The sequence below is a fragment of the Megalops cyprinoides genome, chromosome 12 (genome assembly GCF_013368585.1).
Source record: "Megalops cyprinoides isolate fMegCyp1 chromosome 12, fMegCyp1.pri, whole genome shotgun sequence".
Taxonomy (NCBI): Eukaryota; Metazoa; Chordata; class Actinopteri; order Elopiformes; family Megalopidae; genus Megalops; species Megalops cyprinoides.
The window spans coordinates 5,129,473-5,201,561 of NC_050594.1; the positions used below are offsets into that span (position 1 = coordinate 5,129,473).

The following is a 72,089-nucleotide window of genomic DNA, read 5'->3' on the forward strand; positions in this document are numbered from 1 at the left end:
TGAAATACGACAAAATGTCTCCGTTTTCAGATTTCACATTTTTCCAGTGACATCGATCTGCTCCAGGGACATAACTAAAGCTAGGACTGTCACAGTGACAGACAGCCGGACAGACTCAGACACATGCGCACATACGCACAATCTCGCTCTCCCACAGTGATTTTGTGGACTAGTTTTGATGCTTGCCAGTTTCAGGACAGATCTTTGATAGGTTTCTTGTGTTTTTCTGATTAGTATTTTCGGTTATTGCAACCTGCCAAATGTTTTTTCAGACATGCATCCATCATGTCCACAGTAGTGAAATGCTAAAGTCATTATTTATCCGTCTGTTTAAAATAGTGACACAGACTTAGATACATACTTGGCAGCAAAATAGTCCAATTGTCCCATGTCAACTTCAAGTGAAATGCTTATGATTTATAGATGTATAAATATTAATCAAAGTGACCTGGGCCAACAACATAAATGGAGCAATCAATTGTGAGGAAATTCAATGTCTCTCAGGAAGGCATGTCAAAAAAAGAACATATTTTAGATGCCACAAATGTTGAAAACTTTGAGAGAAAAACCAAATGGCTCCCACCCCACTCCTTTTTTTTTTTTAGAATATTCTAGATGTTCATTCATTGAGCAACAAAGGAGTGAACAGCCCTGGTCATGAGGAGCCACAGTCTCTTGTGGTTCTAGTTTTTCCCAGCCATTTGAAAGGATCAGTACATTTTCATCAAAATAGCCAAACTGTTGAGTGATTGGTTACTCTCAATCATCTATAAAACCCGCAGGGCACAACCCATCCAGAGCACCTATTGCCATGCTTACCCCAGGATTATCACATCAATATTCCGCAAAGGACAGGGCTTGAGAAGGGATACAAAGCTACACCTTCATGTTGCTCAGCTGTCTCTGGAAGTAGAGCCCACCTACTTCCAGAACACTACTTTCCGCTGATCCCGGAACAGTACTTACCAAAAAAGTTGTTGGGATTAGAATTACAAGAAGCCTGATCCAGGATCAGTTGCAAAAGTCAGAAAGAGCATGGGGCTGATGCCAGACAGAATAAATTGTGCCCAACAGGCCTTTGCTTGCCATCTGACATTATGTGGGAAGACAGCGTACCATAGTGGAAAAGGAGTAGGGCTCGTAACTGAAGAGTGGCCAGTTCGATTTCCCACTGGGGCACTGCTGTTCTCTCGGGCGAGGTACTTAAGCCAGAATTGCCACAGTAAATATCCAACTGTGGATCTTTGTCCTGTCCAGCAAACATCTGCCTTCTGCTTGATTGGAGATATGGAGATCAGTAGTTGATCTGCACCAAAGAGCAGCATCAGACACATGACATTAGCAGCTCCCTGGCAGCATCAGCCCAGGCCTCAGTGGAGCGCCTCTCCCTGTGTCACACTCACACTCACTCTCTCTCCTTCTCTCTCACTCTCCTTCTCTTTCTCTCTCCCCCCGTCACACTCACACTCACTTACTCACTCTCCTTCTCTCTCTCCCTGATCAGCCTGGCTTCCGAACCGCAGTGGAACATTACGCCTCTCTGACTTTGACTCCCTCTGCCACTCTGCGCAAGTCATTACAGCTGTGACATGAAATATTAAAATGGAAATTATAACAAATAAAAGCTGGTTCTGGAAACCAGTTATATTTTGGATGGAACACATAGTGAGGCCACTTGTACCGTCTGTAAGAGTCATTCTTCTGAAGGAAGAACTTTCACAAATCAGCATGTCATAATTCATATAGTCATCATTAAAGAACAAGGAATTAATTCTCATTTTTTACAACCACACTACATATGTATTTAATGTCTGATTAACAAACTGACGTGGACCGGATTTTTATTTACCCTCACCAAGAACAATCAAAGCAGCAGCAAGCACATTTAATTTTTAAATTCAGCAGAATTTATTCCACTGAAGAATTTTGCAAATCAACAAGTCATCGGTCCCACATACATCACAAAAAACAAATTAGTTTTATTTTCCCCCCCTTTATGTCACCCTGTTTTGGAGTTCTCAGGCCTTCAATGTCTGAACTCACGCGCAAGCACTGAGGAGAGACAAATGCAATCCTCCGTCACACTTACACACAGCTAACGGCTACGTTTCGCCCCATGTGACACAGCACAGTTCAGACACAGTGGTGTGGGTGCTGATTGGAGGATAGGAATTGCGTCATCGATGTGATCTGTGCAACTCGCAGGTGCCTGACAAATCACAGGGAGCCTTAGAGTGGAGGGAAAAGGACGCTGCAGCCGACCTACACACCACCATCCCTGGCAGAACAAAGCCAACTCGTTCCAGCAAATGACATGGCTGTTTTCAGAAAGCTCATTTCTAGACAATGCATCACACATAGGCTTTGTATCCCTCTTAACAGCTGTGTGGGCCTTTGATTTATTTCAAATGTCAAAAAGATACTTGGAGAAAACGACACAAAACAAAAAGCCTGTGCTTTTTACACAAGTTATTCCCTACTGACTCATGTGCTATTAGCATGTATGACAAACCATGCTGCCATGCATCACTCAAGCCATGTCCTGATTCAGACTAGCTTAACTGGCCATTATGGTGAGAGACGCATACTTCAGCTGTCCGAGTTTGTATTTGTAGATTTGTTACAGAAAAAAAAAAAGAGGGCTCCCCCATCCATGAGAAAGCCAAGCTGTATCCGGGGCTTCCCCAAATCTTACAGAGCAGGGTCATGATTAGGACTCAGCGTGGGCTTGGTTCACTACCCGTCAGGCTCTTTGATTTAATACAGTCTCGGTTCCGTGTTCCTCTGAGTCGGGTCACTCGGCACAAGACCTCAGTGAATCAAACACTGAAGCACCGGTCCAAGAGCTTCCTCAGGGCCAGATCAGACTCAATTGCAATCAGAGTCCGCAGACATTTTATTACCACATTGACAAAAGACCCTTCTCCTGTAGTTACGGAAGGGAAATGGGGTTTGAAAGGGGGTGGCCCCTGCTTTCTCTGCCTCGCAGACCCCGTACACGTCCCTCAGGAATTGAGGAACACAGCACTCAGCAAGTGAGCGCCGGCATGTGTTGGGGTCACAACCTTGGCAGGGGAGGGGGGGGGGGGGGGGGGGGGCTTTCCCCGTCTGGCCCCGACCACCTTAGAATTCGGCCACCCCGCCCACATTCCCCAACGGGGACATCAGATTGCAGCCAGGAATGATGCAGCGTTTCCCGGACTGGACAGATAAGTCCCGGAAAAAGCCATCCCAACACGCCGGGGAGCGACCGGGTCACAAGGCAGCCCCAAACCAGTCATAGGCGACTTCGCTCACTGCTCTGAGCTTAGCCTGCAGGTGCTCAGACCCCATTTGGCCCCAGAGCCATGCCGTCCCATCGGCCTCATACAGGCCTGATTTGAAGGCCATCTGCTACAGTACATCATTCAGCCCTTCAGAGATCTCCAAACAAGCAGCAGGCCAGGGCAGCATATGTGAAAAAAAAAAATTTAAAAAAAAATGCATGAGGAGACCCGGGGGAACTCCGGGGTTCTCCACAGCTTCCTTGCCACAAAGCGGGGGTGTCCCACTGAGCTGCTGAATCACTGCGGGCTTTGGGAGTCACATTCGGCTGTTTGTCAAAAAAATTAAAAAAAAAAAAAAAAGGAACCATCTGACAAAGAAATGAGAGTCACCATGAATCTCCAGCAGCCAGGCTGGTGTGGGAGGCACAGATACTGATTAAGTCTTATTAAATGTAAAAATTTGTGTTTTATAATAGATTTTTTTTTTTTTTCGAATGTGTAGGTGTAGCGGAGGCAGATTGCTACATCTACGCCTCTCTCCTGACCTTCAGGAGGTCAAACTTGAGGGTCACTGGAAAAAACACGGAATAAATTACAGCGCATAAATTATCTCAAAGGTCAGATGTATTCCGCAAGAATAATCCAGTTGACGCGCCTTGTTTTGTTTTGAATAATGAGAGAGATTAAGCCTGTAGGATATGGTCGATTAGCAAAGCGGAATCAATACAATTAATAACCATCACTGGGAATTTTCTAGCCAGTCCATTTATTCCCAGTGGCTGGATTTTATGAAACATCATGCCTTCGCCTTATTTCATCAATAACGTTGGTGCCGTCTCAAGGACAGCCTTGGGCAATTATGGGGCGAGTATGGCAGGCTATTGCTCCGAGAAGGACCGTAATGAAGAGATCAATGTCAAATTGCCTTAAATGGTTGGGAGGACTAGACCGCTTTCACAATATAAATTCAGAAATCCTGCCGCTCCCCGGGGCTTCCGAGAGCCATAAAGCATTTTGTGTTTCAAAATCAACACCATTTATTTTGTATTATGTCAGGTCCTGTCCAATAAAAACATTCGGAGAGCGTTCAGGTTGTTCTGTTTTCTGGGTTTCAGACAATAACGAGATTCTGGTCGTGCCCTGTTTGGTTCCTCTCTGTCCCCATGGTGACGTCTTTCAATGTTTTGTTTTATTATGAAGACTTCAACATTAGATATGCATAAAAATCCAGCCGCAAGCGCTCTGATTTATGACTGGATTCCGACGTCGGGGTCAGGATGTTACCTGGGGCTTCCAGTACCAGCAGAGATCAGGTGTCCAGCCGGAAAGCAGCCACACATTTACTAGCAGAACCCTTTTTGGGCAAGATCCCTGCCGGCCGTCGTGTGTCCTCAGACGTCCGTAACGGCAAAAACCCCCGGGTTCCTCCTCACATTCTGCTGGCGTCTAAAATTAGCCGCACAAATGCAATCCATTTTCAGCTTTAGGGACCAGAGCAATTTAGCAGAGGATGGCAATGCAGTCTTTTCCACTCAAGTGCTCGGGATTCAGGTTACATACAAGAATGGAGGATCCATAAACTTAAGCATGAATACATAAGATGGGCGTAAAACACAGGGCCAGGAATATGACAGAAGCCGGAGAGCTGAGGTCTGCCCGGGGTCACCCCTGCCCAGGCCATAGATCACTGCAGAGGGGAAAGGAGAGCTTTCCATCATGCGAGCTAAGTCCTGCTCATTTCTGTGGCCTTTTAGGGCCCCTGCTGCAGAATCCTGGAGCAGCCTAATCCTCCAGTATATTAAGAATATACTTCAGCTTTCTTTCCTGATTCCAGGATACAGAAGACTACAGAATGTGAACATGAAAAGGGAAGGAGAAGCAGAGAGAGAGAGAGAGAGAGACAATGGGAGGGAAAGAGAGAGAGAGGAAGAGAGGGAAAGAGAGAGAGAGGAAGAGAGGAGAAAGAAAGATAAAGGGAAAGAGATTCGTAAGGGTAGTGGGGGAAAAAGACGGGAAAAGGAAAACACAAAGAAAGAGATGGGTAAAGAGAAGGTGGACAGCCACAGAGGAAAAGAAGGAGGAGATGATGAGATGAGCAAGGGGAGAGGGAGAGAAAGATAGGAAGAGAGAAATTTGGGTAAAGGGAGAGAAAGATAGAGATGGGTAAAGAAAGAGATAGAAAAAGAGAAACAGGCAGAGAGATGGGTAAGAGGACAGGGAGAAAAATATGGATAAGGGGAGACAGAAAGAAAGAGAGATGGGTGAAGGAGAGGAAGAGAGAGAAGGAAGAGAGGAAAACGAGAGGGAGAAGATAAGGTAGGGGGAGAAGTGATCAGCTTTGCACTGGCTCAGCGGTGTAGCTGGAGCTTGAAACTTTCCAGGCCCTCGCTGCCAAAGCATGTTGCCCTCTGTATCACTGACTAATCCATACGGCCTGGGCCTCTGCGGAGGACAGAACATCGATAAGGCAGCTCTCCTTCTGTGAGCTGACTACTGACTGCAGTTCATCCGAGGCTCCTGAGCGTGGAATAGTGGGGTGGAGGCAGGGCTCAGACCTTACCTTTGAACTGTTAATCTATTCTTGATTGATTGGTGTGGTTAAAAGGAGCGCCAGTGTAACTAGAGTCCACCCATTAGCAGGTCATTCTTTTACTTAAATACGGAAAAAATTACCTTTTCACCTTTGTGCACTTCCCTTGAAAATTTCTATAAAGGAAAAAAGTTCAATACAAAGCCAAGAACTAGAATGTAGTCTCTCATTATTCACTGTGCACATTTCTTCGTCGTAACTGACATTATTTAAAGTGAAGCGTGCAAAGGTAATACCTTCATTTTACATGCAATTATATAAAAGAGGAATTGGTTGCACAAGAAGGGCTTTGATTTGAATTGACAGACTTGTTAATCATGGGAGACAGTCGTAAGTAATTAGCCAGCACTTCTAAAAAGGTACATTTTAAGATTAAAGAGGAATTCAGCCTTCCAAATTCATATTTCTTTCAGTACTGGCAAATTAGCCATTTCCTTTTTTAAGCATGAACAACAAGGTAATACCAACTCTATCAGTGCTACCAGCAGAGGACTGGGACCTACAAAGAAATAAAAGTGGATTCTGGAAATAGGAATCTTGTTTACATAAATAAAATCACAAAGACCCCCCTTCCCTCCTCCTTTTTAATCATCAATGTTCTATAGTTCTTAATTTTTGTTTTTAATCATTATTATTATTCACTCTATAACTGTTATCACTCTAACCATTATATGCATTTTTAATTGCTTTGTGCATAGATCAAAGGATATCCTTGTGTCTGCTGTAAGTGTCATACAAATGATTCAATTCACAGACAATTTTCCAAAGTAAGGTTTCCTATCCATACACATATCTTATCCCTGCCAGATATAATCTATAAAATCTCTTACTCCATGTTGTTTCTTTGGAACAACATATAACAACCATGATATAATTTTATTCTGTTTCACATATGCACTGTGGAAATAGAACAAAGTAAAAATAAGTTTAAATTTTTTTTTTTTCTCCTACCTACGTAGCAGTCTCCTATGCGAAACTACCAACGTAATCATTCACTTCTTCATTTGCTCTGTTAACTCTTGCACACTCACGCTTATCCTCATGCTTATCCTCACCATTAACTCAGACGTCAACAGCATTACTCAGCCTTGCGTGCCACTGATCAGAACAATCAGACCTCTCGCCTGGCCCTGATCCGCTCTCTTTGTGGGCCCAAGATGCAGTGGGGTTCTGCCGCTGACCCAGTTCCATCTCCACGCTGGTCCTGTCACTTTGCCATGATTCAGCGCGAGGGGCGAGATCCAGAACGAGCTGGTCGAATGTGAATCTCTCCTGGACTGACACAGCTGTCCAAGTGCTACACACATGAGTGAAGAATGCATTCATCCACCAAGAGGGAAGCGCCAAATTATGATTGCATTTGAGGTATAGTCACACACACACACACACACACACACACACACACACACACACACACACACACAATCAGGCTATTTGGGTTTGCTTGTGAGGGAGCATATTTGACCAGCTGTAGCAGTGACGGTGCAGATATATTTCTGTGGATCTGTACCTAGTGAACACAAAGAGCACAATGTCAAACTATTTAACTTTTTAAAGGAGTAAACAATCAAATCCTGGGGGACAATGAAACCCTCATAACTGCGCATGATCAGGAATGTTGTGACACAATGCATTCAACCAGCGTATGTAAAGTGGAGAAAAATGAAGTCAGCGGGATTCAAACAGGACTGGCTGCATGTTGTGCAATAAAATGGAGTAGATAATTATTTGACCTGCAGCTGTAAGGAGCTGATTTGTGAACTCTGTCACACACAGCAGGAACTCTGCACAAGCTTGCACCAGGTCACCGCAGATTCACACAGAGACATAAGTCAGAAGGAGACAAGCCTACACACAAGCGGTGCAGCTTCACCCAAAGCCTTAAAGACAGACCTATCAGTATTAGCTGCAAAGAGGCCTCAGGAATCTCCTGAGGAGCTGTACTCCTGAGAGAGAGATATCGCTACCTGTCTGTGTCGGAGTCAGAATCAGCCTTTATGACTGGCCCTCAGGTGCCCCTCCCAGAGAGCAAGAGCGGGGTCAAGTTGGAGAACTGGAGGTCAAATCCCAGGCACTCCAGGACCAAGATGAACAGAACCAGACCTCCATCTCCTCCACATGGCAAAAAATAACCCATAAGCAGTCTGCAAACAAACCACTGCTAACATTGGCTTTCTACAGTGGGCAAGCGGATGGGGATCACAGTAATGACACAAACTTGGCCCTGAATCCCAGCTCAGTGGATCATTACATTACATTGTCATCATTTAGCAGTTGCTCTTATCCAGAGCAACTTACACAGCTTACAATTTTTACGTTATATCTAACATAAAAATACAGATACAATATAAAAGAAAATACAACATCTACAGAGGTAGTTCTAGGGTAAGTACCTTGCCCAACAGTACAGCAGCAGTGCCCAAGCAGGGAATTTACCACTATGCTACACTCCCGCCCCATCACAGACACAGATTTATCTGTGCTCTCCATCACAGGGTGCATCCACTGAAAGAACACTAGTTACGTGCGAATTCCATTCACAGCCTTTGGAACGCTCTGTAACGCGAATCCTGTCCTCAATTTAACAAGGTCAGCGGACTGCAAAAACGGTTTCACCTGTACGCTCGCCGTTGCCCGCGGGCTCTTATCAGCGTCGAGAGGGTCCGTAGACTCCGTACCCTGATTCTAGGCTTTCAGCCGCGTATCTGATGAACCATTTTCTTTTGTCGAACGCGGCCCATGGCAAATCTCCCGTCATCTGCTCTGAATCAGGAGTGACAACCCAAATAGCTCCCTTGCCTTTGTACGACTCTGTTCCACAGTGTACCATTTCAAAGACCTTTCACCGAACACAATATTTATTGCACCGAACAATCTCTCTCATGTTTTGGATTACTCTTAATACGACTTTATAAATACGCATTCCCAATAGCCAAAGATCTCCCTGATTGATTTGATGCAATCTGTGTTTTGTTTCTATTTGTGGCTTTTCTCATTTTAGTTAATTACCATTTTTTCTGCATGGTTTCTACCTATCACAGGAGTCGGTCAAGCCTGCCATCTAGTGGTGGAGTTGATTGAATTTAGGTTATCATATGTTACGTGTAATTAAAACCAATACTACTACCACCATCTTAATCCAGAATGCAAACATGTATATAAAAATGTGCGTTTAATTACTCACCGAAATGTGATCCATAACTGATCCATAAATGTTGTCATATCCAATCCAGTCCAATGAGTGCGCAAACGGGCCGTGGTCAAAACTTTGGGTCAATTGTAAAAAGGACCAGCCGTTTCCCTCGTTACAGAACGGATGTAAAATACTCAGACCTGAGCTGGAGTGTGTACAGATGAATTTAGTTTAAAACTGCGCAAAATTATGTTTGTTGCCTGCGTTACTAGAACACCGAAAACAATCTCATGGTTGAACTCCTCTATATCCCTCTATTCCCAACAAACCTGTAGAAGTGATTACACACAGGTTATCCTGACTACTCCATTCAGTTCACTTTCAATCATCCAGCTGGAAGACACTCAAAGGCAAATTAAGAAATTGTTCGTTGTTTTATGAAGACTTTGTAAGGGAAAGGGGATACTGCCACAAACTAAACACTGCAAACACAAAATAAGCCAAATAAAATATCGAAAACAAGGGCTGTTTATTCAACATTGTCAGATACACAGAATCCACGGCGTGCATGAGGTACGCCTTCACCGGCCAGTGCCGCCCGTGGCATTGGCCGGAAGGGAAAGACGACTGCAGAAAACTGTTGCTGGACAGCGGCCAGGTCGAACTAACATTACAGTTTTCCTAATGGCGTTTATGTAACGATTACAGACCGTGCGTGGTTAATTGTGTTTACTGCAATGCTCATGGCGTTCGCGCATGCACGCTGTGGTGTACACAGATGTCCGGTGTGTTTAGCGTGGGTAATGATGCATTGGGGAGCCGCGTTTGCTCGGTTTGAAAGAAACAGCCCGCCGGTCTTGTTAATGCTCCGATGCACCGGTACGTGCCGTCGCGACTGAGCGAGCAACGTGCTCATTTACCGCGGTGCCTTCGATTAGCGCGGAGGTCCGCGGAGTTTTCCAGGAGTGAGCGGGCTTTTCTGCTCTCTGATTGATAGCGTTTCGTGCGCAGTTGCAGTTGCTTATGTTAGGCCCGGTTTTGAAAGATGGTTTTAATAGAGGCGGCTAATCATATCTTCCAGTGTCAACAGTATGACGGTAACAGCGCTGACCTTAGCTCAGCGGAAAAATTCCTACCCTGGCGTCGTGCACCTCCGTAAATGAGCAGCGATTGAATTACTAAATGGAGTAATCAGAGGAAATGCTGTAATCTGAGTGAAAAATCAGTGGATTCAGGGAAACCTTTACCGTATTGAATGGCAGGATTTGAACAAAGGGCCAATGTATTGCTTTAGTGGCTATTCTGTATGTGTTCTCATTATGCATGTTGCTCCTACGTTGCCACAATACATGTGGTCCTGGACAAGAGCCTCAGATCTCATTATAACTGACATCAGCAGTGTTCATAATAGTATAATAGTAACAGTCCAAGGACACATTTACACAAATTTAGTAGGAGTTCACACTGTGCCATAAAGACAAGCCTACTGGGTACAGTTACACAGTAGTGTTCTCAGCTGAGGAATCTCCTAAGAAACTGTTCTGAGTCTGAATCAACACGAGCCACTGCCAGAGAGCAATGGTTGGGTCAAGGTGGAGGATGGGAGGGTGAATCCCTTCGAGAGGCTACCGCATGGAAGCAGTGACAACACTGTGTTGCATCTGCTGTTCTGCACCTTTTTGAGACCAGGATGTATCACAGTCTAGCCAGAACCCAGCAGAACCGGACCTCCACCTGCCCCAGAACTCTGACCTGGAGCATTTATTTAGGAACTCACGCAGAGGATAAACGGAGACAGGGCATTAGGCTTTAAGTCAAGGCAAGACTGGTTTCCGAGGACGGAATGTGTGTAGCTCATCCTCCGAGCCATAATTTGCATAAAGAAATTGCTGTCTCTTCGGTATTAACCCCCGTCCTTTTTCAGTGGGTTGTAACAGATGAAAATGATTGGAAATATAACAAAATAGTTTGAAACGCATTTCAAAGTAGAAGATTTCAGGCCTGGCCTTGTGGCAGATTCAAAGCAGACGCTGCTTTCGAAATAAATGGAAGCCACTGCGTGCCCTTGCTGGCCTGAGAGATGGTCGTGAGTAGAAACAGCTGGGGAGAAAGGCACTGCAGAAAGCTCTAATGACACCACTTCAATAGCACTTTGAAGATAATACATGGAGCACTAATATCAGAAACAACCATGATAAATAACCGTGGAGAGGGCTAATACAGCCACACCTCCCGTATTAAAGAAGAGCAACGCACACTACCAGTGTACCCAGGTACACTGGTAGTGGTTGAGGTGATGTCTGTACTGTTTCAGGACTACAACCTGTACAAGCTTCGAACAGTCTTATGGAGATCATTTAAAACACGGATATGCTGCCTGAAGTTAAAAGTTGAGTTTCTGTTAGTCGCTGTGCTTTAGGGAGATGGGAATCTCATCTCAGTTCAGTGTAATGTTGATGCCAGAGCATGCAAACACTCCGTAAGGAAATGGAAATTACCAGGCATTTCATTACATTGTTGGTATTTAGCAGATGTTCTTATCCAGAGCAACTTACATAGGTTACAATTTTTTACGTTATCCATTTATACAGTTGGATGCTGACTGAGGTAATTGTGGGTTAAGTACCTTGCCCTAGGGTACAGCAGCAGTGCCCGAACGGGGAATCGAGCCAACAACCTTTTGGTTACGAGTCCTGCTCCTTGCCACTGTGCTACACTGCTGCTCCCCGGTTCCTCACTTTTCGGTGGACAGGCCCGCCAAGCCGTGAAGCGCAACGACCCTTCAACCCTGAGCCTGGAGTCAGTGACACCATCGTTGAGAGGTGACCCCCTTGGGCAAGTGACTCAGAAAGGCAAAGCATTTTATGACTTCCTCCTCCTCACACCTCACACTGTCCCTGTGACCCCACTGTAATGGCACAGTCATTCAGCTCTAACTCCAAGATCCTATTTGGGGTCAGTATGGCTTTCATCCAAATACAGTACATCCAACAAAACATTTTTGACAAAACAAATGAGACCACTTCATCACAGAAATAATACATTCACAGCACACTTCAAATACACACATTTCAGAACTGCACTTTTAACTGAGGTATTAATATTCATTTATTTGGCAGATGTTTTTTATCCAGTGATGATCTTTTACAAGGCTAACCTGGTAGGATGCATTTGGTACAATTCACAAGAGCAATAAGAACAACTGTATAGGTATAAAAAAGCTGGTAAGGCATATGATTAAGCATCAAGGTGTATCAAATGGAGATGAAGTTAAATGTATCAGTATATTAACACACATGTACATGTGTACAAATGTGAAATGCTGAGAGAGAAGAGACATTGCGTGGATCCATACTAATAGTCCCATTAAGCCTTGGGTTTTGACCCAAAACTTTGGATCGAGTGGGAGATTACATAACCTGATACACAGGTGACAGAGACATTTCCATGACTTTAAATACCTCTCTGGAATGTTGGCCCATTCTCCAAAATATAGGTCGCACCCTTCAGTGCCTGATTACAGGGCATGTTTGGCAGGCATAAGGCGGGAATTCTCATTTCGGCATAACTGACGACAGGACCAAGAGGTAAGCTGGACCTTTGGAAAATTAAAGTTATTCGTCATCCTTGGGGCTTTGAAGTTGAAAATGAGTTCTCCTTCTCCTCCTCTGCACTGTCTGCAGTGCAGGTTAGCCACCGCCCCCCCCTACAAGACACGAGCAGCATACTTTGCTTAAGTGGTAAGATTTATGCAACTCTTAAGTGCCGCTTCTCTGAGCCGTATATCACACTGAGCTAAAACATACTGAGCCGTCAAGTGATCGCTTTGAAGAAAATAAAGCTGATTTTGTTATTTACTACCTGGAGGACCCGTGCCTGTCGTTCATTTCCAGAGACCATGCAGAGGCCAGAGACGCGTGGAGCTCGAAGGCAGTTTGGCTTTATGGTGCCGTTACCAACCATTTCATATTATTGCAGCTGGTTTGCCTGGAGAGGTGGCAGCAACCCTGACAGGAACACCCCCCCCCCCCCCCCCCCCCGGGGGCTCCTGGAAGTCACACCTCTCCTAGTGTCACAGTTTCCCACCTGAGTGAGATGTTAAAACACCAAGACCTAAAAAAAAACCCCTGCACAGATAAGCAGATACAGACATACCAGCTGTACATTAAGACATAGAATGACAAAACGTATTATCCGTAATCACAAGGATGAATGGACACTGAAGCCCTTCAGTGATTTCTCATCTTTGAGATCTGATGCCCCCTTTCTGTGCCTCTGTGTATTGCAATGTCTTTTTTTTCCCCTGTAAACCTTCATATGCATTTCACTTGTTTACAGCTTAGAATAAGTTTTCTAAAACAACGGTATTATCAAGTTTGCGCTTTTTAATAATCAAGGTGATTGAAAATATAAGCAAAGGTGCAATCCCACGGTAAGGTTAAAATAAGGTCCCTCTCCCACCAGCAGACCTTTGAAGTCACAGCTGAAACATTTTAATCTGCAGTTATGTTGAAACGGTCACATTCTCAACATCTGCCGATAAACATGCACTTTTCCAGCGAAATATTGCCTACTGGAAAAACAAATCTGTCAAAACAACAAAGAAAAGAAAAACACTTGCGAGTCAATACAAAAATAATTACAAATAAATTCTCCCAGTGCATAAATGAGATATGGCTTCAATCAAACGTAATATGCTACATAAAGAACCTCCTGCATTGATTGGGTTGAGACAGATTTAAACAGAGCATGGTGCTTTTCTAACTTCCTAATTAGTGGTGCTGACATGTATGATGAACCGTTTCTAAGAGGCCGTGATGCTCCCTATCAGAGGATGGTTGCTATGATGATGACCAGCGCGCATGCGAGAATGGGTGTGTCCCGGTGCCGCGAGCGGGTGACGGATGCAGCGCCAGACCTCGGCCTCTCGCCACACTTCCGGCAGTCGTCCCCGCAGAATGTGCAGAAGGAAGCCCGCTGCAGCACCTCGGAGCGATACGTCCTCTCCGCCCTCCGCCCTGGGAAGAGGCACAGAAACGCCGATGGCCATACAGATGCAGACATTATATTATTGTCATTTAGCAGACGGTCTTATCCAGAGCTACCTACATGTGTTACAATGTTTACATGTTATCCATTTATACAGTGGGATATTTATTTTACCTTGTCCAACAGTACAGCAGCAGTGCCCCAGAGGGTTCTCAAACCAGCAACCTTTTGGTTACGAGCCCTGTTCCTGTGCCACATAAGCCACCCGCTGCTAACATACAGATGTTGTTTTGGACCCACTTTAAGTGGCATAAATGGACCTGACACCTGTGTATTTACTCACAATTTTTCTTTTGAACCTTCATTATCACTACTGTGAACATACACATTGTGCTAGTGTTACCACATAAGCAACAAACAGATTTAACAACTGTATGTGATATTGTGTGGCTATATATTTGTAAACTGTATCGCTTTCCCTTAGTAGTAAATGCACAGGATCTAGGGCCATTTAGCAAAGAAGAGGCACCTTTTTCCTTATTTTTAAAGGGGAACACCAATGACAGAAGTGCAAAAACACGGACTTTACTTTTGAGAATTGCTCATCAGTACAATTATGCCATCTAGTGGTGAAGAGAGGGTACTATAGTTACACTTTGAGGGAGTGGCTCCCGGAGTCAGTGAGTGATTGAGTGAGTGAGGGAGACGGATAAGGGCTGCTAAGTGATAAGCAAAAAGAGTCAATGCCCCGTCTTTGGGTATCAAATCCAGTATTCTTGGACCTAAGCTCTCTCAGTCTCCCTATGTTACCAACTCATGCAGATTCGTGGAGCTTCAAATAATCTGGTGGGTATGGTTTATCTTATTCTGTGAGCATGCATCCATATCGCATCCAGGTAACACACTGAGCAGTGTGCTGTGCAGTGGAATTGAGAATGTCTTACGGGGCTCGTAGTAATCATAGACAGCAACCAGAGCTTCTTGAACGCCGGCCACTTTGAAGTGCCTCACTGTCGGGATTTCCATGCACGCTTGGGATGTGGTCACCTGTGGATGATTCCCGACAGGAATAAGCCAACTGTGAACATGTGGGGTTTTCCTCATTGAGGACAAACTGATGAATCACTTTCTCCTGGATTCCATCAATCACTCCTTCTGAGCTCTGACTTACAAATAAATACAAACATGGATTTTTTTCCAACACATTTTTTTCATTGATTTCCATGGCCACAGAACTTAATGAAAAAAAAAAAAACCAAATTGAATTCAAACTTGGGGTTATGCTTTGTGCTTGTCTATTTTACTACTGAAAACTCAAAGCGGGCGCAGTCATTTACTGTCAATAGTTTACTGATTGAGAACAATCGGAATGCTCTCATCCCTCCAGGGAAACATTTTGAGTGGTTGAGTAGCACACAATTATTCCAGAAAGGTGTAAAAATAACACGGTGTCATCCAAAACAAGAATCAGTTGGTCGGACATTGGAAACAGGCAGGAACAGATTGGATTGATTAGGAGAATATATGTATAAATTAGATGCAAATGACCTCACAAAGCACTCTCTCAGAGGGGGTCATGAAGGCAAGGTGGATCTGCATTCCTGCCTTTCTCCCACACATCTTACACCCACAAATGAGCAGATCCACACCATGCGCTATTCTGCGAATTGTCAACTCACCGAATCCAAGTAAAGGATGACTTTACCGGGGGGCGTTTCCACTTTCCTTATGAGGTCATCGGTTGAGACCCCGCCCTCAGCTAGCCCGAACCCACTGAACATGCCCACCTCCATCAGCACCATGCCCGTCTGAGTGATGCGCTGGTTCTCCAGCAACCTGGAGGCCGAGACACGTGGTCATTAAGACACCTGAATGTTCAATCTCTCCAGTGACTGTGGTACAGTGTGATTTGTTACTGAATGAAGCAACATACTGCATTTAATGCAGTAAATGAGTCTCATGGTTTGGGAAACATGGGTTTAGAATGTGTTTTCTTGTTCCTATTATTAGTCATGAGGGCTCCCCTAAAGCAGGGTTTGTATACATATATACATTACATTACATTCATTCAGCAGAGCAACTACCAGTACAAAAGAACATAAGTGTATCCACTCAAGTTGAATGAGCAACCAGTGTCAAATCAGGCTAACAATACCAGTGAGTGTAAGCATAACACAGCTATACAGTTGTAAAACACACTTAAATCATCCAGATACATAAACAGCAGTACACACATACAATAGATAAAAAGTATCTCTTTACATTCAGTATGAATGGAGTTTGACATTTACCCATAACGCCTAAAGACCTACACACAGAGTCAGACAGTTAAAGCATTTTCTCCCCCTTTGGGATTAAATAGGTCTCACTTTCACCTGGTACAGATGAATAGGGAGATGTGGTTCAGGTCCTGCTCGTCGTCTCTGACATCAACGGTCAAATCGAAGGCCTCGCGGTCGGCTGTGTCCCTCCGCCTCCTCGACAGGTTCCCACTCTCCAGGTTGTAGAACACATTCAGCTGTTTCCCAGGGAGGTCACAACGATGACGGTGAATTAAAACAACAGCCTGACGAGTGATGAAATGCCTGTATACAGCATATATTCTTCACCCATAGTCTAATGTTCTTCAGTCTATGAGCGCAATCCACTTTATCAGAGACCAGCCAGCAAAGCTGAAAATAGGAGGAGATGCAATTTCATCACATTACGTTATTGTCATTTAGCAGACACTCTTATCCAGAGCAACTCACATGCATGTAGGTGTATGTTCAGGGAATTGAACCGGCAACCTTTTGGTCATGAGCCCTGGTCCTTACCGCTACACGACACCGCTGCCCTATTTCATCCTTACTGCACTGATAATTCAATTTGTATTTTCCTTCATTTGCAGGCAATATCTCAATTTCCGCACTCCATCACATTACAACATTAGGCAAATCCAATGGGTGGTGTGTTCAAGACTCAAGTGGCATCATATGCATGGTGCTTGAAGTGGACTGTGCACCAGTTTGATTCCTGTCCCAATGCCTGAACTCATGAGTGACGAGATGAGCGACGTGAGCTTTTAACACGGGTAAATGCGGCGAGTCTGCACATATCCTGCACGTTGTTTTCAGTCCCAACAAGCACTTTCAACAAAGAGGAAGAGTCACACAGTCCAAACGAACGATTCGATGAACGAATTATCCAGGGCGGCTGAGGTAGAGCCGAGCTGGCTGGATCGATGTGTTCGTAATTCTGGGAAAACAAGGGAAGGGAAGCCTCCGCTAGCCTATTTTCACTTACTCCAAAGACACGGCACAGCAGGAAATAGCTCCCCGTGGACAAGGCACGGAAAAACATGATGTTTAGAGCGGCCTGCAACTGAGAACAACCTGGCCTCATTAAACACAACAGAGGTAGAACTTTCCCCAAAGCCCTCTCACAGATACCACAGGGAGACACATGGGGGGCAAGCAGTATGTTCCAGACATTAAAATCTAATTTAGCGGAGCGAGCCTTTTTTCAATTATATTATGCTGTTGCATCGACCCTTCTCTCCACAATGTTTGCTGGATGCTTTGGAAGGCCTGGTTACTGTATCCGTCCCAGTTGCTGAAATGTCAGTGTTAATATGCAGAACTGTTGTTGGTCAGAAGTGCTGGAGATGGGATACAGAGAGTGCAGAACAATCTCCATCTGTGCACTAGATCTCAGTTGTAATTACTGACCCTGGAATCCTCTGCTGGTTCTCTGTCATCATTCCAGAGCACGGGCTGCGCATATCTGCTGATCTTCATATCATCTGGATGGTCTGGCAGATGACTAAACTGTGATGTATTGACTAGTGGATCTGTGCACTTTCTGCTTTGAACTGAAGACAGTGCGCGGGACTCTACAACGGAAGCTGCTCCACTGTGCTATGTTTTGAAGTGATAGGGAATGCCTGCAAAACTCTTATTCATTATTTAATGCTAAACCTGTTGCTCGAATGGAGTGTTATTTAATGATGCAGATCTTCAGTACCTGAAAGAGAGAAAATCCTCTTCCCTCCAAAGAGACATTTAAGTGTATGTTTCCCCTTGGATGAATCTGTAAAACATAAAAGATTTTTATTGTCTTGCATATTTGCACTTACACCAGTGCAATGTAAATATCCCAAAGTTTGATAATATAACTCAACGACACCCTTCACATTACAAGTACAACAAACAAAATTTCTTCATCACACATTTCCGTGTCAGAAAATACAGCTGTAAGTTACTGGACTAAGACATGCGCTGTGGGCGTGTCTCACCTCCTGGCTCTGGCGGAGTAAGTAGTTGCTGGAGTTGATGGTGAAGTTGGCCACGGTCTGCGAGGGCGAGGTGGTGACTTTAATCCTGAGGTCGATGGCCTGTGACCCGCTGAAAGATGCGTAACGTGACAGAGCGTGCAGGGCGATTATGGTGTCCTGAAAAAAAGGGGAGAGGGAGAGCAAAGCGTTTGATCATTTGATCGCCAAACAGGAGACTGAATGATTCTGTACAACGCTGCAATTATGTCACATGCATTGTATTATGTCACGTGCAATGTATTCTACCACAATGGCATCCAATTCATTTCCTGACAGGACTGACCTGAGTGGACCCATAGCCTCCCAGGTGGTTTCGCTGCTGGCTGAGCCACTTCATGAGGGTGAAGCCCTCCACCACCTTCGCCTGCGTGTAGAGGGACAGGAGGGTGTAGGCGGCCATCTCGATGTCGGCCGAGCGTGGCTGCCAAGAGGCCGCCACCACATCCACAGAGCTCCAGAACACGACCCCGTCTGAGGAGGAAATGCCCGTTAGACCGAGCGGAGCCAGCAGACAGCAACTGTTTACACTGTGTGTGTAGCCACTCAAATAGAGCAGTATGTATGCTACTACTTCTGGGCAAGTATTACCATACTAGTTATCTGAGGTAAAACTACAGGCACATATCCCCATGGCAACACCCGAAACCTCTTCTGAATTATAGAAAGTGTACTGATGAAACAAAAGTCTAGATACATCAAATACAATAAGACCACCAATACCCCAAAACAAGTTGGTGAGATCAATACAAGCTAGACCACAGTTCTTTTTTTAATTGTTGAATAATCACCAAATAATGACTGTACGGTTTGAAAAATATTCATCTATTGACAAGTACCTTTATCTGCATATATTGTAGACATATTATTTTCTATAAAAATCACAGTCATAAAAATCATGAACTGCTGTTACTTCCTATCAAACACCCACAAATACAGTGCCCTGCATGTGTATTCATACCTCCGATTCAACAGGGGGAACAAAAGTGCCATATAACAGCACCATGTACATACTGGATCATTTTTTTCTTATTATTTTTTATATTAAACTTTAATCATAACAGCACTGGACAAAGTAAAAACACCATTCCCACATAATGACTTTTATTGCATAAAACACTTACTTCAATTTACATCCCTGTAGTTATTTTTTTCTATCTCCTCTGGCATGATTTGATGTTTTTCACCATTCCTCCAGGAAGAATATCTCTCTGGGTTTTTTTGAGTTCTATTTTTTCAAGCTATACCCCGTTTTGTTTGTATTTAATAAGGGTTATGAATAAATCTGGTAGGCACGGTAAAGAGGAAATTGGTGGCTTGGTTATTACCTTGTACATCTGCTCTGCTCAGTAGCTCTGTCAGGGCCATTTCTGCGCTGGAAGGCCTTTGGGCCAACGACAGGGCATAGGCCACCAGGCACAGGCTGTAGTTGCTGGAAATCCCCTGAATGACCTTAGACTCCAGAAAGGCCAGCGCCTTGGCCACTGTGCCAGAGTACAGGTCCTAAGAGCAAAGGATAGTGACAAAAACCAGCATCAACACAGGGAATCACAATAATTGGACAGTAAACCAAAAATGGGTGGAGCCATCTCATTACTGCCAACCATTCATGGGTTTTTGCAATGGAGGGCAAAATCTTTTGATTGGTTCACACAAGTCATTGACTGACAGCACGTGTCAGCTCCACCGACTGTGGTGTTCATGACACAATGCTATCACTGGGAAACAGCAGCAACCTGCTAAGCAGTGGCAATATACAGATGGGAGAAAATATATCATGGACTAATAATAAAAAAAATACAAGATGGGCTAAAAGGATTGTTCTTGTCATTGAAATGTATTAAAAAAATGTATGTTTTTATGCTCTACCTTGTAGGTCTGGTCTTCCAGCAGTGCCATCAGTGTGTATGCGGTCAGGGAGATGGGGCCGTCCAGCCCACCCTGGAGTTCGGTGTGAATGACCCTCCCTGGCTCCAGGAAGGCCCCGTCCGCCCCCTGCTGGCTGACGATCCACGCTGCCGTCTTGGACAGCACGCCCGTGTCGATCGAGATGAACGGGCGCGCCTGGAGGAAGCACCGCAGCACAAACGCAGACAGCCTACGGGCGAGGAGACAGCCATGTTACATTACATTGCATTACATTGCATTACATTACATTGCATTACATTACATTACCTTACATTATCTTACATTACATTATATTACATTACATTACATTACATTGCATTACATTGCATTACATTGCATGCATTTAGCAGATGCTCTTATCCAGTGTGACTTCCAGCTCAATAGAACATAAGTGTATCCGTTCAATTTAAATGAGCAACAGCGTCAGGCCAGGCTAACAACACTCTCAGACCAGCGAGCGTGAGCTTGTGCAACTTTACCCTGTGCTTTGCGATGTCTCAATACCGAAATTAAAAGTGAGCACACCCACACCCACGGCGAGTCACAGCTACGCACCACGTGCTGCCAGAGGCGTCGCTGTCCCCAAACGCGCTGAAAGAGCCGTCCCCTCTCTGGTAGGACAGCTCTCGCTGGTAACCTGCACAGGTACAGTTTCTACCATTTTAAAAAGCTTTCTTCTGAGGCCCAATAAAGCAATGAAAAGCACTTTCCTTTTCCGGACATTCCACAAAAGGAAATCTCTTTTCCAGGGGTGCAGTGTGATTAGATTAAAGACCGCTCACCTTCCATCATGAAGGTCACGGCCCTGCCGCGGACGTCCTCCTTGGTCTGGTTAGTGGTGGTGAGGTACTGCAGTACGTAGATGCTGGGAGCGAAGTGGATCATGTTCTGCTCCCCGCAGCCATACGGCATCTGAATGAGGGACTCCAGCCCTGTGATGGAGGGGCCCAGGATGTCACCTGTCACACAGAGAAAACGCCACGCAAGGTCACCAAACAGAGCAGCTAGGGCATGTGTCTGGACACAGGAGGGAGATTAGTTTTAAAATGACTTAGCCTACTTCACCAAACCACACTGGAACTGTGCATTTCAGTGCATTCTACAGGCAAATCACAGGAAAACACTGGACTCTGCAATAGACTCAATGTACTGTATGCAGACACAATAACATTTTTCAGCATTACTCAACCCCTCTGGTTACTGCTTTAACTCCAAGCTGGAAAAAGAAAGAGTGCAAAAACCACAGTCTGCAAGCACCGCATTTTGAATTTCTTCCATGTTATGTATAAAGCATCTAACAATGTAAAACTGTATGACCCCAAGAGCAAATTCATCTTTTTTTTCTGTTTGCATAAACTAAACCCTAATGTCTTTTTTCTCTTTGTCTTCTTTTGGCCTGTCTTACCACATTGAGAGAGAGAGAGAGAGACAGAAAGAGAGAAAGAGAAAGAGAACGATAGGGGGGAGAGAGAGAGATTCCCCAAACGGTCCATCTGCCTGGTCTGAGAGTGCTCAGTAGCGCCACCATTACAGCAATCAAAGGCGCTGCAGCAGACTGGGTCATAAACAGCCCTGCTAGCGTGACAGTAACAGCCCAGCACCCCACAGCAGGACTGTGAGCCGGATAAACACCCCCAAGCAGCTGCCTGCAGTCTGTGTACCATAAAACATCATCCCCGCACATTGCCAGAAGCTGTCATGTACGTTTCCCTTGAAATGTAACATATATCATCTCTGAAGGCCAGCTTATCATTTCTGTGTCAGGATTTCCCATGATCATACTCCAAACACAAAAACAAAAATGAGATCGGCTGCTACAAACGGTGATGTAAATACTGTGCGAATGGCCCTTTGCAAGATGGACTTCTCTGAGACCCAAGATGAACTGTAGACATACCAACTATTGCCACTTCCGCTCTCTGGCTGCCCGGTACCACATCTGGGGGGAAGTCGAAGAGGATTTCTTTGTGGAGGTGCTGCTCCACAGGGGGCAGCTCCAGGAACAGAGACTTTGTGTATGACTTCTCTATTCCCTCTGCCTGTGGGAATCAACAGCAGAGACATTCATGGACACCCCTCAGACATTGCATAAATCAGCATGAAATGCGTTTCTGGCTCAAGATGACCTAAACAACATCACAGAATAAACAGACTCACATTTTTTAAAGCACTACTATAGGGCTTTAAATTTACCTAGTTTATTTCTATATCTGTGTCGTTTTTTGTATGTTTTTTGCCCCATCTCACCCCTCCATTTGGGGTACCAACTATCAATATGTGACATGCAGACAAATTGTATGGGTGATACCTCTATGACCCATTTTCCATTCACACTTTCCCCCTGCCCCAATTAATGTAATTAAGGATATTAGGAAAGCAGGTTGCACAGTGCACAGTTTTTGCAGGTAAATAAATATATAAAGGGAAGACATTACATTAAAAAGCAGAAAACAGCAACAAACCACTTACAACTTTTGTACATAACATGAAATTATGAAGTGTATTTATTTAGGTCAGAGAGTGGGCTTTAGAGGGTACACATTAACATTTCCAATTCATCCAGTTGACTTTCCCCATCATACCTTTACCAGAACCGTGCCAACAACCATGTCGCTGCCGAGAGCGGAGACAGCGTGCGCCTTAATGGAGATCGGGCCAAGGACTTTGGGTCTTATGGGAAAAAGGACAGAGGCGCCGTCCTGGCTCCCAACGGAGACTTTCTGTGCCCTGGCCCTGGGGGAGGTGCCATTGTCCGAGAAGACGAACTCGAAGGAGGCGTTCTCCTCCACGAGCACCGCGACCTGCAGAGTGAAAAGGGAGAGTTACACGGGAAATTCGCGGGTATCCCTTACACTCTGGTGGAGACACAATGGCAGCGTCCACAGAAAAGCGCCGTCACAGAGCAATTGTAACAGAGGCTATAGTACCTTGAGACAAAGGTTTCCTGGCCTCTTGTGACAATGACACACGTCAAGGCCCTTTTTAAAGGCCTGTTTGCTGTTAAATAAGGCTGGAATAGGATAGCGGTGAAATGTAATAGTGCCTTTTTGTCCAACAAGTTTGGGTGTTCATTATATGAAAGCAGGGGCGTCCTTTGTCAGCCAGATTATAAAAACGTGCGAAAAAGCTGTCTTGTTTTTGCACAGTCAGGATTATTGGAAAGCGAAACAGCACCATCTAAGTTTAAGTTCTTTGGAATGAGCTGGCTTTCTGCGGGGGAACACATGGTCAGATAAAAATACAGATGACGCAGTATTATTTACGAGCTGCAATACTTGGCCGCAACCAGCTGAGCTGAAGAAGCGTGCTATGGGGAGCTGTGCAAGACAAGAGGCTCTAAAGAAAAAAAGGACCACGTGAGACCGGAGGAAATCTATCAGACACCGGTGACCGTGTGTTCACCTCCAGCCTCTGCTGCAGGTAGTTGAAGACCTCGACCTCCAGGACCAGCTGCTCTCCTCGGATGATGTAGGGTGGGAGAGTCATGGACAGGAAGAAGTCCCGGAGAACGGTCAGCTGTGGAAACACTTAACAGTTACCCCCCCAGGGGCCAGACCTCCCCCCCACACCGCCACAAGACGCACCACCTGCAAAAACCTGCACGGGCCCCCCACTGGAAACATTGAGCAATATTACAGCCTTTTAGCGGGACACAACTGCATGTGGATTCCTGGAAGGAAATGATCTACGTTCGTTCGGACTGAAATAATGTCTACGGGTCACGCGATGTACAGTAATCCCTTGTTACTCGCAGCTTTGCAATTTTCTGGTTTGTGTGTGTGTGCGCGCCACTCAATTTGCTGGTTTGTGTGTGTGTGCGCTCCACTCAATTTGCTGGTTTTTGTGTGTGTGCGCTCCCCATGAATAACAAGGGATTACTGTATTTCACTGCTGACATACCTGTTTAAAGTGAGGGGTTATAGCAGGATTTCGGGTTCAGTTTAGGTTTAAGGTTTTTGCTAGGCGTAAAGTTAAAGGTGGGTTTTGGGTGTAATTTTGATATTAATTCAGATGATCTAACAGTATAATTACACAGAAGAACTGACCATAGAAAGTGCCTTCATACAGTCCTTCATCCATGCTCTGCATCTGACCATTAACGATAAAGTTATAATAAATTGTGCCAGGTTAAGGGTGTCTGAGAAAATCTCAAGGTACCTTTGCTGGTGTAGAAGTGAACCCCAAACCCATGCTGTCTGACATGACAAAAGCGCTGGCGAACCAGGTGGTGATGCTGTCTGGCACTGTGAAATGGAGACTCCTCTTTGGCTCGCTGCAAAGCAGAAAATAAAACACAATCAGCCATCGTCATGTGTCATCTCTTTCGGATCTGAAACTAGTCTTGTTGTTCACCCCTCTACTTTTTGTAGAGCTTATGTATGCGTGTAGACTCACTAGCCTCAACTGTTAATCACAAGAACATATTAGATACATCACGTTGTTAAAAAGTCAGTAACACAGTTGAGTCTGTGGGAAAGTTACCCTTCTGTATTCCCAAATGGACCATTTCACAGATGTGCACATATTCCATATGCCTCATATAGATGCCTTAGTCTCTATCTCTCAAGCATTAGTCTCCCCAGGTACTTTCTCACTGGTGTTAACTTCTCCAGGTGTGCTTCTCTCCAGGTAAAAACTCCCCAGGTGTGTTTCCCTTATGTGTTTCTTCTCCAGTTATTTTTCTCCAGTATGATCATCCTCATGAATTTGCTTCCCCAGCTGTTTTTTTCTCAGGTGTTTGTCCCCCCAGGTGTTTTTCCACAGGTGTTTTCCCCTCAGGTATGTTTTTTCCCCAGGTGTTTTTTCCCTCAGGTGTGTTTTTTCCCCCTCAGGTGTGTTGCCTGCACCTCACCTCATGTTGGTCTCCAGCCACAGCCAGGTCTCCAGGGAGTCCCTGCACACCCGAGGCTCCAGCTCCACACCCTGTGGTCGAGTCGGAGTTTCCTCCTCTGCGGAGGGGCACACAGGATTAGCACTGCAAACATCCACTCTGTGCTGTGGTCACACACACCTCCACCAGAGCTCTCACTCTGAGACCAAGATAAGCTGAGCATGAGATGGGTACCAGCACAATGTCTTAACACAGCATCTATATATGACTGTGGTTATTTATGTGGTATTCCTGCATGGTTTTGACTCAGAAGCAGTGATCTTAATACACTGTCATTGTTCTGGATGAATTACAGTAATTTTACCTCTGAAAATAGGCCTGCATTTGAGAAGTCATTCTCATATACTGTCAGACCCCAAACTGAGAGGAACTAGGGCTAATGGCCAGCCTCCTTTTTCCATATTCTGTTTCAGAACATAGTGAGGCCACACGCAAGTTTAACTTAGGGCATTTAGTCTCTCAGCCAAGAGAGCACAGCGGAGCTAACAGTACCTGATACAAGGCCTTCTGGTTTGTGTAACACAACTGCAAAGCTCAGCTGGCAGCGCTGTTCTTATTGTTGCTTTATTTTAGCCCCTGACTACAGTTACCACCAAAAGACAGACGGACAGATAGATAGATAGATGGATAGATAGATAGATAACTAAATAAATAAATAAATGCACAGCTAATTCCAGCTCCTTTATTCTCTCTGGACAACATACTTTTATTTACAGCTGCCTCTCAGGGCGAGAAAGCTTGGGAGGGGCCTAGCGTGACATCAGGACATGGGCTTCCCACTTCAGAGAGACAGTGGGAAAAGACTGGTACCCTGCCCCGTGTTTATGCTGTTGACTAATTGTCCAGAGCTGTTGGTCCCATGGTGTCAAACGGACAGCTAGCTATTTACACCCATAGCAGCAAAGACCAGGCGTATTCAAGATGATAGAGTGAAATCAGGCAAGCTCAAAAGGCATGTATTTGGAGTGAAATTTGTGCATTTCATGTACGTTTATAGTATCTAGCTCTTCAAAGTTGTCCAGTTAGACTTTGAAACTTACGAAAAATCTCTGCCATTGGAGACAATTTGGCATCAGTTAGCACCATGATGTTGCAAGCCTGGAAGTTTGAAAAAAGACTTAAGTGTTAACATGTGACAATGATACAATCTAGACACAAAACAAACTCAAAATAATCCTTAAGCATGCAGAAGAATACACACAATACGATATGTGCACGTTTCCTGGAAGCCCACTGCTGATGTGTCACTGTTATTTACGCCTGGTCAGCAGCGTGATGTAACAGAAGGCGGGAGAGCTTTTGGCTCTCTCAGTGCTTATGGCTATTTTAGGTACACAGCTATAGCTCTGTAAAGTCAATTCAAAGCGTAAGAATGCGATTGTCTATAGTACCGTGAAAACGGAGAAGGGGTCTCCGTTCATCTGATCAGGGGAAAGGTTGTCCATATTGTGCTCATCCAGTTTCCCAAGCACCTGAGAGGACAACAACCAACCCCCCCAAAAAAACAAACCACTGTTACCATTAGAGGAACAACAACCCCAGACAGGACAAAAGAGCCGGCTACATTTCAACTGGTCAGTCAGGTTTCAGCTGCTTTCATAGCACCTCTGAAGTCACTTCACTTCTCTTTGGGGATTTCATATTTCCCATCAGTAGGAAGTATTACGCTGTAAAACGCATACTCCGTTCCCGTATTTTTAATACAATGGCTCACGTGGATGTACACAAATATCATCAGCACTGCCTGAAGCTTGTTGTAGTCTTGAGTGACCAAAGTGTTTTCAAAGGGAACTTGGACAACTAATTTGTATAAGGGTGAATATCCTTATTGGCCTTGGTGTTGGATACTGACAATAAAACCCCATTCATTTCATTCACAAGACAGGGTTTTCCCCTCACTTTTCTCATTGGATCATTTCTAAATGACTTATCGGTCTCTTATCCAATGGGAAACTCACCTCCTTGTCTGTGATGTCGTTGCTGGGGCCAATGCACTGGTTCGCTCTGTCAGCCACCCGAATTCCCACCAGCGCCCCGGGCTCTGTCACGGTCACTCCGAGCACCACTTCCTGTTCGGGCTGCACCTTTTCCTGACCCCAGCTAAGGGTCACCTGAGGACACAATGCATCATCTCCCTAACTCATGCATTATTGGTAACTTCCCAAAACCTCACATGGCTTGCACATGTAGAAAAGACTAACAAAGCAATTAATGAATCCATCAAAAAAATCACCAAAGCCACAATGTCCAATAACTCGTTAACGAGAAAAGGATTCAGGGAATAATGTGAATCTTTCTTAGCTGTAATTATCCAAAACTAATAAACCTGCCTATAGGGGTTTGCACAATTTCTGCCCAATAGTTGCCCAACAGATTTGCACTTACGTTGTTCCTCAGGACTTGGCCGATGGGAACGCGTATGGCGTCATTGACGATCTCGCCGTCCCGGCGGACGCCATACACTGCGATTCGGGCCACAGGGGCCCAGGACTCCGTGGGAGTCAGGGAGAAGGCCGTGAAGGTCACCGTCCTGGCGGCCACCACCCGCCCTCGGGAGGTCACCTAAGGAGAAACGGGAGGTCATTCCCGAGAGCGGTGGGAGAGAGTCCCATTTCCACTCTCGTTCCCGCCATCAGGACACAGGTAACCTGAGGCTCGGAGGATAGGGAAGCAAGGTGTTCCAGAAACGAAAGCATGTAAAACCCCTCCCCCCCAAAAAAAACATTCTGTTGTCCCACTTCGATCTTCACAGAAATTTTCAGTCAGAAGCAAGAAACAAATGACAAGCACATACATGGAATGAAACACCATCTTTTTGTCCCCACACATTTTTGTCATGTTTTTCACTGGTCAAATAAATCATAAAATCTGAGTGTCTGGATAACACGGTTTATGGATCTCTGGGTAAATTATGTGATTTACACTAGTTAAAATATCCCCATTCTTTCAATACTGATGGTCATACATGGAGGGGCTATTGAATGTCTGGCCACTAGATCACTAAACCTGAGGGACATAAGTTAAAATCCTGACAGTGCTAGCAGTCCACCCATATATTCATAGAGAGACCTTATTTGTTAATTTGGTGGCCAATGCAATGCATAAACAAAATAGAAATAAGCAGAGAACAGGAGGTGCATTTTTGTGTTTTAAATAAAGTTAAATAAAGGACATTTGACCTGAGTTTTACCTCGATAACTAGTGCAATCTGCAGCATTGTAATGTACTACACTCCTGATAAAGTCACCCGTTTACTGTAACACAAATGCCAGGCAGTACCTACCACATAGTGAAACTCTGTGAAGGGATAATTGCTTTCTGCAACCAACCTAAAAGGAGTCCCGACCTAAAAGAAACATAAATTATTATGCGTAACTTCATTGCAAAAATGGTCTACAAAAGCATTGCATTCCATTACAGTCAGTGGTGGGTTTCACACTGTCCCTGCAGCTGCCATGCACCCTTCTCCCTGCCATGCCATTGGCCAGCTTTATTTCATTTCTGTCATCGCTTGGTGATCGCTATCCTGTTAGGGGCAGAAGTGCTATTGCTTTAACAGCTTCCGCGCTGTTAAAGCAGAAGTCCACCGTTAGTGGACGGACCACAGCTCACATGATTCACAATGTGACACTGCTATGTTAAATACATTGCGGTAGGTGGGCCTTGGTTTGGGAGCCATGTAAGAGGGGAACACGTGGCCTACAATAAATACAATACAGCTTTTTGTACAGCTTTGATCCTATTTGTACACTGCAAGTCTACAATTACATGCCTGGGTTCTCCCTGGGGCTTGGAGCTCTTTGTTGTGTGATTGCATAACCGCATAAATCAAACGTAGGTTTGACGTCCATCTTATCCCTACGGAGATAAAACTATTCCTTCATTGGACAAAATGACCTGTAAAACGATTTGACTCACCTGTGCTGAAAAGTGGGACCTGCGGATCTGGAGGTAGGATCTGCTGGGAGATGAATAGACCCTTTGGAGATCCAGGGTAGTGAAAACATCCAGGAACTGGGCCTAAAAATAAAATTAGTCCAAAGTGACTTCAGATGGAAGCAGACACTGAGCCCAATAGTGGAATTGGGATAGCTGACATCATCCAGGACACACACTAGCACTGGTAACATCTGCGCAATTCCCTGAATAAGGTCACTAAGACTGGGGAAGTCTGCTTCTCTTATGGGGCTTATTCCATTGTTACTGTGAGACAACCTGTAACAAAGAAAATGATGACGGTGACACAGAATTTCATCAACACACACTCAAAAGCACATGTTGAGGATTTGAAAGCAATTTACAGTAAGAATGACTGAGGGGGTATGGATCCACTCAGCAACAACAAGTGTGTAGCACCCACCTGGGTGATGCATGGCAGCCATGTTGGGCCTGAACCCTCACCACTCATAAGCTGAGGTGGGGAGGAAGGGCTTTATTTTAACCAATTGAACTGAGTGTTATTAGACAGCCACTGTGAGTCACTGGAAGGGAAACCTGAGGACCAAATGCTATGTTCAATAGCTGTCATGTCCCTTGACTGATGATTGTGAGCAAGGACCAAACAGAAGGCATCTCCTATAGCACAGTATCCCCATCGCTGCACTGGGGCACAGGTTTCTCTGCTTGGTACAGCAGCAAGAAGATAGCATCTGGCACACCAGTCCTCTTTCCAGCTGTCACCAAGCATTATCATAACAGAAAAGGTGAGATTCCTGTACATTCTCATTTGTGAAACATGCACAAATCCAGAACAGAACAGAACAACAGAAACATGCACATGTCCAGAATTCCTCTGTTGTGTGGTAGAAGTGGAAAACACCAATAAAGGAAAACTACCCACATTCTTACAAATAGCTCCCAAAAGAAGTATGTTTATTATCAAAGTGTAAAATAATAAACTGCATTATTAAAATCACTTATTTTGGGAGCTGTATATCAGTGTGAGGGTATGTTCTCCTTCGGTCTCTTGTTTGGACCCGTGCCGCTCACCTGAATGTGGAGCACAGCGACTCGGTCTACGAGCTGAAACTGGAAGGGTACCAGGCCGTCCGCGGGCACCGCCAGGTTCATGGTGAGCTGGGTGTCCCCCGACTCTGTCGCGTTGTCCTTGGGAGCGGACGAGTTTTGACCCCGGGGCAGCGGTGGCTCGTCTCGCCACTGGTCCAGGCCGTAGCGACTCTGTGTCACTGTCACGGTCACGTTCTTCATCTGATCCGTCACGGTCAGCGGGGACTCGTCGTACGTGGATATCTTCAGCTGCGAGCAAACAAAAGCAACAGTCCTACGCTGTCAGTGCCAGAGGGATCTGACCTCTCTGGTCTTTCTCAATTAAATTCACAGGGCAAAAGCCTTTCCAATCATATCATTCTAATTATATCTTCATTATCAAATGAAAAAAAGTGTTAATGCAATAAGTAGGGGGATTGCTAATAAGGTAATAATATTTGACCTGAAAACACTTAAGATTAATACTGGACACGATGGCCAAACTCATATTTGATGATGTACAAAGGCTGGATATGAAGGTTACATTTACATTTACATTTATTCATTTGGCAGATGCTTTTATCCAAAGTGACTTCCAAGTGAGGCAGAGTACAACACGGTTGGCCAGACAAGGTACAAGCTAGCTGGTAGAGATAAAAGTGCATGAAACCACAGAGTAATTTTTATGAGGTTACAAAACATTAAAAACAATACATCTGAATTTGATATATCAGTTCAATCATATATTAATAATTGATACATACCATAGAATAATTAACAAATTATCTACTCAATTAATGAGTTTCAGTGTTTCCTCAGTTGTAATTCACTAGTCACTGTAATCTTAGCACCATGTAAATTGATTCATAATCTAACAATTATTTTTCAATAATATTTTTCCTTAACAAGTATTAAACAAGCGTTTCCTTACCTGTGCTGAGAACATTAGAGTCGGTTTCAGCACAGTGGGGTAGTTGATGAAGGCAAGGCGATATTTCCTGTCCACTAAAGTGACCATCACTGTTCTGTTGTACTTCAATCCTTTGACAAGAAAAAAAATGAGTTAGGCTGGACATCCATCTTATGTCTGAAATTCATTTGACACGGGATTACTGTGGAAATATTGTTCAACAGGACAGAGTAGATGATGTGCATAAAATTTAATGTGATAAAAAAATAAGGTGAAATCTATTATCACATCAGGCACAAGATGATAAAAAATGGTCCTCCTTTATGATAAGATCCCATTAAATAATAGTTAGTAAAAAATAGTTAGTATTTAATAAAGCCCCATTAACATGTATTTTATTGCATGTCCTAAAGCAAATATCTCTCACAGCTTATAAAATGACATCAAGACATGCTTTATAAAACAAATCAATTAATACTTAAAATAAATTAAATGCTTTCAATTCCTAAGTCATTCATAAGGGGTCAGTGCTATCTACTTTAAAACTGCAGAACAAAGAATTATTATTAATAATATGTACTTCAAAACTATGAATAAACAATACTAGTAAATGCTAAAATATTAATTTATTTATTCATTTATTTACAGTATTTAATTAATCAGTTAATTGATGGACCTTATTGAGGCCAAATGGGGACCCATAGATCTATTGTGGCAGCAAAAAGGCTTCAGAAACACTGAAATTATTTTTGTTTGTCAGAGGTTAAAGTTTCAAACTCAGGTGCGATGCTGTGGTTAGAGTACCTGTGCGGACCTCCGTGACACAGGCCATGATATTAACTTTGAAAGTATTTGCATATTCCATGGATTCCACAGATCTTTTAGAGATGCCAACGCCTTCAAAAAGGTCACCACTGCCGAAGAAAAAATCGGCCGAACCGTTGATCTGGAAATGTAATCGGGAATCATAACCAAAAACAAGGTTTGAAAAGAATAAATAAACTATATAACATGCATTGCAGTGACTCTCAGAATTCAATCACTGTTACTAACAGCTCAATAATCCAAAATGACTCACAGTCAGATCCAATGAAAAAGACAGTCTGCATTTATGTTGTAATGTTGTAACATGAGTAGACACAACTGTACAGAAGAAATGGCTTTCTGACAAACCTGTCCGTAGCCTGCACTGTGCAGAGGAGCAAAAACCTACCTCTTTGGTCTTGTTGAGTTTAACATGCCTCCCAAAGTAGTCATATTCAACCACCACACTAAGTACTCCACTCACTGCCCTTCCATATGTATATCTGCAATAAAAAAAAAGGTTTCATGTCTGATTAGCGCTGAAGCAAAGGAGACCCAATTCTGGTTTCTGTAACAATTGTGCACATTTAAAAACGAGTATAAAATCAACATGCTAATTTAAAACAGAGGCCTTCTGCTTAGACCCTGTCAAATAAAAGGCTGCTGTAGGGGCAATGGCTAAAATCTTTGGTAAAGAATGAGGGAAGGAAGATGTATTGCGTTATTTATTATTATTATTATTGAATTATTTGTGTTGTCATTAGAAAAGTGTTCACCATGCATCATTACGTACAACGTTTCTTTTTTACAGAATGCGTAAATATGCCTCACCGAGCATGGACCTTCCCCGTCAGGTTATTTTCATAGTAGACGACGGCAGGTGTCGTCACTGACACTTCAAACTTGGGGCGCACTGCCACAAAACACAATGCAGTCACATCACAGTGTAATAAAACAACGCCAGTGACAATTTCAGTGGATAGAGGAGTCTGTCTGCTGCTTCTGCTCATTGTCATTTATCATCCATGTCCATCCAAAATGGAGGCTGTCAATTGCATAAGTTTAAAAAAAAAAGAATATCCTTGCATTCAGCCAGCAGTAACCAGAGTATCAATTGGTCCAGCCCTGAAACAAAACCAAAACTTAAACAAGCACTTTGACAGACAGGCTACTCCCTTTTTTGTTGGAAGACAATGGAGGGAGTTCTGATCACACAAAAAAGGCCCTCTCACTCCAGCTTTCAGTTAGCTTTCATTAGCAGGGCCTCACCATAGTAATCCACTGTGAAGTTCCTCACGCTATACACATCCTGCAAGAAAAGAATGACGTTTCAGACCATCTGTGAAGACCGCAAAGACACAGTACAAAGAAGCAAAGAGCAGGAGGACGGACAGAAAATACTATACTGCCAACCAAATTAATTTACATCAAGCTAACCGAACACATCAGGACAAAAGCAGACTTAAAACGAAGACGGACAGAAACAGGCGTGCGTTAGGACCAGCCACAGAACCGATCCTCGTTGGTTCGACAGACCAAAATAGATCCTGCGTCACGCACTGCTATTATTAATGTCTCCTCTCAAATGACACCTCAGGATGTTCTCTCGGAAAACTAAATCCACGGAAGGTGTACCAGCCATTGACAAACACGCTAGCATGGGACCCACTGACGCACCTGTGTGTGTTTGACTTCTGTGCTCTTGGTCTGACCAAACATGCTTTCTTTCCATGTGGCCAGCTTTTCAACATCTATTCACTTTTTTTTTTTTCCCCAGGAGGCTTTGAAAGCAACATCAAGCTCAAATTTATCACACGCATTAAATGTTTTTAAGCTTTTGCAAACCAGAGGCTCACAGCAACCTCTGATATAGTCACACATCAGCTAACAGCTATTTTACGCACTGCAGGTCCTACAGTGCATGTGATGTGGAGGGAGCAGGAAGTGGAACATGGGCGCTAATCCACTGGCATCACCCCAGCAACTGGCTTGATGCATCATGGGATGCCGGAGAGGGGTGAGATGAAGTTTGTTCCGCTGATGTGGTTGTTGTTGGCAAGTGAAACGGCAGGCTTCAAACCCAGGTCAAAGGGCTCAGCCTGAACTCCAGATGAGCGCTTAGCTGACTGAGCCACTCAGGAGCCATAAATGACTATTGTATGCAAAACACTGGCAATCCTTCTATAACAATCCCTGGGTAGTGTTTGTTTTTCTTAGTAACAGATTCCAAATATGTGGGTTATATGTTTTGCATAACATGAGTGTGATATTTGGTTACAAATCTTTTTTATTGATTGTATATCTGATATAGAAAGCAGGTAATCCTGCCATCTTTTTACCTGAATTACTGTATTGTCACCACTAAATAATGCCACTCCCACACCTCAAGGCACAACAGAGACACGGAGAGACAATTGTCTATACTCTGACCTTTTAAAAACTACAGAAGAACATATACTGCCCACATTGTTTTTTTTTAAATAACTACAAAATGAATACCGCAGAAGATAATGCATCCATATTGATTACAGCTGCCCGCCTCTGAAAACCAGAGCTTAACTTACATTAGCCCAAGCCTCGATTGTCCATATGCCAAGGGGAGGGTTTGTCACCAGGCTGAACTCTGTGGTCACCACGCCCATAAACCCATCCAGTGACAGCCACTGCTGGATCACGTTCCGCTTGGGATCCTGGACCAACAAAACAACACATCAAAGAGACATCAGTCAAGCTTAATTGTAACACACATGCTTGGTTTAATATTTCCACTCGCCACCCCATGCTCTGGCACCAATTAATTTTTCATCTCCGGCGTGTGTATAATTCACTCCAGGATCACACCCCCACCTTAACAGTGATGTCCACCGGGCCTTTGTGTGGCTTGCCGTCCGGGTTAACGGACACAGCACGGATTTTCACCATCTGGCCCGGCCAGTAGCTGGTCTTGTCCGTCTGGATGAAGACGGAGAAGCTTGGGACACTCAGAGACAGAGAGGTCTTGTTGGTGAACAAACGGCTGTTTCCCGCATAACCGGTAACCATCAGGGTGTAACGGCGCTGCGGGCTTGTAGCGTCATCTGGAATCTGCAGGGGAGAGAGTACTGAGGTGAAAAGGTCACCACGATGAGACAAGAAGACCTGGGCGGAACTGCAATGGAAGTGCAGGCCCCTTTTTCCCCAGGCAAAAGTAGCAGCTACGGAACAATGGCTGATCGGAACACCTTTCACCAAGTTGTCTTCCGGGTGACCACTGTGTCGTTTTCTTCCAGGCCTGTTAATAATAAACCCATTGTTCTCCTATTCATGGTTTTTGAGCATCTCTTAACAAATTGTCATTGAACCATCTCCCAAAAGCCCTGACTGCCCACCTGTCCACTGGCCTTCACACTGAAAATGTTTTGAGATTTATCAAAAGATTTTGATTTATCTGTGAGGTCTATATATTGCCATAATAATGGCAGTAGATCTTGCCATTTCGTGAATATAGATTTACGTGGCTGCCTGAAGTTAGTATGGGCCCTTGAAGGATAGGAGTGGCTGTCCACTGAAATCAACTTTATAGTCAATCATATATCACACGAATGTTTATCCATCACATAAATGCAAACCCTTAAAGTCAACAATATTCAAATGACATTTTTTGCAATATTGTTTCTGCCAGCATACTTACTGGTGGGAGAATCAGTAGTCCAGTCAGACCTTAAAATAAAGCACAAAAAAATCCTATTAAGGCTTTGTTTTACAAATAACTGTGATGGCTGTTTATATCACATTACCTTAGCTGATGCTCTTATCCAGAGCAACACAGTTTATAATTTTCACACAGCTGTTTACTGAAGAAATTCAGGTTAACTACCCGTGGTGGCCCACTTTGGAACTGAAGCAGCAACCTTAGGGTTATGAGCCCTGTTTCTTAATCACTACTGAACACTATCCTCGATGATTTCGCTTTTCACAAAATCAGTCTGTCACCAGTCTGAATATCCCAAGTGTCTCCTACCAGACCGAGGGTTTGGAGTTCACCTGTCTTCTGTGACAGGACTGCTTCTAAGACTTTTCAAAGCTCTGCACAAACTAAAACTCATACGTTCTGAGCTCAGAACGTATGAGTTTTAGTTTAGTGCAGAGTTTTGTTTAGTTTAGTTTAGTTTGTTAGAATAATGTGTAAATCGCAAGGGCCTTTAGTGTCTTATAATGTGAGAAATCTCTTTAAACTCCAGCACAAAGATGTAAACTGAGGGAAGTGAACTGTCGTTTCCTGACATACTGGCATACTTACGCAGGATGTTATAACACAAATTAAAATAAAGATGCCTTTTGGTTGTCAGGGTTACATAATATTGACACTAAGGCTATATTTGTTCACTGCTGACTGTGTTGAAAAACAGAAACATTAGAACCATGGAACCGCATTGTGAGAGCAACAAAAAGTTGCTGTATCACACAGAGAAAACAAAAGTCTGCAACAAAACGATCAGAAAAGCGTCTGTGGAAATCAAAAGGGGCATTCATTAAATTTGAGGTCATGATATACCACTAGGGGGAGACAAAGAGGCACAGTGCTGTGTCATGGTTGGCTGCCAAGAAGCCTAGCCAAGCGTTCAGTAACCAGACCTTGCTAAAGTTGATTTTGAATATCATCACAGTAAGTCCGTATACTGAATGCCCTTTAAAACAAACATACTGCAACATCTGTACAACTCAATGGGCACTATGATAAAAAGCGGCATCCAATACTTTACCATGGATGAACATCTCCAACTCAAATTCAAAAACCTGTTTTTCGCTTGTGGTGGTAGAGCAAGACTATGTACCCCACCTTGTACTGTTAATGACCAGCACCATATGAACCAATCAAACTAACTTGCTCTCAATAGCAAAGCATTATCAAATCAGTGAGTCACAGATACCATATGAAGAGCCGCACATTTGAGGGTTCACAAAGCCTTGCTCTGTTCCAACTACTTCAGGCATGAGAACAGAATCGGTCTCACTGACATATGAACAGAAAGACTCGATCTGCAAAAAAACCTAGTACTGCACATATCCTAAAACCGTGTTTCCCAACCCTGCTCCTGGAGGCACACTGTCCTGCATATCTTCTATGTATCCTTCCTGCTTGACTAAATCAGGTGTGCTCAGCTAATCAAAAGTGCCACTGATGAGTTCAGTCAGGTAGGTAGAGCAGGGATAGATAGAAGATATGCAGGACGGTGTGCCTTCAGGAGCAGGGTTGGGAAACGCTGTCCTAAAATATATGGACACAGTATCTGCCGCTGTTCCTATTTGGTATGTAGGCCTAAGGCAATATAATATACATCATTATAATGTATAGTATGGACGAGGCCTGGAAAACCTCATTTCGAAAAGGAGGCTTTCAGAGCACAGAGTGGCACTGCTTTCACCTCCTTGGAAAGTTCCCCTTGTCCTGACCAGGCTGGAGTTGTCGCTGATGATCTCTGCAGTGACATTGACAGGCATGTCAATGAGAACAGTGACGGACAGGGAGGTGGGGAGTCCAGGGTGCAGCACCTGGGGCCCTGAAATAAGGTAGGAGGAACTGGGGGTCACACTGGAGAGGATGTGGGTAAAGGGGGGGGCAGACAGAGAGAGAGAGAGAGATTAAACTCTTCGTAAAACTGGGACAACTACGACTCGAAGCAGAGCAGACTTTGTTGCCACCAGGAGCCAAGCGTCTCCTCTATACGAGAGTTACAACACCGGGGAAGATCCTGCCCAAGCACAGCCTCAGTGACCACAGCCTGGCCGTCGAGAAACGTCAGCACTAAACGCTGTGGCTACCAAAGGAGCAAAGGCTATGTGTTCACTGTGAGGTAAGAAAAACAGACGCACTTTCTCCTGCATTAACATATTTAACTTAGGAATAGTTTTTTAGCACCACAGCTTGCCTGATATGTAGCAGTGTATCATAACCCGAGGGACAGCAAATAAGCAACTAGGACATTGACATAAATTAATGAGTTATTATTAGTATTGATGACAAATTATTGTTAGCAATACCATCATTGCTGAGCTGTAAACTGCTGTGTCTTCGAAGTTTTTCCACTATTTTGAGGTTATTTTTGTATGATTATGCTGCAACTGATGACACTGAGATTGTGGTATGTCTGTTACATCCCAGACTCGGTTTAGATTATCTTACCTCTACATGTAACTCAAGTAAAATGTGATTTGTTCTGGTCGCCCAAGGGGCTGAGAGGAAATTTTCCACTTTTTCCTCATCCCTGATTTTGTATGACTTTTCACCCCCTCAAGAGAAACTCTTCTTTGTCAACGGTCAAGCTTAGGTAAAACGTAGCTCATGCCCTGTTTCTCTTCACTCACTGTCACCATCTGCATTTATACATTTTTTCCCGTGGTGATGTCGTTATGGACCTGAACTCCTTTTGCAGATCTAGAACATATTGTATGAAACTGCAGTGCTTTTCTTTCTCAATGCAAAGTCTGGTGTACCATTTATGAAAAAACCTGACTAAAATCAACAAAATCAGAAATGTCCCCACAACATCTAATCAATAGCCTGTCAGATTCTTCAAACATCTTCCAGTAATGATGCAATTTGCAACCATTCAATTGTTTATGAATGGGAAACAAAAAAAAATCATGGCCCAGATACCATTGTTAAATTGAGGACCGCTCAAATTTATCAGATTGTCATAGATTTCACATGCTGTTATCAGACTGTCATAGATTTCACATGCTGTTGTGTTTTGAAAAACCTCCCACATCCTTACCTCTATCAAACCACGACATGAAATCATTGCAGTCACATCTGAATGTCAAACCCTTAAACATTCACCGTGGGACACAAAAGAAAAACAGGATCACGGCTCCAGGCTGGTGTTACCTTGTGGTGTTCTGAGCTCCACTGGAAACGACGAACGTCACGCAAACGCCAACGATCAGAAACCACTCCATGTCCCAGCTCTGTGCTCTGCGGTGGCCCTCCGAACTGTGGATCCAAGGGCTCGGGGTGACACTCCCAAAGCCATTCACCTGTCTTCACAAAGCCCCACCTACAACCAACCCTTAGGGAACACAGCGTTTTCCAAGCCACAGCTTACACCTGTATCAAATTCACTTACAGGTGAGAAATTTGCACCGTTTTGGTTTTGGGTATGATGATGATTTATGAGCTTCATATTACCTCCTGGAAAGGGACATAATCTGCAGGTTTTGATCATATTTTCCTCAGGTATTATATGATTCCTGCTCTCCCCCTCAAGCAGTTATTCTCATATTTGTTTATCAAGCACACAATAGGTTCCAATGGTTTGATGGAGAAACAGTCCTTTTCACTCACAGCAACAAACAGGCTACAGCATTAACCATCACAAAAGAAAAACAAAATCTACTGCCACAAATAACTGAGCCCCTTTTATTAAATTCATTATTTTTAAAAAAGGATTACATTTGTGAATTTGGAACAGTACCCATGGTACATCAGAACCAGACGCAGCAGTGAGATTTCTGCCATGAGCCAGAGGACATATACCAGGTTCAGTGGTCATGCCAGGTAGCTGCAGGTAAACGCCTCATTGTACATTCTTACAGTATAAGTTTACCTTGAGCGGTGTCACCTTTCCCTTACAGAGCAGCAGAGAACAAACAAGGTGGAATAATATATACTGTATTTTATATGCACTGTGAAAACAAAACACAATGCCATATCCAATGAACTGTCACAGGCTACTTGCATAAGTATGTTCAGTCACCCACCAGTACTTCTCAAACAATTAAGGCAACAGTCTCACTGTTCTACAATCTCAGTTCTTTTCTTTAAAAAAGTTATATCAACTTGTATGATTACGCTAAAAGACTAAATACATTCATTACAAATGCATGCATTAAATTACATTTCTGTATGCTATATATTATAAATCACATGCAGCTTGCAGATATTGCTAGTGAGTGTGAAGGAATGAACTCATATTTCACAGCCATCATACTCTTATTACTTACAGCCTGCACACAATCTGAGGAAATTACAGACAAATCAATTACAAAAGAGTCATTAATTGATCAAAAATTGAAATCCATGTAAAATAGCACATACTTGGGTTCCCAAATTGCTGTGTCTGTTAAGTGTGATCGTTCTGAGCATAGGCTAAGCCCTATGGCCCGGGTTCAGGCCCAGCCATGCGATCAATCAACAGTGAGAGGGAGCTCACGACAGCACAACAAATTGGCCTTGTTCCACCTGAGTAGGTGGGTGTAGGGTCCACTCGTCCTGACACTCTCAGGCACCGCGAGGCCAATCAGGCGTTTATTGTATGAGTCACTCAGGGAGACGCGCCTACCATATGTTTCTGTCTCTCGGTGCACTGTGGGACTTACAGTGTGAAAAACGGCTGTTTTTAACCCGTGAGCGTATGTGAGGTTTTCACTGCTCTCCAGCATTCCTGGGGGAGATCAGAGGAATTACAATAAATGCACATATTTTTTTCTGAAGGTCATGTTTTTCGTGACCTTCATCTTTCTACTGAAAAAAAAAATGTAACCCCTCAAACAGCCACGCTGTTAAATCATCGGGGAAGGAGTGTTCAATATTTTATCCTGTTGCTTTCAAATTTTAACCAAAGTGCCTTTTGTTTTCAGGTGCCTTTAAACTTGCGCATCACAGGGAATTCCGGTCAGTGGAACCATATTTTTCTCTGCTTATATTGCACTCTTTTCCTTTTTCCTTCTATGAAAATATTATCTTTAAAAGTGAGTATTGACTGGACACCAGTAATTCATGTGCTACGCTGGCTATGTTTGAGAGTATCCATACAGTTCCTCGTTGAAAGGTTATTTCTAAACACAGTAACAAATATTTTTAGAGTGTGAGTCTGCCCATAAGAGACAACAATAACCTGAGATGGTAAAAACGGAAAATCTGAAAAAGAAATGAGGTTAACATGAGGTATGTGAAATGAGGCTCACATACTTAAAACCACCTCCAGTTCATATGATAAAGAGGTCAGAGCATTTAGCCTTGAGCAGTACTGACAGATCACTGTATGATGTCAAAGCTAAAGTAATCCTAGCCTTTCTACACCTAAAAACTCCAAACTGAACTACAGGGACTGAGGTGAGTGGTCCTGTGTCCTCTGTCCTTTTTTAGAGAATATTTAGTGCATATGGTTCTGCTGTATAGGCATACAGACTTACTTCAAAGCATCAGTTTTTAGATGCAAAATGCCTGACTTCCTAGAGAGGTCCTGTCCACCCTAAACAACCATACCTATATAAAAATGTAACAAAAACAGGTTTTAATTCCTCACATTAAATTACAAGGGAAAAAATCCTGTCTACAGATGAGACAATTATAACACAGTACAGTAACTCACATAACATATTTAAAGAAAAAAATGTGAAGAAATGACAGTAAGCAAGATGACAGTAAGCAAGACAAAAAGAGGGGGGAATTCCATGTCATTTGAAACTGGGTCAAAGAAAAATGAGATACTTGTGCATAATCATCACTATGAATTTGGGAATGTCACACAACTATAACAGTGGCGTTTCTTCAACACTGAGCCCAACTACAATTCCATTCATTCAATTTCATTCACATGATATCCCCAGAAAAAGATGTGTGTTACTTCTTAAGCCTAATTTCAATGGTCTGTAAGCATCTTGCTGCCCACTAGAGGACACTACTATGATGAGGAAGTTGCACTTTGAAATGTGGTGTGAAAAGTACATGCTTCAACATGGTGCTGCCAGCTACTTTTAAGCTATGAGTATAAAGCTAACTGCAGTTTGAATAGCATCACATAATAATGCTTACAATAGTGTAACATTTAAATTTAAAAATGTTTCATTTTTTCTGTAATGGTTATTTTAATTAGATTGTATTGTAATTACAATAATAGTTCATATTATGCAATTATGTTGGTGTAATTTAAGACACATCACACTGCATTGTTTGATTTAACAACCAGATGTTTCCTAATGAACTAAACATTTACATGTCCTTTGATTAAGGCCTATAGACTACTGCTATATAGAAAGCTTAAGTCAATTCATTAAATTTCTATCTTGCCTCACAGGATATAGATCAAATTAGGGGCTGTTAAAGTCAATCCATTGCAAGCAAACCACATTTAACAGCACAACAAAGAAACATTGTGTTTGTTGCCAAACAAGTGCTGTGTCAGTACTCTCTTAACTTCACAACAGCATAAAGACTCTCGCAAAGCTATCCTGACTTTGAAAGGCCAGAGCCTTTATACAGGGTTTAATGAGGGCAACAAGAGCGGATTACCAATTAACTTCAGGTGTGCATTTCTGCTTGTGAAGCAGCAAGTGTCCTTAATGGAAAACAACCCTGGCGGCCTCAGTGCCATCACTGCTGGCATCACACAAATATATAAATAATATGAAAATGCATAAAAATATTAATAAGTCAATGTATTATTGTGCAAATCAGTACTAAGAAATTGAAATAAATGTACTTTGTTCTTTATTTTTAATGCATCAATTTAATTTTTCATTTCTATATTTCTACATTTAATATATTTCTATGTTTAATATATTTATGATAATATGTATAGATGTATATCAATACTTATAGCTTTTACCTACATTTACTACCACACCTTTTTTCTTCTTACGAGCTTCTTACATGTCTTTTTATTAGATCATCATTTTTATTTGTTGCTCTGGGCAAATGAGGCTAAAACATTACTAAATTTTAATTTTAAAGCGTATCTTTAAAATAATGTCAGAGTTTAGACTGTGTATCAGAAACAGTAGAGCTGGGCATGGCTACACAGTTTAGCAGACACGTTTAGAGATTATAGAAAACTTGCGGCTGTCAAGACTTGGAGTTTAATACAAAAGACAGCGCAGTCTACTTACAAGGATATCCGCTGGAAACGCTGGTGTGAATCAGACACTGCATATTATAGGTAAACATGACACCAGAGAGTGTGCTTGATGTCACCCTACAAAAACATCAGAATGTACTCTTTTCTTTCGCCTTCTATATGGTCGGCATTGCCGAGTCTTCTTTACACCGCTCCAGGAAAGGGAAATAACAGGTAAATAATCTTAGATATCAAGTTACGATGCCCGAGGGATTTACTGAAATGTAGACGGGAACACCTCAAAATACCTGTGGTTTGAAAGGGTTAGCCAGCAGGCCGTATCCTGTATTGTCTGGCATCTGGCCTGTACACTCCAGCACAGTGCGGGGCGCTAGGGACCGTCACAATGTCCTACCATCCGCGTGAAAATTCATCGAAGAAGAAAAGCTTACCGTTCATTGGTCAAATATACAGTTGAAAGGTCATTGAATTACTTGCTTCCGCTTCGGGTTTAACGCACGGGGGAAAATGACAACATTAAGAGCATTTACGTGCGATGATCTTTTCAAATTTAATAATATGTGAGTGTAATATTATTTTAGGTTCTAAAAAGCTGACTAGCTAAATATTATTTTTGACGAGATATCAACGTTAGCTGGCTTGGTACCTTCGCTCCAGTTGATTCCTGCACGTCCTGTAGTTTGGCAAGCAAGATCTGTTTAGCTAACGTTAGCTGTCTTTTATATGTTTCATAACTTGCACGAGCTAGTTATCTGTTTATTTGCATGGTATGCATTGATAGCTAATATTATAGACTATAGAGTCAGATTTTGCTCGCTAGTCAGTCAGCGTGTGGAACGATCAACCGGTTGCTAGCGACCTACTAACGTTGCTTAGCTAGCTAGCTAACTTGCTTTACGACTAGCTGTAGTTTTCTGCTTGATAATCTAGCTAGCGAATATCCGTCTTCACATTCTACACCTATTTAAACATCCTGTAGCGTGTTTGTCCTGCGTAATCATTTAGCTGCATGTGCGTAAGTGAGAAGGATGCATTGCTATTTACCTACCTATGCTGTCAATCTAACAGGTATGGACAGATAGACAGGTTGCTAGCAAGTTAGCTAGGGTTAGCCTTGTGTGGATTTTACGTTCTCACTCATTTTCTTGTTTTGCAGTAATCTGGATCCACTGACAGAAACCGTATCCTTTCAACATCGAAGCTTTTCGCTGAAATGATCAGAATGACAGCACACAGTTTTATGGATCCTAGCTAGCAAGCGCTCCGAACACTCGTACTGTGATAGGACCACAGCAGGTCCGAAGCGGCTAGTGCACTTGCAGTTTGCACAGAAGTCAGCAGCGTAGCTCGAAGACACTTAAAACATTCATCATGTCTAACCTCTGGGGGGGAAAAATCATGTAGCTTAATTAAAATGATGAAGCACAGGTGCTTTAACTTGTAATTTGACTTTACGTATGATTTTCCTTGCATATGTTTTAATACAGTGTAGCCACAGCAGTTATGTTTTTGAACTATGACAAAGAATGCAGTTATTGGCTTTTTAACAGTGCAGCACAGTATGGAATCCCGTTTTACCTTCAGTATCTTGCACACTGGCCGGAGTACTTCATTGTGGCCGAGGCACCAGGAGGCGAATTAATGGGTTACAGTAAGTATTCGGAGTCATGTTGTCTTCTTTTTCCACAGCTATAAACACACTAAGAAATAGATTCAAACTGAATTTGCTTAAAGGACAGGGGACAGTTCACTGAAACAAAGTAGCTCTTGTGTTTTTCAGGCCAAAATGGTATGCTTTCTCTAATGAATTTGAGCAAGTTGCAGACTTTTTTCATGTGACCTCTTTATGGTTAATTTCATTGAACACCAAGCTCAGTTTTGGAGCTGAATGGAGCTTAATTGGTTAATTACACAAAGTTAAGCATGAGTTATATCGCTATTAGATTGAAAATTATGAAAATTCATAATTATTTTGAATAGAAAATGAAATTGTCATACCTTTGGCTGAAATGATTTATGCCTGGATTGAATCGACAGGTGTCCTTAACTTGACTCAAAACTAAATGTAAGTGTTACTTCTTTTCCCCACAAGCACAGTTTAGAAAGTTCGGTTCATAAAACTGCATAAGAGCAACCACACAAGCAACACAACAAAAACATCATTGCCCTGCATTTGTCTGACTGACCGGTATGAATTAAACTCTGCTTAATCCTCTGCGTTACCGTGTGCTCTGTCACCAGTCATGGGAAAGGCGGAGGGCTCGGTCGCCCGGGAAGAATGGCACGGTCATGTGACCGCCCTCTCTGTGGCCCCAGAGTTCCGCCGTCTGGGGCTTGCGGGGAAGCTGATGGAGCTGCTGGAGGAGATATCCGAAAGGTGCCAGTCTCCCTTTTTTTTTTCCTTCTCTGAAGCCTGTCAAGCAAACACCTCTGGACCACTTTCACAAGCTCCTTTATTTCGGTTTTTTTTTTCCCCACTTTTAGGAAAGGAGGCTTCTTTGTGGATCTGTTTGTACGCGTTTCCAACCAGGTGGCAGTGAACATGTATAAGCAGCTGGGTTACAGCGTCTACAGGACGGTTATAGAGTACTATTCAGCGAGCAACGGCGAGCCTGATGAGGACGCCTATGGTAAACTCTACTTCGTCTACCGAACGAATCGGTTGAGTTTGGTTAACCACACACAATAGATTTGATATTTCTGTTACTTTAATTGTGCCATTAATCAGTGGTTTTATATTATAATTTTGTGTAAGCATGTCCTTCATTCCAGAGCAGATTTAGCCACATTTTGGCAATAATTGTGTAGCTGTTAAAATAGTAAAATTAGGTCAACTGTAAACACTTGTCAGTGGAAAAACCTTTGGTTCCCTTGTTCATGGACCAAAGACAAAGTGGCGCCTGATCTGGTTTGTATCTGTCTACAGATATGAGGAAGGCCTTGTCCCGTGACACAGAGAAGAAGTCCATCATTCCACTGCCACACCCCGTCAGACCGGAGGACATAGAATAACCACACGCTGTGACTCTCTTTCAGAGCCCTCTCCTGCCAGTGCTGTCCCAGTCTGCCCTTCCCTTCCTCTCTCTCGGCACTGCCCGTCTCTGCCATTGCTTTTTCCTGTGTAGATTCTCCTCAAAAAATAAAACTGTACAGAATATACTTTTTTAAAAACATATACAGTAAATATCCAATTGCAAAAGTGAAAGAGCTGCAACTTGTTTTTTAAATTATGTATTTATATAGATTTGATAGAGACGCATTTGAAGATCATTTGCAGTGTGACATGCCACTTGCTCAAACGGATGAAACGGGAATACCCCCTTCTGTAGATTGGGCTTTTTTTTTTCTTTAATGGGGGCTGTATCTGTAACAGAGAGTCACAGCAAAAAAATAAAAAAAGATTTTTTTCCTTTTTTAAATGAAGTGTAAAATACAAACATACAAATTTAATTGAAAAAACATCAAAACAATACAATAAATCTGTATGAAAGTATCCCGCTCTACTTTGTTTTTTCTGTACTTGTACAATTTAATAGCAGAATGTAGACATGGGCTTTTCTTGAAAATTGATGCACCAGCATCTCATTAGATGTTTCGTTGAAGTATGAAACAGTGTTACATTATTATGAAAATTAAAGACATCAGATTATGGGAGAATTGGAGAAGAGGACATTTGTTTACTTAGGACATAGCTGATCCACAGGTATATGCATCTTATGACTTTCCTCCTAAGTGAAGAGAATGAAAATAATGCATTACTTTATTTTTTTTTTAGAAAGGAATCGTGCATTTTCTGTATTTGCAACAATGTACCACATTGCAAGTTGAAACTTGTGCAATAGACACATCAACTTTTTTTCAGTCAATTCAGGGAGTGATTTGAATCATTTTCTTTGAAGATTTTTGATGAATGCAGTTTCAAGTCATTGTCTAAATAGGCTCTACTGAAATGGAATTGACTCCAAGCCTGCTAGTTGTATGTGTATACAGCTGGAATGATACTGAGAATACTCACCGCCATCAAGGGGTTGAGTTCCGTCCCCCGGCACCTTTGCTTGTAATACCTGGAGTAGGCCCTAGGTGGCTCCATGAGTTACTCAAAAGGGGAAATCTGATCAGGGAGTCTTAGCTGTAATGAATTAGGATGGGTATAAAGTAAAAGCTGTTTTTCAGTATGTACAGTTGACATCTTCCTTCACAATGTGCATTCAAGCATATTTCCACTGAAAACGGCATCAGTATGTAAAAAATGATGTAATTTGTAATAACCATCTTCAGGAATATGGTGTAATGAAACTGTATGAATGTATTTGCCATCCCCCCTAACAATGAGCATTTTATAAATAAAAACAGTAAAAAGATCATTAGAGTTTGCAGAATTTTGATTATTTTTCATCATGTGCTGAAGATCTGCTTAGCACAATATGGACATTCAGTCAGTAGTCTCATTACGGTTTTACCTGAATTCAGTCTACAGATAAAAGGTATTTATTGCACCACGTTTGGTCCATTGTTTTGTCTGCCTCTGTGTGGCCAATCGGCCGGCCTGCTGTTGCAAAAAAAGCAGTTGTTAATATGAATTATGAATTGGGTGTTGTGTTTCAGATGGCGAGATTACTTTCACCTTTGTGCTTGCGTGCAGAACAATGGAAAGCAATTTCCCTGCAGGTTTTTGTCCTGGAATGAGTTTGTGTGAGGGCAACTGAACGTGCCGAGGATAAACGTAAGCATTTTCGCCCCCCGGGGCTTTGAAGGGTGGCAGTTTTCACGGTTGTCACGTGGTCCATCTGTCTGTCTGTGTCTGTGTTTCTGTGTGCAGTCGTGTCTGACCACAACAACTCGTAACAAAATGCCGCTGAAACCCCCACCACAGGTGTGTCTGACACACAACCTGGTTAGCTCACTCATGGCTGGCTGTCTCACGCAAGCTGCAGTTTAAAAAGTGCTGTCCCCATTTCCCTCATCAGAGCCATCTGAGAGTATTTAGACCATCTCAGTAAGGAAGCAATTCTTTCATTCAGCTTATTTTTATTCCTGCTTAGCAGATTTAGATAACATAGAGACTACTGAGGCCTAGCTACAACCCTTTTCATGGCTTTCCTGAGGTCCTGCAAATGGCTTTATTCACCTGGGGAAAGTCTGGTGTGAATTTGCAAAGTGGGAAACTTCCCTGATGCCACACCATTCCAATTTCCCCTGCTGTATATCAGTGCAGCTGAAGGAATTAGGTGGGGCCTTTGTTTATTTTACCCCTGATTGGTGAGAAATTGCAACAAATGTCTGTTTTGAAACTTTTTTGCTGGCAAAAAAATGAAAAATTAAATGTTGAGGAAGTATCAAATTCACTCTCTGGGAAAGCTAAGATATGCAGTAGTCCTGATGAGTGCCAAGACTCAAGTTCATGCCTGCAATCTGATGTGAGCCAGTCTTTTCAGGAAGTTCAAGAGCACAAAAAATGTCAGGACTAACAAACACACTGTAGGTGCAGCATGCAGAGGCAATAACAATGAGATGAGCAACATCGATGAAGCCGTAGTCTTGCCCCAGAGCCTGGTTTTTTTTTGCTGCTTCATGCTCACAAGTGATCCACATACACACTGGAAATAGCAGGAGACACAAGCTTTCGCTCTGCAGGCTAATCACATCCCTTCTGGAGACATTCCATGTCTCCCTGTCATTATCGTTATTGCTCTAGAGGGTCCAGATATAGGAAAAATGATGAGCATCAATGGGCTAAATGGCCTGGTCTTGTCACTGTGATCAATGATCTTATGAGATTATGTAATGCTGTCCGGTTCAGCATTTGATGACAAATCAACTGCCAAAAACTAGAGGAAAATATTTTGTTTCGTATTTAATTAAGACCCAAAACTGTAATGCAGTTGCTCTGTTAAGCAGCATAGTGGAAATTTGTTGTTTTATGTTACCTTCCTGTGTTATGATTGTTATATTGTCCTGTTATCAAGGATGCATTTTGTGTTCATTACAGTGCATTTTATTATAAATGTATCCACGTTTAGTCCATTACTACATTCTCAGTCTGTATTCTTCATGGTGTTTTCATTATTTCCCTCCTCTGTTGTCCTGCACCTTACTTTCACTCATTATATCATCTGTCGTGGGCACGATTGGTCTAGGCTAGGGGTATGATCTTCGTTTACACAAAAAGGCAGCTGGCCTGGAATGGCGAAACTGGAAGGAAACCGGAACTTACCCTCACCAGGTCGCTTCGTAAGTCCTCGGGGCCAGTCCAAACCGCCGCTCTGCCGGCGAAGAGCTCCGCGTTTTCAGTTGTTGAGCTTAGTTCAGTTGTATGTGATAGTTTTTCTGAAAGCACGGCAGTCTTACATGAAAGCAAAAAAAAAAACCTGGGCAAAGAAAGGGGTAGGTCAGCTTTCTCTGGAGGACAGGCAGGTCCGAGGTGCATCCCCACATCTCGGTTTCCCTCCATTTTGGCTTTTTAAAAAGAAAAGCCCTCCCTCACGACCGACTGGCGCCCAATCAAGACACAAGGCGTCGTCCCCAATCTCCATACCAGCCACCATTCCGGAAGCACAGCTGCCATGCCACTAAATGAGGGCTAGTTTATTTAAACATTTTATTAATAACAAGCATTAGGAGTTATTATGCCCTGCTCACTAATGCGTGGGCATAACACATCATTAAATTTAAACTGAATCTATATAACTCAGCTGTGTTTGCCATGTGTTCAGCCACCTCTCCACGTAGCAATCTGCAATCAGGACAAACTCGTCTTGATTGGGTGATTGGTTCAATGTGGTCTCCTTGGAGTGAGATATTTGAAAGTGCAGCAACGCTGTGCGTCCTTTCGTCTGTGTTTGTATGTTGGGGAGGGAGGGGGTTCACTGGCTCCTACAGAATGTCCTCCATGCTGAAGAGATACTACACACACACACATGCAAGTGTATGCGCAATGAGGATAGTCATGCAGTATTTTTTTTATTGTTTCCATTGAGGTGAAGAGTGGCTGAGCACTAATTTCAACTTCTACTCACAGAGCTTAAAATGATGTGCTTGTAAGCTAAGATTTAAAAATGCTATCTATATCTTTAAATATTTGCAAAAAAAATGGATGGTATGGTAAGAGGACATGATGTTCTTCCAGAAAAAAGCAGGCAACTACAGTGCAGTGAGTGGCCTTTCTTGTCTTAGATGTAGAGCTGTGTTGTGTTTAAACTTTAATAGGATCTCTACAAATGCTTCAGCCTGCTTCACAAAAATTGCATTGGTATGGGGGAGGACAGCCCCCCCCCCCCCCCCCCCCCCCACCCCACCCCCCTTCCCAGACTGAAAAGATGACAGATCTGTCCTCCGCTCTCTGGAACTCAAGCTGGCATGTTTTCATTGCACATATGGTAGATGAGGTGTAATATTCAGCCAAAGCTTGCCGGCATTGAACATATTGTTCCTGGACATCTGTAACCTCCCTTCATTGTGTGTGTGTTTGCCGCATTCAGACAACAAGCTACAATACAGGCGACAGGACAATATCAGCGGTCCCCTGCTCTTTATAAGGGGGGAAAGCAATTATACTGCAGAAGTTCTATACTGTAGAAGTTGTCTAACCACATTTTACACCTCATTGTTTTTTTTTTCCTTTAATGCATCATAATACATTTAAAATCTTAACAGAACACCTGAAAATTACGACTCTTGCTGCTCGTCTGAAAATTAAATTTGTACAATCAACCCGTATTTATATGGCATTCATTCATTCGTTCACTCAGCTTTAGAAATGTGTTTATTAAAGCTCTTCAATTCATCCTTTACTGAAATGGAATAATGACAGAAAGAACTGAGCACTCTTGAGTACTTGTGGGTACTTAACCCACAGTTGCCTCAGTAAATATCCGGCTGTATAAATGGATAACATTGTAAAGAACTGTAACCTATGTAAGTCGCTTTGGATAAAAGCGTCTGTTAAATGAATAAATGTAAATGTAAATGTAAAATCTCTACTCACAGCTTAATCTGATGCCAATAAGTATGCTTTGTCCTTAAGTTTGAACAGCCAATTCAGGCATGCTTTCCTGCCTTTATTTTCATTTATTTAATTGAATGCTGTGTTCATGATTTTGTGGATGAGTATCAGAAAAGTTACAATGACATTCACTTGTGACTCAGGTGACAAAACATATTGTGGTTAAATTGAATTTAGGGATTCACCAGGGAAAAAAATGAGTGGCGTAAAGTGATTATATCCAGATGCTAAGATGCTGACAATGCAATGTGTATGTGTGTGTGTGTGTGTGTGTGTGTGTGCGAGTGTATGTGTGTGTGTGTGTGTGTGTGTGTGTGTGTGTGTGTGTGTGTGTGTGTGTGTGTGTGTGTGTGTTTGAATGCGTGAAGAGGGAGATGAAAGAAGAAAGGGACATAAGGCAGAACCTGAGCTGAAGGAGAAAGGTTAGTGAATGAAAAGATTGATGAGGGAAGAAATATCTTTTCTCATTTCTGACAAGTCTTCCAACACACACACACACAGAACGAAAGAGAGAGAGAGAGAGAGCAGAATTTCAAATTAAGAGGATTTGGGTATATCAGTATCTGTCTTTGCTCTAACACGACTGGACTGCAGGGCAGCTGTAGGGATGCCTTAAGATGCTGGAATTACAGGCAGGCGGACAGACAGGTCGGCAGGTCATTACTTTCGCAGCGTTGCATTTCTCCACAAACCAGCGCAAACCTTTATTCCGAACCACTGTATACCAATCCGGCCAAGAACTATTTAAGAAGGCAGATCATACAGCGTTTGCATTTTCTCCTGTTTCCGTGAGAACTCTCAAAGCCGTGCTTTTGGAGTTTACAGCTCTGTCACTCCACCCTTAACGTTTATTAAAATATGAAATATGAGGCAAGGCAACATGGAAACACACTATGTATCCACAGAACAATTCCGACTGGCTCAAGCTGCGAACTTCCACACCCATGTTTGCGCACGAACAGCTACAGTTTCGTTTAGTCGTTCGCTGGTTTGCAGATAACAGCGCGCCACTGTCTGTTGGGATACAGCACAAAGGTCATCCTCAGCTTTATAAAGCTGATCAGAGAATGGAGAGTGGCGTAGCATTTATCTGGCACCGTCTGCTGCTGGTCCAATCGGCATATGAGTTTTCGTAATGTCATAAACAGGCTTGCTCTCCTTCAATCGACATTTTCGCCCTCCGTCCCCTGCCTTTGAACGTGAAATTGGTTTACTCCTCTAGCTCCTTAATTAAATCACAGAGGTCTGATTCATGCACAGATCTATGAACATATTCCCATGCTCCTCCCACTCACAGGAAATATTTAAAGGTCAGATAGGTGATACGGGGCGACGTAGCTGGTGGTAATTACTCAGTTAATGCTCTTCCCGCGTTCGGTGCTGATGTGATTCGAGGGAAGATTGAGACATTCCATCAGTTTTATTTCGCCAATGCAATTAATTTGTTTTGGCTTTACGTATAAATTTGTGTGTCGGGGCTGATTTCCAAAAGCGGGAGAGCACACGTCAAACAGCTTTTGTTGAAGAGATGAACTCTTTTCAGGATTGTGCGTTTTATGCTTCGCGTTAATATACCCCCCACCCCCACCCCCCTCCTCCAATACCCCGAAATTCTCATTTGGCCACAGTGAAAATTCTCCTGCGCGGATCGCGTCTGAGGGAGGAGAGGGGACGATCTTCCGTTGGCGGCATGCTGGCCGCCTCTCTGTTCCCTTGCTTCACAGCTGTTTCCGAAATATGGAGCGCAGTGACAGTCCGCCACGAGTGATCACGTAATGTATGAGCCTGACGCTCAACTTGACAGAAAGTTGAGGGAGCCGACAAGACGAGTGGGACGGTGCCAAGAGCGCCAGGCGCAAGCCGTGAAACGGGCGCTCGGACCGCCTTGCGCCGCTGCCGCGTTTACCCCCTGCGGCGTGATTTGGCCGGGACGAGCCAAACCAATCTCTCCGCATTCGTTTCCCTCCTTCTCACCCCCAACGATCTGGCAACGTTCCGTTTCACCAGTTCCAGCGTTTTCCCAGTAAGGGCATATCTGATCACAGAAGTGGCCGATGTTTGATTTAAAAACGATTCTTACATTTGATATGTTTGGTTATCTGTTAGAGCAAAAAACACTGAATTTTAGCTCTACACAGTTGATATATTAAATAAGAATTACATTTGAGTATGTGGAAAGGGAAGGGTTGGATCTTAATCAAAGCATTGTCCCAAGAACATGTCATGTTTTGGAGTACAACCAGCCACAAGTAAGAACACCTGGTACATCATTACTGGTACCCAGGCTGGGTTTTGCCACCTGTGAAAGGAAGAAAGTTTGGATCACTCTGGTCCCGCATCTAAATAATTAAACAAAATAGGTATTTAGGGAGGTGTTCAAATAGATATTATAGAATAATATATAATAAAAGTGATTATAGAGATGCTAATTATAATAATCCCAGTGCTGGAGTGTCCATTTTTCTCAAATCCTATAGCTTCTGTGGAATCCCCTCCACGTCACCATCACTCCAGTGGTATATCCTCGTAGAGGCTTATCCTGAGTTTATACCTTACCCATATCCTTGGAGAAAATAATCCCCACAAAATATGTACCTTAATATTTTAGAAAGGGACTCCTCTATCAGCGCTGTCACTGGCAATTAAGGATATCACCCGAGTGAGTTTCAGGTATCAGCAGATAAATACTAACTGTGGGGCTCAGTTTCTCATTAAATTTATTTTATTCTTATTTTTCTGCGCATTTACCTGCAATCTCGCCCTCCTCCCTCTCCCACCCCTCCTCACATTCACACTCTCTCAATCCCTCACTTTCTCTTTCCCTCCAATGGCTTCTTCTCATTTACTCTCTCCATGGTTATTTTTTCTCAGACACTGACTCCAGCCAGCTGATTTATTGTAAAAACCACAAGATGCCCAAAATCAGGAGTATACAGACGTCAGAACTTTCTGATTAAGCTTTCTTGCCCATATCAGACAGGGTGTGGCATCTTATGAATGAGTAAAAAAACGCATGCACTCCCACTACAGTTGCATCTCCTGTATTTCCAGGGCTGTACATTGGTAACCATGTGCTGTGGCAACAGCATACAAATTTTCCAAAAGGAGTACCCCTACTGTATCTACACACCCCTTCAAAACCAAAGTGCCCTTTATTAGCATGACTTCACAGTGCACACTTAACATGCGCCCTGTATATGCACGCTTTGAGAAGCAAGGTTGATATACACCAATAACCATAACTGTGACAATAATGCATAAACTAATAAGCATTAGTGCAGGAAAAATAATTGTCTCTGTCGCTCGCTCTCTCTCCCCTCCCTCCCTCGCAGGCGCCCAGGTGCAGACAGAAGCTCGCGCTGTCCTACACCATGATGTAATGAAACATTTCCTCACAGCACCGAGGCCTCTTCCTCTGCTAATTACCTTGTACAAACATGAGTCAGATTCGGCGGATATACGGTGCAAATAGAATTATTGTAAGCTAACAGAGAGAGGGGATCAGCCGTTGGAGAATGGGCGGGAAGGGTCTGGCAGACGCAGGACCGACTGTATTAGGGAGATGAATTCTAATGCGGTGGAATTGCGCTTCTTCGTGATTAGCTCGGAGAAAATATCCTCGCGGGGAAAATCCTTGTACACTGAAATCCCGTAAATCCAACCACTTGTTTTTCATCCATTCCCACAGAGATGGTAATGTAATTACGCCGGTAATTATCTTCATCAGTGCCAGCGGCCGCAGACGGCTCGTTCCCTCACTCTAAGGGCCTGCTCATCAGGCCGTCGCCCCTCTCCACTTTCACCGTTTTTTTCTCCCTGCCGGGATCCGCAGCGGCGGTGCCCGTCAGCTGCGCCTGGGCTGCAGAAGGGTTCTCTTGCGCCCCCCGTCCGTGCCCGCTTCCCCCTCTCTCCTCAGAATGCCTCTGCCCACACTCTGACATCTGCCCCGAGCCTCGCGGCTCCTGCGCGCCCACAGCGACAGATTGCCCGTCCGCTCGGAGAGCCTGGCACCGGCGCGCCCTCCGGGCCGGACTCCAAGGATCAGGTGGGTGCAGAAGGCAGCTGGTGTGTCGGGCGCAGCGTGCCAGGCGCTGCAGATGGGCAAATACCACTGTCTTCAGCTCGCAGAAAGAGCACTCTTAATTAAGGTTTACCAGTTGAAAAGTAGGGAAAACAACAGACCTGCCTCTACACTCAAAATGATTCATAATAATTAACCATAGTTCAATATGGTGAGTAACACATGTCTGCCACCGAGAAAGGATTTCTGCCAACTGCGGTAATTAAATTCTCGTTGTTGTGATTTGTTGATACCTCTTGTATATCTTGTAAACCCTCATCACACCTGCTAATTAACTGCATGTAAACTCATCGCTCTACACTGTGTACACACAATACATTTCCATAGCACAATGATAGTACTTAAAAGAAAATCTTTCCTCTGTTGTTTATTTTCAGTGCATTCAAACGGTTGCACAATAGTTGCAGTTTATAGGATTTCATCATTTGAAAATTGTAGATGTTCAGATGATCAGATACATGTTTAAATAGAATTTAGTTTTGAAAGTTTTAATATATGCAGATGGACTACCTGTTCTTTATACCTATACAGTGCATAAAGTCCACACGCAGAAAACCTTCCTGTACAACACATTTGTAACGACAATACTCAATTTACTTTTCAATTTACTTTACCACAAGATGGCACTGTTTTGTGATAACTCCAGTAGGTAGTGCTTTTTTGGCTACTTGGCTGAAAATAATTATCGATACCAGCAACAGCCTGTGAGGGAGTAATAGTGTGAACGAATACTATATAAATTAATATTGCGCAGAAGAATAAAAACAGATTCGGGATGCTTGTCTAATAAAGGTTCTCTCCCTCCACTGTATGTAGCATAACAACTGTCGTGCCTAATTTCATGCACAAGGTACAATCTAAGACAGTCACCAATTTTAAGAAAAATATTTGCCTCAGATCGATAAATGTTGAGCCTCAAAGAGGTTCTTCTTGGCTTATTTCATCCCGTTCAGATGACAGTTTGCCATTTGTGTGTGTTGAGGTTTATTTGAAAGTAATACATGAATTATTCCCTTCAGTGGGTCTCTCGTCCATTCGAGCAAAAGATATGACCGTTAAACGCGAACTGGGCGCGGGTTTTCATATTGCTCGCGTTTTATAAGGCGGAGCAGTGGACGGTAAGACAACAGTGCAGAGCCAAATCTAGCCAAGTATTAAGAGGTAAATGTCACGCAAAGCCTGTTTTATTAGAGTCTGTGATGCAATATGGCATTTCCACGCGCCGTTCCTATTGTTAAATCGCTCATTTTAATGCGTGGCACCAGATGCGCTTTCAAACAAGTGGACTGGGCATGTTTATCGCCGCTGTATAAAATGCGGAAAGAGCACGCCCGCTCAGCCAATCCCGATCGAGCAGATACCTCACCTGCACCTGTAAACATTTATTAGCTTTCTTTGTCAGAGAGTAGACGCATTGAAGGGGTGATTGACAATCAGTGTAGTAATTAGATTTCTTTGTCATGTTGTAGCAGAGTCTCATATTATTTACACAATGCCTATATAATATCCCGTACAGTAATGCTTATGTCAAATAAAACATTGGTTTTGATTGATTTGAAACAGATCATAATGTGACACTATAATAAATATTTGAATGCACCTCAGAGTAGGGCTGTTTTGTTTATATTCGAAAATCAAATCGTGAATGATAGAAAATGAAATATTAAATCATCATCTGAAGTGGGAGCCCATTGGCAGGGGAACCTTTCCCAACATGGTGGCGTAACAAAGTTGGATTTTTTTAGTGTGTTTGGCAGCAGTGTAATGTGCAAAGTTTCCCTTTGGCCTCGTGTACTAACTTCGTACTTTTGAATTACAATCATTCTTTGTAAGAGATGTGGACAGTTAAAATAGTTCATAATTTTCTGTATGATTACCTGACCAGTTAATATCAATTACACACAATAACAATTCAGGTATGTACTGGGACCGCGTGTTCTGAACAGAGATTTCGGAAACGCTTTGTGCGTTTCCAGCCTCGGAGAAATGCAACGCAGTTACGCAACGACCGTGCAAGCCGAGGGTGACGCGCTTACTTCTCCCGGCGTTCCTGCGAATTTCACGTCGCGGTGCCGTGCACTACCAAATAAACCGCGAATTGTTTTCCTGTTCAGCCGAAGCCACTTGTGAGCTTAAACCCGGTATCATGGCAACTGACATTGTGAGGCAGGACGTAGGCAGGCCCTGTAGATTTGCATTAGGCCCCTAATGTATGCCTCGTGTCTCGCAACGCTCGCTTTCATTGCGTTAGAGCACCTGCCCACTTTCTGTCAGTGCCAGATCGGGTTACCGCCGAGCGTCGGTCACGGCAGAGGCCTGCCCCATTATCTTTTTCCATGAACAGTTATGCAACTTCCTGTGATTACAGATAACTGCACCTGCTCAGCCGTGGCTGTGAGGTACTTTCAGTCTGCCTGTGCTGGCATTTTGAAGAGGTAGTTTAAAAAAAAACAAAAAAAAGTGTTTTCTGAAATGTTGATTAAGGAAGGCAGTATCATTTGAAGTGAAAAATACAAGTGAAAACTCAAATAAGACCCTCTCCAGGCAGATGTGTGAGGAACTGCTCTGTGGAATGATGAGACATGAAGGCTTTCCGCTCTGCCTGGGAGCTTGTCCTTTATCCAGCCCCACTGATTAGGCAACAGGCAGCAGCTGCAGTGATTAGTGATGAGGTGCAGCTGCACCTCTCCTGTGAGCAGGACTGGCGCTGTCTGTGGTCCTGCATTTCTCCTGTGGTCCTGCATTTCTCCTGTGAGCAGGACTGGCGCTGTCTGTGGTCCTGCATTTCTCCTGTGGTCCTGCATTTCTCCTGTGAGTAGGACCGGCGCTGTCTGTGGTCCTGCATTTCTCCTGTGAGTAGGACCGGCGCTGCCTGTGGTCCTGCATTTCTCCTGTGAGCAGGACCGGCGCTGTCTGTGGTCCTGCATTTCTCCTGTGAGCAGGACCGGTGCTGTCTGTGGTCCTGCTGCACTCTTAGTCTGCTGAGGCACCTGGAGCCCTGAACAGACAGAGACTGGTGTGCCCCAGGCATGGACGCAGCCCTCTCTGACACCCCTTACATGTGAAATGAAAGTCACATGTCCAGAGCTTTGATTCTGCATTACATAACATTTTCCTTACAGCATGCTACTATACAGAGCAGATAGATTACAATCCCCTAAAATGTTGTCCATTTATACCGGTGGATATTTACTGAGTCAGTCTGAGTTAAATTCCTTGCCCAAAGGTACAACAGTGGTGTTTAACCTGGGAATCAACGCAACATCATTTGGGATGCCACTGCTGTTTATTCACAGGTTTGCTGTGAAAAGATGCAAACTGAAGCAAAAGGCATCTGGCTGCCTAGTATCCACATTGTGGCGGTGCAGATGGTCGCAATCTGAAATCCAGAGAGATAGAGGCCGTGTGTGAGAATCAAGTCATTCCGATCAGGCATTTTTTAAAGACAGCCCTACTGAGGAATTCTGGGTGTGAGGCCATGGCCCCCCGAGTGGGTGGATGAGGAGCCGAACACACTCCTGGCGCCTGGTTCCCTCCACGTCTGCTGCCATCTCCCTCAAAACGCAGCACGCTGTGGAACCGATCTGCCTCATTATCAGCGCTCTCGCGGTAATTATATTGCTAAGCTCACGGAGAGATTATTAGCAGAGCGTGGCAGAGGCAAGGTTTAAGCATGATCCAGGGGTGTCTGTGAGACTCATCGCAGTGGCTTCCCTGTTAACATTCATTCTGGGCCTTCAATTAAAGCCCGTGACATTTTATTTAAGAAAAAAAAAGAAAAAGAAAAGATTGAACCTCTTTGTAATCTTGAAATGTTTAGTGACATCTATGTTTCTGCATATTGATTCCTGTTATTCCAGTTGAAGAATCGCTTGGGTTTAGGTAAGCAGCCTAGCTTTCAGAAATGAAACACTTATTTTTTGGTAGTGGAAAAGCAGGAAGCAGAAAAGAAATTAGTCAATTTATCCGATTTTATTTCTTCATTTTATCAGGTGCCCTACACTCTAACCCCAGACAACAGAAAGACAGAACTGGTACCCAATCTCACCATTAATAAAAAGAATCTAAGCTAAATACTTTTAGCAGCCTAAGAGAGATTGTTATTCCTAGAATAACCGTCTACTTTTCTTTTGAAGTCAACCCTCCGCTGTCTTTTTGAAGACATTTGATGCCACCCAGCTTTCGCTGATGGGTGAAGCCACTGAATTTTCTTTTTAACCAAGTGCCCCTGTCTGTTACTGCCAGGGCACTTGGTTAAAAAGGAAATTCATTGGAAACAGGAATGGGAATCCTGATAATTAGTATGGCACTCTTATGAATGGAAGGCACATCTAGGGCATAGCAACCGTTTAAAGAATCCATCACAGCCAATAGGAACTAAATAAATATTCACATGATAAGTGTCAATATATTAGTGGATCTGCTCTCAAAGTCTTGTTGAATGCTTGGGCGCCCTGTATTTGTTGTGTCTCTGGTTGAAAGACTAGTAATTGTACATGTTCAGATGGAAGAAAGGCTGGCAGTTTGGCCGTTTGCTAAATAAAATGACCTTGTCACAGAATTTCAAAAGAGAAGCCGCTGGTTATATTAATCAGGGCACAAGTGTGGATAGACTCAATCAAGATAAACATAGCAGGGAGACAAGCCTTCTTTTATACTGCTTCAGGGGAACCTGTCACGTTCCACATGTCTATGCTCTTATTTTTAAAATGACATCACAAGTATTATTACATCACTACAACCAGATAACAAACATGGTCCTTTCAGCTGGGTGAAATGTAGGAGGCTTGATGAGACTGCTATTGTCAGTGCTGATGTGCATGCACAGTTGCGCGCACACACACACACACACACACACACACACACACACACACACACACAGACACAGACACAGAGAGAGAGAGAGAGAGAGAGAGAGAGAGAGAGAGAGAGAGAGAGGGTTAGATAGATAAATTCATAAAATGAGATTATAACGAAGCATGTGTTAATTCTTAAAGGGTAAATACATCTTCTCATTTTCTTTGAGTAAATAATGGAATAGTATTGGAGTAGTGAAGTATTTCACAAATTCCCGTTTTAAAGTTTGTATGAAAGGTGACCACAGCTACCGATGAAAAACCGGCAAGCACTGATACCAAAACGCAAAAAGACCCTCAGCATCCTTAGCATTTCCACAATCTCTGCGGCAATGCGACATTTCCACGAGCTCCCCCCCCCTACACCACCCCATATAAAGATTAACCGTTCCCCAAACAGTAACACATGTGGGCTTGTTTGTACGCCCCGAGCAGATAACTGCCTGGCAACGGGTGACCGCGCGGCGGCAGTGGGTGGCGGGCAGGGGCGGCTGGCGGCTTTTGGCAGGCGCGGCGGGCGCATGTCTGGTGCAGCTGCCCCGGTTGGCATGCGGGGGGGGTAGGGGCATGGGGGGGGGGTGCTGGCACTTCCATTAGCGCTGCGTTGTTTGCCCCTGTCTCCCACCGCGGTGCTGTCCGGTGTTTGCTGTCGCTGCCATTAGCCGGCTAATGAAATAGTTAGCGCTGGCTAAACTGATCACTGAGAGGACGTGTAATAGATAATGAGTGATAGATGAGACGGGGGAGGGGGTGTCTAGGGGGTTGACTATCAATCTCTGTAAAAAGGCAGCATCCACCCCCCCCCCTCCTCCCCACTCTCCCCATCACCCTCCCATCATCCCCTTGTCACCCTGCCTCTCCCCCTCTCTCCACCAGCTGCCCTCCCCCATCCAACCACGCTCTGGCTTTCCGTGCGTTCAGTGACAATGGGGTCCCCATCACTCACTGGGACGCAACCCCCCCACATCCCCCGCTCACCCCCCCAGGACAGAGACGGATGAGGACAGCAGTGCCACTGCCCTGCACCCTTTGGTTAAGGCCAGGTCACACTGGGTGGCTGTCACTGGCTGATAAGAGAGATAATCCGTGGGCGGATCATTTGGTCAAGTTCTGCCCCCCCCCCCCCCAGTGAGGGGACGTCATTAGAGGGCCGGTGTCTTTAGCCATCCTGCCGGATGCTGGGGGCAGGGGCGGGCGGGGTCAATGAGGGGCGCGGATGCGCACTTCATTCTAACGATCGATCCATCTGCCCCGTTCTTAACCCGGGGGCAGTGGGCCAGGCAGCCTCTATCCAAAACACTTTACCTAAAAACCACCTCAGAAATGCACTCAAAACACATATACACAGAGATCAACAAACAATTCCACAACAATTCTCATCAAGATGTGAACAAACAGAAAAAAAGAAAAGGCTGCAGCGGTGAAGCAGGATATGGGTGCTGTATATAGTGCTGCAAAAGGCAAGCCTGTACTCAGCAAAGGAAAGCACCTTTTACACTGATGAGATTACTTAGACACATTTATTCACCACAGATGCATCATGACTTTTCAAATGTGGAAAAAGAACAGTGTGTTTTAATAGTTCGTTTTAAAGTGAATATGTGCTTTGACTTTTCCAAGCATAAGCACAGCAGTGTGCCTCTGGACTGCCCTTCAAAAGCAAACAATCCATCTAGGCCTCCCGCTCAGTAATTATTGCTGATTGATTTTATTTTGTCTGATTGATTGATTTAAAAGAGCATATTAGCATGCTCACATCATCAGCCTGGGTAATAAGGTTTAAATTCCCAGAATCAATTGCACACACAGTCAAAGGCGAGCAGACCACTGCGAGCATGAGGCGCAGCGCGGCTGAGCATGTACTGTCTCCCTGACAGTGCATTAAAGGCTTCCCTACACCGCACTGATGGCACTGCCAGGTTCAAAGGAGGAAATTTACATCATAAGGGATTTCTCCTTTCCGCCAGGTGTAAACGCAAGCGGGAGAGAAAAACGCAGCGTGGGCAATCAGAACGCAACGTGCAATCACAACGCAGCGTGCAGTCGTACGCTAGGAGAGAGGATATGAACGCCTCTTCGAATGAAAATAAATAAAAGAAATGATCACACTGACCTTCAGAGAATTCTGACGTGGCGCTCTGAGGTCTCCCGTTGGATATATATATATAGCTCTTTACTGTTACTCAATGTGTCAACGCTTTGCACTTATGAACACTATGGCTGCCAATAATATTGCTTTTATGTCATTGTCAGGCTCTGCGTTCTCTTCAGTATTGGGTTTGTTACTCTTAAGGGTACTGAAGGGTAATTGTTAGGCACTGTTAATATTTTCATATACTTTTTTATCACTGTTATTCATCTTGATGCCTATTTGCTGCATTTACAGCTATTCTGGCTGAATTCAGTTTGGGATTTTTTTGCTCTTGTGTATGTTTGACATATATGTATTTCATGCCTAATCCCATTTTCAAATTGGAAGTATCTCCAGTTTAAGACCATCTGCCGAACAGTGAAAGAAACCAACAGCAATGTTGATAACAGAAGCGCTTTAGGAAGCAGGCCAATAGACAAGACCCGTAGTGCAGTGTGTCCATGGGCCGCGTTTGGGGCCCACTCTTGGCTCTGCCCGGCAGCCTCCACACCTGGCCGTTCTGTCAGCCGTTCCAACTCCTGCCTCACGGAATGACCTCTCCCAGCTCCTCCCCTGTATCCCACAGCAACGGCCAACTGCCAGCTTGGCTCCCTTGCCGGCCCCTCCCACCGGAATCGGGGCATTCCATCAACTGGGAGTCTCCACCTGGAGCATGGTGGCCAATTATATCTGAGCACAGGACTCAGAGCTGTAAGGGCAAATGCAGCCACAGATACCTACGGTGTGTGCACTGGCGTTGCCGGATGCATTGGCTCGCACAGCATTTTCCTGCACTGGAGACTCTGCTGAAATCTATGTACACTGCTCCATCCGGTTGAGCTGGTAATTAGTTCCTGGCTATTGATCCTGGTATCGAACAACAACAACAAAAAAGACAGGAGGAAAAAAAAAAGATCATGTGAAATGACCCTAAATGGTCTTTAAGCTGATTTGGCATCATTATGGTCCATTCCAAGAGCTCGCTTTGGAAATCCAAGATTCATTTGTCATGACAATCGCGGCTTGAGGCTGTTCGATCTAATTGTGAAAATAGCTGTCCTATTTCCGGGTGTTATTATCAGATCTGTGTGTTCTGGGGCGGGCACACACACACACACACACACACACACACCATCAGGGGTATCCAATGGTTCTAATGCAGAAATATGCCCGCTACACAAGGTATGCGCTGCCTAAACTGATGATAGTATAATCTTTTTATTTTCTCAACCACATCCAAACAATCAACTCTTTCCATGCCTGAATGGCTTGGAAACAGCCTGGTATAATAAATATCTCTGAGACTATGACAGTGAAAATAAAAGGACATATGAGACCAGATTTCCCATTAGTTTGTGAACCAAAACCACCTTGTGAAACCTCTGGTATGTAAGCATGCGCACTGTCATTGTCACAGACGGGCAAAATTCGAGCTACTTGTCTGTCAATTTGCACTACCAGACAAATCCACCATGCCCATTCAGAGCCCAAAATGACAGCACACCAATAGCCGGACAGGATAGTGATTGCAGACTACCCAGCAGCCTCAGCTGAACTGGTATTGTGAGGAATCCTCAGACAAATTACTCCTTTCCAGATAAGAGGAGAGAGTTTTCTTTTGTTCCATGGATTTAGAGCTAGTCCTCCCACTCATTCGTCGCCAGGTTGGGTCCCCCCCTCTCTCTCTCCCTTTTCCGTTCCCTCTCCCTCTCCAAGCTCAGCAGCTGGATTGGCAGGCAAGGTGGCAGGCCAGGTGTTGGGTCCGAACTCCGGAGCAGGACGACGCTGACATTTCGCGGTGGCATTTCAAACAGTGCGCCACACTTCCCCAAAAAAATGGGAGATGGGTTGGAGCAACGTGGTGAGATTTGCCACCATATGCAGAAATCGTGAAAGCAGCCAGCTTTTAGGGCAGAGTAAGTGTTCTCTCAAAAATGAAAAAAAATAATAATAAAATGGCTGCTACTGCACCTTACCGTCATTCAACACTTACAACTGAGTGCTGTTCCAGCTGCATTTTATGTTCTCTGGAAATAAGAGGTAAGAGTTTGAAAGTCCTGGAAAAGCATTTGGTTGGACATACCAAGAACACACTTAGCATATATCCCTTTCATTGCTGACTGGTGAGTGCTTGTTACAGCAAGCCAAACATTTCTTGGAGTTTCATTTCGTTCAATGAGCTACAATTGGTGCTTTTTTAATGATGTCATTTTTTTATCATTGTTAGATTACTAATCCCTCCCTGGAAAGTTAACATTGAAAAGTAAGGGTTAGGCCTACCCTGCTCTCTATCATCTACAGCTCCACTCAATCTGCTGTGTTATAGATATCTGTTGTAATGACCCACATAAAAAGTTTCTGAATGACAAACAGTTCACCTGAGCAGCTTTGCTTCCAGGGTGAAACCTCCAGCATCTTTAATTGTGGGAATCGCATGATTGTCATCTTCCTTTCACAGCAGATTGAATTGGTGTCATGAGCAGGCCCCTCTCCCTGGCTCTGGCCCCAGGAAAATTGCAGGGGGGGGGATTCTACCCCAGCCTCCTACCCCTTGGCGGGTTTGGAGTGCACGTCTGAGCGAGACAGCAGTCACGCTGTCACACAGTCACCGACCCCTACCCGTTACGCTTGCCCACAGCCATCGCCGTGGCGACGAGGGCCGTGACAAGCCCCCTGCTGCGCCCCTGGATCAACTTGGGCAGCAAGATGGCGGACATTCGACAGGGCCAACAAGCCTTTGCTGGTGTCCAGAGGCAGTGTGGAGCCTTAGGGGAACAGGGCTGAGACACTGGGGCAGCAGTGTAGCATAGCAGTAAGGAGCAGGACTCACAAGTGAAAGGTTGCCGGTTCGATTCCCAATTTGGGCGCTACTGTTGTATCCTTGGGCAAGGTACTTAACTCATTATTGCCTCAGTGGATATCCAGCTGTATAAATGGGTAACATGTAAGAAATTATAACCTGTGTAAGTCGTTCTGGATAAGAGTGTCTGCTAAATGCCAATAATGTAATGTAATGACACATGCCCACATGGAGTTAGGGCCCACTGATTGACAGGACAATGTGGGGTTGGGGCCATCCATTAGATACACTCACAAAGAAACAAGGCCCAATGACAGACCTGCCTGCATGGGGTGGGGCCTGTGAGAGACTCACGCCCACCTTGTGGAACAGCTACTGCTACAGGACAATCAGTACGGCCCTGTTGGTTTCTGTACTAATCAAGGGAAAACAGATGGAAACAATCTGAATATATAATGACAATATGAATTCAGTCAATTTACAACATTGAATATAATGTCTACCTCTGTTCATGTGTAACAGAATGCTAACAATAATAATAATATTCAATACTGCCTGGAGGAGTGTGTGACAGCCTGTAGGTCAAAGTGGAAAGAAAACAACACCTTCATGTGTCGAACTATTGTTGAAAGCCCAGCTAAAAAAACAGGAATTTCTTTCCCTCCTCTCAGTGCCGAACTCACACAATGAGTAGGATCCCTTTCAAATCTTTAATAATTTTCAAAAATGAAAAAACTATTCACGTACGGATTTGTGGGAGAGGTATTTTGCCGGATTTATTTATTTATTTATTTATTTTTAGAATTTCAACAGTTGAGGTCAGACGTGTGGAAAGAACAAAGAGAGTAGTCCGGGGCCGTCGAGCTGAGGCACTACCTTGATTTGATTAGTTAATCATATTTCTAATCCCTCTGCCTTGAGAGGCAGCACTGCATTAGTTCCTAATTACTGATCACATGATTGTTGCAAATACGGAGCAAATCAGTTCAAGCAATCTTAATCCGCGCACTACAGAATGGCAATGATTAAACAGTCAATTAATTGAAGAAGAGTTTATTTCAACAAATCATTCCCCTCTGGCCCCCGAAGAATGACTGTCAGCATTAAAAAAGCTCTGGAGAGACATGATTGCAGACAGTAAGAAACCACATAGGTTGATTTGATGCAATGCAGGGGCCCTTTCTATTTGTCCATTGTGATGCTTTGTGAAAGAAACAATAGGAAATAGCTTTTAGTCACTGTGCTGTGCTGTCAGCTACACAGACTGGATGTTCAAACATCATGCTCATTTTTCCCAGATGAGGTACATTTGTACTCAGAATAAGAGTGATGACAGACTCAAGCTAATCCATGTAGGTCACTGCTATACAAGTTCTGAACTCTCCATTGTGTATGGTTAACTTCATGTATGCCTGCCTGGATACTGGAAACCATAAGAGGCTTATAGTGTGAAGCATACGTTATGTACAAATATAGCTGCAGGAAAACCTTTACATGTTTTGTTGGAACAGAAAACTAAAAAACTGCTTTCATCTTTTGTAAAGAAATCTGACCATGTGGTCTGCCAGTCTGTTCAGATGCACTATGAAGTGGATCTGACTTGTTCTTGGAGATTTACCTGGTTTACAGAGAAATGGAGTACACTTGCCTGCTCTGACCTTTACACCCTAAAACGATCCCTGCACCTGCCCACAGACCCACCGCTTCAGCTGAGGGCCGAACTTTTTTCTTTTTCTTTCTTTTTTTTTTTCTTCTACATCAGGAGGTCTCATGGCGTTGCCGCCGGTAACACTGTGATTGATTTCATTTGATGTGCCTTATTATGCAAACTGCTCCCGACCCCCACCGTATAATTAGGACTTAATTAATTTGAGTGAAATCTTTCATCTGTCTGGGCCAGACCGGTTTCTTCCTTCCATTTACAACATGATATTAATTTTGGGAGGGAGCAGCGCTCAGCTGATGAAAAGACTGATATAATTAATTATCTTTTTTTCTTCTTTCCGAGGGAAAATAACAAGTGTGCCGAGCAGTGGCTGATTAACCCTATTATATTAACTAATTAGGGGATCATTTCATAATCAAGGAAGTAGCACAATTATGGGAGAATTCAAATGATGCCATCTAATGAGGAGCGTGTCGATTTGGAATGTGCTTTGTTTGGAAAATGTGACATTCCGAATTTTCCATAAAAGGCCATTTATTTGTGCGCGTGTGGCTTTTTCGCCCGCCCTGAACTCCCCGGTAAATCAATTATTGCATTTCTCAGGTTCAATTACTGTACAATCCCAGAGTGAAGCTTCGTCAGCGACACAACACCAGAGAGAGAAAAACCTATTAAATTCAAAATGGTAACAAATTCATTCATTATGGTGATGAGACTAACTGTTGAAAAATCGTTTCCTTTTCAGTTTCAGTGGATGCTGGCGGAAATGCCGCTGTCGGTGACTTCATGTGACTGCATGCCTGCTAATAATTGAATCCTCTTCACCTTAAACAGCTCAGAGCCACTACTCCGGGTCAGCCAGCGCTGCTCAAATGAGTCAGAGCAGCCTCGGCCAATCAGAGTTCACTTGGAGATCAAGCTGACTGCATTCCAATCCTTCCCTCATTTAAATTCATCGAGTGCCATCCAAAACAGAAGGCCACAAAAGGTAATTGTGGAGCACAGTATGAATGTAGTACAGTTTTACATAGCTTACATTTTCCATATTATCCATTCATACGGCTGGAAATTTACTGAAGCAGCTTGGCTTCAGAACCCTGCTCAGGGCTTCAACAGCAGCGATGCACATTAACCACTACTTCCATCACTGCTCACAACAGGAAGAGTGCATGAATGGATCCCACTTTATATTAAGATCCCCTGATATCTTCCACACTTCATCCGTTCTGCTGAGTTCCTCTCTGTCTTCAAGAAACAGCTGAAGACTCAGCTCTTCTGCTCTCACCTGAAACACCACCACCTAAAGGAATTTCTCATGCCTCAAAACTGTTTCCTGCTAAACTATTTGTTACGGCCAGACTCCTGCCAAAGGTGACTACAGGCAGTCACAGGGCAGTTGGCAGGACAAATACTCCGCACATAATAATACAACAACCCGGCTACTCACTCTTCCGAGTTTGGTCCAGCCGGGCAGAAGACGCAGCGGCGAGTGCTTTGCAGTTGAACTGGCTGAACAGTATTTAAACAGATTGGAGAACAGATAGTTGGAGAGATAGCAGTGCACCGGAGTTTTAGAAAGAGTGGTTTGAGAGAGGGAAGAAAGTAATGTGGAGTAAAGAAAAGTATGGAGATCTGGAGATCGGTGCGCAAAAGAATGAAATAACGGTGGGGACCGGCCAGTCTGCAAGAGACCGTCGGACCGGCTCCACCGTCCTATCCAAAACAACCAAAACAAAACTAGAAAATAAACTCGACAAAAAAATGCACCACCGTCTCACGAACTTTACACATAAAGCTGCTTTTAAACACGAAGTGAGACAACAACTAAATTCGCACAATATAGTACGCTGGTACTCACTCAAATTCCCCGACTGTGCTTGCTGCCATAGACGTTTAAATTACCCGAGGTGCACAAGTTCGTGCACCCGTGACCCTGACGTCATGTGACCCCTAACCCTTACTTCCGTGCACCTGACGTCATGTGGCATACCCGTAACATATTTTTTAATAAAAAAGTAGTTAATGGTTTCACGCACGGTTTACGTTGTCCGGCCAACCATTGAAACCTGGTCATGCAGTGCCTCCAATATTGTTGACTCCTTACGGTTTTTTGCTTGTGTTGTACTCTGCCACACATTTACATTTACATTTATTTATTTAGCAGACGCTTTTATCCAAAGCGACTTACAAAAGTGCATACAGTAGGTACAGCGACAGTACGGGGACAGGATGTGTACAGTTCCACAATGAGACAGTTCTCAGCTGAGAGCAAGGTCTGTTTGAGGACGCAGTACTATCAGATTTTTACAATTACAGCCTAAAGGGCAATTAGTACAATATACTTTCGAACGGCAAACTTCAACAACTTCAAACGGCACAATGAGCGTCAGGGTAAAGGCGGCAACAAGAGACAAAATTTAAAAGCACAGTTTAAAAAGCACAGCAATTTACGACAGCACTGATGGGCGGGGGGGGCAGCAATTGTGTGCTGGGTCAGTCCAGGTAGAGTCTGAAGAGGTGCGTCTTCAGGCCCCGTCTTGTAAGTCACTTTGGATAAAAGCATCTGCCAAATGAATAAATGTAAATATAATGTAAATGACACCTGCGCCTTCACACTTCACCTACGCAGTAACTACCATACACATATATGCTGTGGTTGTTGCACAAGTGTAACAAGCCACAAACAAGTTTAACCATTGAAAGCACTATTAGACTGTGTGTATGAACTGTATGTAGTAGCTGCACTGTGCCCAAGGTGAACACATAGAAAAGGGCCATTTGATGTATCAAATAGATGGCCAAACACTTATCAAATTAAAGATTTCTTCACAAAAAAAGAGAGGATTGTCCATTTATCATAAATACACATGACAGGATGCAACCAGGTGGACAGGCACAAGCAAAAAGGGTGTGATGAAGTTGGCCAATGCCACTCAGCAAATTAGAAAAGAGGGAGCAAGCTCCCAAAAAACTGAATTGTTTGTAAGTAAATAAATAAATGAATTTTTAAAAAAGCAAGAAACCCAGCCTTAAACACAGAGCACCACAGCAACCAACTGCTCCCAGCAGTGACCACAGCAGCAGCCACACACCTGTATTTAATGTGCCTCTGATTAGGCAGGTGTGGTCTGTTAACCAATGGCTGGCTGCACACACTCATCAGACAATTAGCAGGTTGGGTTGCTTGAACTGTTGAACTGTAATCTTCTATTGGTAGATCTTCTATTGGATTCAAAACAGAGGGCCCTTAAACATTTAACATTTTAACAAGTAACACAACTAACAATTACTTTGGTTTCTGGGGGGTGGGTGAAAGTGGTCCTTCATAAAAGGATATAGATTGTTAAAATAAGGACTAAACTGGTTTAGGTTAGATCAAAATTCCCAAGCAAATGTCCCTGCTCTGTTCTTGCTCTCCCTTTGACCCTTCACTCTGATTTATGTCACCTAGTCTCCCCGGTTTGGAAGTAATTAAACAACAAAGAAACTACTCACACAACAACTAACAGAGGTAAAACTGATGACAAAAGGTTAGCTACTCAGTGATCTGTAAAATGATTTTAAACACAGCGTTCTTAAAACATGATTACACATTCACATTTCCCAATTAATAATGAAAAAATTGTGAGGAAATGTGTGTATCCCATATGTATTTCTCACCCCAGTGAGAGGACTTTGAGGGCATGATTCTCACGATTTTACATTATTTATTCACCTATCATACACCATTACCCAGGGAGATTTACATATCTTATGTTTTATGAATGATCCACTTAAGATGCATGAATATTTAGTGGAGTGGTTTAAGCCATGTCTGTGTAAGGGTGTTCCAGCAAGCCGAGTGCCTGCCTTAAGCACTACAGTGCATCACACCACACAGTGGTTTCTGAAAGCCTTGGCGTCTGTGCTTCACCTCCTCTGCAGTAAGACTGTACAGACCGCATTTCAGCACCATGGACAGCATTCCTTTCCTCAGTCTGTACATAAAAAAAGGCAAAGCACTGTGGGTCTTTCCGGTCCTAACCAACATAACTCTTCTGCAACACGTGTCAGGAGATGGTGCTATTTGCCACCTGAGAGCAGATCGCTCCTGAATGCAGCGATCCTATTGGTTACAGAGGGAAACCTGTCGGTAAGCTTACTTCAGTAGCTGATTCCGGACACATACACACACAAACACACAAGGTGTTTCCCACATCTAGAGGAAACCTACAGAATTTTAATAACCATGCTGCAAATGCAGTCGAATAAGCTTGTATCCATTCAAAAGAAGTAGTATGAAAGTATGCTGGGTAGCAGAAAAATGATAGGTACTGAGTAATGAAGAAGAAGAAAGGAAGCAACTGCAAAGAGCAGATGTTTGTTAGCTTTAATTCTGCTGCACAGCGAACACCACCAGTGCTGAAAAGGCCTCTGGGGAAAATGCAGTGGGAGTACCCGTGTGCACGCCATGCCCCTGTGTTGCTTTGCACCCCATTTAAGCGACATAATTGTCCTCTCATTGCTTCTTCCTTGCTCTTAAGTGAGCTTTTCCCATTGAAACGAAGGCCAGTGATAACTGCCTCTCTGACTCTCGCGACTCGGACAGGGTTAATGCACGCTGGCGCGGAGTTCAGGGTCCATCAGGAGAGTAAGCGAGCAGAGAGGGGGTCAGGGAGGCGCTCCGGGGCACAGAGCAGACGCATTCGTCATCAGCAGGGGAAGCGCGCCGCCCGTTAGACTCCCCACCCAACATCCCTCACTGCTCGGCCGCTGACACCGCTGCCCCCCCCTCGGCCCGGTCGAGGCAACAATTACATCACCTGGCGTCTCAGTGGTCGCCGGAGCGACTCGCCGGTTAGTCTGTCTTGCAAGGTGGCAAAATCAGCCAGCTCACAGCACACGATCTGACTCAGGTGCACGATAATGTGTAATGGCCTCTGCACAGGATCCGGGGAGTCGAGTGTGAGGAAAATGAGTGACAGATGTCAAAAATGTTGTGAATTTTACTTGGTTGAAATTGGTGTGGTCCCAGGCATGGGAAATCAGAGCTTAAAGCTCCGGTTCCACACGTGATGTCTAGTGAAACACAATGCCTCTGCAGGAGTGTGGAGTGGAAAATAACGTGCGTACACGTACACACTTAAACCAACAAAGCACCTGCAGGTCCCCCTTAGGCAATGTGTCAGCTGCAGGATCAGCTTATCCGAGTGAAAGGTCGTCACTTTGGAAAACGGCATTAGTGTGGAGAAGAGCATCCTCTCCTGCCATCTGCTTAATGTCTTCCCTCTTCGCCTCATTCTCTAATCCTCTCTCTCTCTCTCCCTCTGTATCTCTGTCACCATCTCTCTCTTCCTCTGCTCCATCTCCTCCCACTTCCTCTCTCGGTATCTCTCCCTCACAATCTGTAAATGTTACTCTTTCACTCTCCTTCTGGCCTACCCTCCTTCTATCATACTGTTAAACTATTTCTCCTCCATCTGTCTAGATTAGTGTACTTCTGTTACCCCTCATGGACCATAATACTCTCTCCCTCTATCTCAATTATTCTAAATTACTCTCTCTCACTGTAACCCCTCATAGTCCATGTTACTCTCTGCCTCTATTGGTCTAAATTACTTTCTTTGTTACCCCTCATAGTCCAAGTTACTCTCTCCCTCTCTTCCTCTATCTGTTAGATTACTCTCTTTCTCTGTTACTCCTCATGGTCCATGTTAGTCTTTGCTCCCTCCCCTCGGAACAGCTGTGGCACAGAGAGCTCTTGTTGTGATATAATTGAATGTGCCGGGGGAGAAACGTACAGTGGAGAACCCAGCTCCTGTCTCCTTGTTATCTTTAATAAAACAGCCTTTGTAGAGGCGCTTTGTGATCTGTTCATGAATACAAAGAGAAACACGCCGGAAATAAAGGTGAGCGCAGGCGAGTGTGTGTGTGTGTGTGTGTGTGT

General features: G+C 43.7%; 2 protein-coding genes and 2 long non-coding RNA genes across 4 annotated transcripts; 1 reads left to right on the top strand and 3 right to left on the bottom strand.

Moving 5' to 3' along the window:
• Nucleotides 1-13,816: 13,816 nt before the first annotated feature.
• On the bottom strand, nucleotides 13,817-35,263 carry LOC118786843 (CD109 antigen-like). Its single transcript, XM_036542182.1, has 26 exons — nucleotides 35,237-35,263; nucleotides 34,637-34,873; nucleotides 34,354-34,479; nucleotides 33,059-33,098; nucleotides 32,621-32,702; nucleotides 32,199-32,292; nucleotides 30,079-30,345; nucleotides 28,373-28,435; nucleotides 27,475-27,651; nucleotides 27,017-27,200; nucleotides 25,051-25,147; nucleotides 24,357-24,471; nucleotides 23,601-23,714; nucleotides 22,781-22,999; nucleotides 22,096-22,237; nucleotides 20,981-21,157; nucleotides 20,754-20,835; nucleotides 20,160-20,388; nucleotides 19,619-19,793; nucleotides 18,577-18,764; nucleotides 18,255-18,410; nucleotides 17,984-18,049; nucleotides 16,354-16,496; nucleotides 15,658-15,814; nucleotides 14,923-15,025; nucleotides 13,817-14,007 (listed from the first exon to the last, which is right to left on the bottom strand). The coding sequence occupies exons 1-26, from the start codon at nucleotides 35,261-35,263 to the stop codon at nucleotides 13,817-13,819; spliced, it is 3,651 nt and encodes a 1,216-aa protein (XP_036398075.1).
• LOC118787399 lies at nucleotides 30,276-31,848 on the bottom strand. Its single transcript, XR_005005370.1, has 3 exons — nucleotides 31,790-31,848; nucleotides 31,007-31,116; nucleotides 30,276-30,345 (listed from the first exon to the last, which is right to left on the bottom strand). It is a non-coding gene; the product is annotated as an uncharacterized LOC118787399 (long non-coding RNA).
• A 199-nt stretch (nucleotides 35,264-35,462) lies between the features above and the next one.
• Nucleotides 35,463-38,769, bottom strand: LOC118787398. The gene is made up of 3 exons (XR_005005369.1): nucleotides 38,658-38,769; nucleotides 37,195-37,361; nucleotides 35,463-35,488 (listed from the first exon to the last, which is right to left on the bottom strand). It is a non-coding gene; the product is annotated as an uncharacterized LOC118787398 (long non-coding RNA).
• Nucleotides 38,770-43,112: 4,343 nt separating this feature from the next.
• naa20 (N-alpha-acetyltransferase 20, NatB catalytic subunit) lies at nucleotides 43,113-46,027 on the top strand. Its single transcript, XM_036542697.1, has 6 exons — nucleotides 43,113-43,187; nucleotides 43,784-43,808; nucleotides 44,188-44,278; nucleotides 44,869-45,004; nucleotides 45,112-45,257; nucleotides 45,554-46,027. The coding sequence occupies exons 1-6, from the start codon at nucleotides 43,135-43,137 to the stop codon at nucleotides 45,637-45,639; spliced, it is 537 nt and encodes a 178-aa protein (XP_036398590.1). The 5' UTR covers nucleotides 43,113-43,134; the 3' UTR covers nucleotides 45,640-46,027.
• Nucleotides 46,028-72,089: the final 26,062 nt, after the last annotated feature.

Excerpts from the sequence above, each read along its gene's own strand:
- LOC118786843 (XM_036542182.1), bottom strand. The coding sequence starts at position 35,263 with ATGGCAAGATCTACTGCCATTATTATG. Across the intron at positions 25,148-27,016 it reads ATTGGATAAGAGACCGATAA|AGGAGGAAACTCCGACTCGA; the intron begins GTCATTTAGAAA and ends GCCCCTCCGCAG. Across the intron at positions 18,411-18,576 it reads GAGGCTATGGGTCCACTCAG|GACACCATAATCGCCCTGCA; the intron begins GTCAGTCCTGTC and ends CCTTTTTTTCAG.
- naa20 (XM_036542697.1), top strand. The coding sequence starts at position 43,135 with ATGACAACATTAAGAGCATTTACGTGCGATGATCTTTTCAAATTTAAT. Across the intron at positions 43,188-43,783 it reads CTTTTCAAATTTAATAATAT|TAATCTGGATCCACTGACAG; the intron begins GTGAGTGTAATA and ends CTTGTTTTGCAG. Across the intron at positions 45,005-45,111 it reads CTGGAGGAGATATCCGAAAG|GAAAGGAGGCTTCTTTGTGG; the intron begins GTGCCAGTCTCC and ends CCCCACTTTTAG.